Here is a 58592-nt window from a genome sequence, read left to right on the forward strand (position 1 = left end):
TTCATTAAAACTGGACATTGTGTGGGAAAAATGTAGAGATAATTTGATGCTCTGTAGCAGGAGGCCACATGTTTGTTCCCAGCTGCTCAGTCCCGAAATAACCACACAGAAACTGTATTATTTAAATCACTGCTTGGCCTGTTAGCTCTAGCTTCTTATTGGCTGGCTCTTACATCTTATTTTAACCCATTTCTATTATTTTATACTTTACCACGAGGCTCATGGCCTACCAGCAAAGTTCCAGTGTGTCTGTCTCTGGCGTGACTACCTGGTGTCTCCTGACTCTGCCTTCTTTCTCTCAGCATTCAGTTTAGTTTTCCCTGCCTAGCTCTATTCTGCCCTGCCAGGCCCAAGACAGATTCTTTATTAACCAGTGATATTCACAACATACAGAGGGGAATCCCACATTCATGTTCCATCTCCCATGCTTCTACTCAAGGAAGGATGTAAGCTCTCTTCACATGGGTCATGCAAACACTTCATCTTAATAAACCAAAGACTGCATGAGTCCAAGGTTGCCTTTGGGCCTATGGTTTAGCAGCTAACCCATACTCACAATTACTCAGTGTGAAAAGTGTTGTGAAGGAGACCAACATAGCAATGCAAGGGCAAGACCTGTGGTGTAGGGGTGAGAAGCAGGTGCTGTTTCAGTTAGGACTTTGCAGAAAGGCCTCTTTGAGAGTGACACCCAGAGAAATGATGGGACTGGGAAGATACAGATCATCCTAGACAGTGAGCCTTGCAGATCAGAGTTAGCCATTAAAGCCTTGGCAATCAATGAGTATAGATTTTGTTTCCAACGCAGTGGGAACTTATTAAAAAATTCCATCTAAGGGAGTGGTGTGATGTGGTTTGTGTGTTTGAAAGATCACTCTGGCTTTTGAGAAATATCCATTGGGAAATAAGACTGGAAGCAGAAAGACCAGAAAGGCTGCTTGTAGTCATCCAGGTGAGAGAGAGTGCTGACCTGGACTAGGATATTGGGCAAATGAAGAAAAATTGGACCTGAGCTGTACCGAGCAGGACTCACAGGGCTGTGTTTTACCACGAGCCCAAGGCAGAGAGGCCATGTGTGGTGCTTAGGTTTGGGGTGGGAGGGGAGAGAAAAGTGCTTGAGTAATTTAATGGATGGTAGAGCCATGTACCAAGATGGAGAGGGCATAGATAGATTTGGGGGATAGAAGCCAAGCATTCCAGGGAGAACCCATTTACATATCACACAGATGGCATTAATTTAGTGTCCTTTTGTTGCAAGAATCAGACTTGCTTAGGTCAAACTGGCTGAAGCAAAATTGAGAACTTGTTGTCTAACACTCTTGAGAATTAGAAGTTCATGAGCAACTTGATGCAGATGTTGTAACTATCATAGACACACATACACACTTGGAAGTGTGCACATGCTCACAGATACACACACATACACATACACACTTGTGCTATCTTTCTCTCTGTCTCCCTCTGGTGTGGGAAGTCCTTATGTATATGTATTGCTTTTACAGGTTAATGAACAAAGAAGCTACTTTGGTCTGTGATAGGGCAAAATAGAGCTAGGCAGAAAAACTCAACTGAATGCTGGGAGAAACTAGCAAAGTCAGAAAGAAGCCATGTAGCCCTGCCAGAGATAGATACCGGATGGAACTTTACCCAGTAAGCCACAACCACATGGCGACACACAGACTAATCGAAATGGGTTAGTTTAAGATATAAGAGTTAGCCAAAACTATGCTTAATCTATTGGCCAAACTATTGCAAATAATATAGTTTCTGTGTGATTATTTCAGGTCTGGGCAGCCGGGAACGAACAAGCAGCCATCTCCGCCAACATCCCTCCCCCCTTTTCTGTTTTTCCTTCTTCCATTATTGAGAAGACTTAATCCCACAGCAGCTGTAGCTACACTGCAGAGGAAGGTGTCAGTAGCAGACAGGAAGGCATTCACCCCATGGTCTACCCGCTGTGTTCAACTGGCCACTCCCCTCTCACTGGATGCTAGAGTTGGATCTAGAATGTTCCCCCAAAGGCCCATGTTAGAATCTTGGGTCCCAGCTTGGCCATCTGGAGGTGGCAGAAACCAGAGGGGTTAGGCCTAAAGAGAGGTCTTTAGGTCATCAGGAGAGAGAGTGCTTTGGGAGGAGATGTGAGACCCTGGGACCTTCTTCTCTTTCACTTACCGTCCACACACTGAGTGGTTTTGCTCTGTCGTGAGCTTCCCCTGTGGTATTGAGCCTTATCACAGGCTCAAAGCAAAGATGCCAGCTCTGGTAGTTAAATGTTTGATCTTTCATTTTTGTTACGATCGTGTGTGCAGGAGTATGTGAGTGTGGGCATGCAGGTGCCATTACATGCATGTGAAGGTCAAAGGACAACTTTGGGAGTTGGTGTCCTCCTTTCCAACCATTGAGACGATCTCTCTTGGTGTTTCTATTGCACTGTGTACTCCAGGCTATTGTACTGTGTACTCACAGGTACTCCTGTGAGCTTCTGGATGGTTCTCCTGCCTTAGCTTCCTTCCCAGTTCCCTGTAGGGGTGCTGGGATTATAGACACAAACCATCAAATCTAGTTTTGGGTGGGCTCTGGGAATCAATGTAGTCAGGAATATTAGTTACATATATTCTATCACTGTAATAAAACACAACAACCAAGGCAACTTATAAAAGAAAGAGTTCATTTGGGCTTATAGTTCCAGAGGGTTTGAGTCCATGATGGCAGTGCAAAGACATAGAGGTACAAACAGGAAGCTGAGGGCTCATATCTTAAACCACAACCACAAAGCAGAAAGAGTGAGCTCAAAAATGATGAGTCTTCAGACTCTCAAGTCTTGCCTCCAGTGATACGTTTCCTCCCACAAAGCCACGCCTTCTAAATCTTCCCAAACAGTGCCACCAAGTGGGAACCAAGCATTCAAATATCCAAGACTATGAGGACCATCTCATTCAAACCAACACAGCAGGCATACATAGCAAGTACTTTTGCACACTGAGCCATCTCACCAATCTTGTGATGGCTAATATTGTCATGACTAGTACTAGTCCTGTGATGGCTAATACATCAATACGGTGGCATCAGAGTTACCTAAGAAACAAACCTCTAGGCATGTGTGTGTGTGGAATTTTCTAGATTAGGTTAACAGAAATAAGAAGACCCACCCTAAATGTGGGTGGCATCATTCTATGGGCCAGTGTCCCCAGCTAAGTAAAGAGAAGAAAGCAGCTGAGTACCAATTTTTGTCAGTCTCTGCTGCCTGACTGTGCACAGTGTGACTGTCTGCCTCATGCCCCTGCTGCCTGGCTGCACACAGTGTGACTGTCTGCCTCATGACCCTGCTGCTTGTCTGTGCACACAGCGTGGTCATTTGCCTCATGACTTTTCTGCCATGATGGACTGTATTTACAAACCATGAGCCATAGTAACCCTCCCTTTCTCGTGTTGCTTTGGTTGGGTATTTTGTTACAGGGGCAACACACGTACTAGTACCCCAGCCAAGGAGAAGAAAATCTCTGATACTGTGAGCTAGCCAACCATAACCCTTTTCTCTTTCTAAATTTCTCATCTCAGGTATCTCACCACTTCTCCCTCTAGGAACAGGCTGGACACATCGTAATATTCAGATGTGTCTGTCTCAGTGAACTCCCAGTGTGGAGAAATGGAAGTGGATCAGCCTTAGAGCTGGAAAGTTGTAAGTTGATGTCTCTGATGCTTTACAGCTGGCTTGACTTAGGCAAGTCATTTATCCTCTCTGAGACTCATTTTTCCTCCGTGTAAACTAGTGATTAAATACATAGATTGGGTGGATTCTGAAAATTAAGAAGTATCTTAGGCCAGGCATGGTGGTACACACCTTTACTCCTAGTACTCAGGAGGCAGAGGCAAGTGGATTGCTGTAAGTTCAACGCCAGCCTGGTCTTCAAAGTGGGTTCCAGGACAGGTCTGCTTACTGTAACTCTGTCTAAAACACACACACACCACAACCACCACCACCACCACCTCCACCCCTACCCCACCACCAACAGCAGCAACAAATCCCTTGATGTTGTGTTTTGATAAATAAAGATATGGCCAAAGCTGAAAGAACCCAGTGAGTTGATCTCCAAGAACGAGCAGGAAGGTAGAACTGGGGTGGACCCTAGCAGCCAGGGGGAAAGGCCAGCTCATGCGAGGGGGCAGGAATGCCTAGGGCTCTCTGCCAATTCCACCTCAAAGTTGGCCTCAGCCCAAGCCTGCCTGCCGAGGGCCCTCCCAGGCTCCCACCCATCCTCAGGACAGGTCCCAGCCCGCACCCCACTCCTCTGCCTGCAGCTGGAGCTTGCTGTAGCCCTGCACATTCTTCTGGGATTGATAAGATTCCTGGAGCTAGATAGGGGTGAAGTGCACAACCTCCCCTTCCACCCCGCAGGCCAGCTGCTGGCAGCCAATCCCCTCCACGTACATGCATGCCAGTCTTTCCTCATAGACGTAAAGAACCCCAAAGGGCCCCCGCCACTCTCCTGCTGACCCAGCCCCATCTATTTGGTGGGGCTCCCCTCATTATCCCCCACCATATGCCGTTCTTTTCCTCCCCATGTGTGCGAGCTAGTTTTAGGTCAGGCTGACACAAGCTAAGGTCAACTGAGAAGGAGGAATCCTAATTAAGACAATTGCCCCCACATGATTGGCCTATAGCAAGTCTGCAGAACATCTTCTTAGCTAATGATCAATGTGAGAAGGCCAAGCACACTGGAAAGGGGGCCCTGGGATGTGTAAGAAAGCAGACTAAGCCGGGCAGTGGTGGCGCACGCCTTTAATCCCAGCACTCGGGAAGCAGAGATGGGTGGATCTCTGTGAGTTCGAGGCCAGCCTGTGTCTACTGGGTCCCCAGGTAGAAGATCTCAGCCCACCAACATGTGACTGTATAACCAGTGGCCCCTGACTCCCAAGCACTCCCCCTAGTTTGGGACCTCACAGACCTGCTAACCTGCAGTCTCCAGCCATTTACCCCACAGAGAGTCTGCTGAGACACAGAAATGTCAAACCTAATCATGTTTGGAAGGAGTACCCGCCTAAACTCACAGAAGCCAGGGCTTCTTGTACAGTCAGTGAATGAGGGGGCAGAGGCTTCTGTGGGCTAGGCAGACATTGGCTCGGGCTTACATTCTCCTAGTCAGCTCATATTGCTCTCTCTCTCTCTCTCTCTCTCTCTCTCTCTCTCTCTCTCTCTGTGTGTGTGTGTGTGTGTGTGTGTGTGTGTGTGTGTCTGTCTGTCTGTCTGTCTCTCTCTGTGTGTTTGTCTGTCTCTCTCTGTCTGTGTGTGTGTGTTTATCTGTTCAGGTCTGGGTCCAACCCCTAGGCATGCTAGATGCTTGTCCCTTTGACCTGAAGGTGAATCTTGCCCACTGCTGCCCTCCACTGACCAGAGGCAAAATTGCTTCAGTCTCTTGGGAATTTGACTTGCAGACATAGGGCTCAATTCCAGAGATCCCGAGAAACCTGACAGTCTAAAGTTAATCCTTAATAAACAAGGAGCTCTTAAAAAAACAGTAGGGCGGAACATCGTGGCGCACACCTTTAATCCCAGCACTTGGGAGGCAGAGGCAGGCGGATCTTTGTGAGTTCCAGGACAGCCAGGGCTACACAGATGTATCCAAAGATAAAATGGGAGACAGGCAACAGGCGTAAACAGACCATAATCACAAAAGAAAGCATCCGAATAGTCATTAAGCCTGTGTGTGATTTCACTAATAAATAAATGACAGAAAGAAAACAAATAATGCTTACCCGTCAGGCAATCCCTTCTAGAAAAAATGTTGGGAAACGGGCACTTGCTCATCTTGGTAGAGGTGAAATAGATACCGACTTCGTGAAGAGCCATATCAAATTTTTAAAGTACATATTTTAACATAACAATTCCACACCTAAAAATTAACTTTAAAAATGCCGAAAGAAGGTTAGGGAGACTGCTCAGTGGGTAAAGAAAATGCCTAGCAAGTCTGTAGACCTGCGTTTGATTCCTGGAACCCATAAAAGGTGGAAGGAGAGACTGACTTCACAAAGTTGGCCTCTGACCTCCTCGTGCATGCTTTGACACACATGTCCATGCATCATGCATACATACAATAAGTATGTAAGGAAAGGAAGGAAGGAAGGAAGGAAGGAAGGAAGGAAGGAAGGAAGGAAGGAAGGAAGAAAGAAAGAAAGAAAGAAAGAAATGCCAAAAGGCTGGAGAGATGGACAGCAGTTTGTAGCACCTATTGCTCCTACAGAGAACCTGAGTTTGATGACCAGCATCTACTTCAGGTGGCTCACAAATGCAGTAACTCCACTTCAGGGGATCTAGTGCCCTCTCCTGGCCTCTGCTGGCCCTGCACTCATGTGCACAAGTCCACACAGAGACTCATGCTTATACAGGTAATCAAAATCAAATAAAATCTTTGGGGAAAAAACGCCAAAAGTCTCAGTGATCCACAGAAAGAGGACGTGAAGTTAGGAGGGAGAAGTGTTGGGTGCAGGAGTGTGGGAGGAGCTGGAGAGGTGGGGGTTGATATGATCCAAGCACATCTATGCAAGTATGAAATTGTCAATGAATTTTTAAAACATCTGTGGGGAGCCAGTGGGATGGCTCTGCAGGTAAAAGAGCTTGTCATTAAGGCTGGTGACCTGTGTTTGATCCTCAAGGCCCATGTGGTTAAAAGAACTGACTACAGCAAGCTGTCCTGTGGTTTCCAAATTTGTACGTGGTTCATGCATATACACACACACATGCATGGACACATGCACACACCTGCACACATGCATGCTCGCACACATTCACGCACGTACATACTAAGTAAAAAATACTTTTTAAGTTTTTTAAGGAAAAAGGAGAAACACTTTAAAAGATGTTCGTTGTGGCGGTGTTGAGAGGAAAATAGAAGCCGCTCATCACAACGCTGCCAGCCAGAAGTGGTGGTACACATCTGCAATCCGGGCAGTTGGAAGGCTGAGACAGGAGGATCATGAGTTCAAGGTCAACCTGGACTACACAGAGAGGCACGCAAATGAATAATAAGACTCTCAAAATAAAATAATAATTTCATTCCAGTCACATTCTGAGGTGCTGGGGATCACATTTCCACACGTTTCTGTGAAGGGGACGTAATACATTCCTTAGTAATGTGTTGCAAAGTTTCTCCTAGAAATGCTTAAGATGTCCTTATTGACTGACCTCACCAATGTTACTAAATAACCCACAGGCTGGGCTGTGGTAGCGCACACCTTTAATCCCAGCACTTGGGAGACAGAGGCAAGCAGATCTCTGTGAGTTCGAGACCAACCTGATCTACATAGGGAATTCCAGAACAATGAGGGCTACACAGAGAAACCTTGTCTTGAAAAAACAAACAAAAACCAAAAAATGATAAATAACTCACTTTCATCTTAGCCCTGGTAATATTTATTGATTATAATTAATTATAATAATAATAAACGTTATATACGTATATTAATTATAATATTTATTGTTACTCCTGGTAATCCTCTTTGCTCTAAAGGCTATTTTCATTTTGATTGGCGTAGTGTAACATAGTGTGTGTGCCTTGAATGTGTGGATTTGCACCGTGTGTGCAGGTGCTGCAGAGGTCAGAGTGGACACGGGGTCCTCAGAAACTGGAGTTACAGGAGCTGTGAGCAGCCTGGGTGCTGGGAACTGGACCTGGGTCTTTTGCAAAAGCGGCAAGTGCTTTTAACTACTGAGCCATCTATCCAGCCCCGTTATATTTTTCCATCATTTTACTGTAACTGATCTGTTTCTTAATATTAAACGTGAATTTCTTGACATCTGGGGCTATACTGTGAAACCCTGTCTTGAAAAACCAAAAAAAGAAAGAAAGAAAGAAGGAAGGAAGGAAGGAAGGAAGGAAGGAAGGAAGGAAGGAAGGAAAGAAAGAAAGAAAGAGAGAGAGAAGGAAAGAAAAAATAATAATAAAACAGTGAGTTTCTTTTAGGTAGCATATACATGGGACCCGTTTTTTAAAAAAAAAAATCAATTTAACTTCTCTGCTTTTAAACTGGAGCCTTTGGGCCTTTGATGTAATTTTACTATTTTGTTTCTGCCTGTTATCTTCTGAAGATCTCATTACTTATTTGTGTGTGTATTTGTGTGTCTGTGCATATGCACTAAGACCAGAAGAGAGCACTGAAGATTCTCAATCCTTCTCCATCTCTGAGACAGGGCTCAGCTAGCGTTTTCCTGGCTAGGCTGGAAGGCACTAAGCCCCAGTGAGCCTCCCATTTCTGTCCCCTGGAACTGGGGTCACAGGCCTGTGCAGGATGTCTGCCTTACTGTGCATGTCAGGCTTCAAACTCCAGTTCTCATGATGTTACACCAAGCTCTTAACCAGCAAGGGCGTCTCTGGCCCCTCCTCTGTCCTCCGTTCCCCTTTCTCTTTGCCTTCTTTGGGTTTTCTAGAATTGTATTGTATGGTTGTATTGTATGTTAGTTGTTGGCTTACTAGTCGTCAGTGTTGTTCTAAGAGTTGCTTTGTGTTCACAGTACACACGTTAACACCACAGTGATACCATATCACTTATCAGGAGTATAAGAACTGGGAGGTGGATGCTCTTCCAGAAGACCCAGGTTCAATTCCCAGCACCCATATAGCGGTTCATAATTGTTTGTAACTCCAGTTCCAGGGCATCTGATGCCCTCTTCTGGCCTGTGTGGACACCAGGCACAGGCATGGTACACACACACACACACACACACACACACACACACGCAGGCAGACACACAGGTAAAATTAAAACGAATGTAAAGAGTATAAGAACTGACGGCAGCATGTCCCGCTGTGCCCCCCTGCTCTCCGCGCTGCTGTCACTTACCAACACTGCGGTGACCGTGCGTTATGATCCTCACTTTGAATAACTCCTTGTATTTTAAGGTAATTTAAGAAGTATTGGAGCGCCGGGCGGTGGTGGCGCACGCCTTTAATCCCAGCACTCGGGAGGCAGAGGCAGGCAGATCTCTGTGAGTTCGAGACCAGCCTGGTCTACAGAGCTAGTTCCAGGACAGGCTCCAAAGCCACAGAGAAACCCTGTCTCGAAAAACCAAAAAAAAAAATAATAATAATAAAAAAAGAAGTATTGGAGCCCTTCTGTTTTCCCCACATAAATATTACTTCCATTAGTTTTCTATTTCTTTGTGTGAGTCTGGTTTCCCATGTTCCCCTGTTTGACTAGCTTCCTTTAACATTTCCTGTAGAGAAGTGTTTTCATGTTCAAAGCGCTGGATTTGATCCCCAGCACCACAGACACACAGGCAATAATAATAAACAAATAAAATTTACAGATACGTGGAATTTTCCTTCTTTATTTATCTAGTGTTTTTCTTTTTTTACAGGATGCTAGACGTTGTAAATTTCATTAACCTTCTTGGGCGTTGGATATTTTTAGGCTATAAACTTTAGCTTTATTCTAAATATGCTAAGTCACGTAGGAAGAGCTTCATCCTTTTTGTCTTGCTTCTTAACATCTTTGCCAGGATCAGCATTTAGACACAATTTAATTTCTCCATTGCTGAGCCCCAAGAATTCTGAAACTTTCTGCTCTGGTTGGTAGGCAGAGCAGGCACAGAGGTCATGGCAGGCACAGAGGTCATGGCGGGCACAGAGGTCATGGCGGGCACGGACTAACCTCCGCTGTACACGAACTCAGCCATCAGCACCATGAAGTCTGCTCCTCTCTGACACTGTCCCACAGACTCTAGCGTCCCTGTCCTTGTCTCCCCAGCCCCGTCTCCTCATCTCAGGAAGACATCCAGGGTCCAGCGTTGGCTCCCCTGCCTGTCCTGTACCTGGAGACTTTCTCTAGGTCATCGGCAGTTTTGGGGGTGATTTCATGTGCTTTGGTTCTCTTCCATCAGCTACCACTATACTTTGCTCCCAAGTGTCCCAGAATCCTCATCTCACACATTTTATCCAGCTTAGTTGTCCCAGGTGGGGACATAAATCTACGCCCTGTTATTTCATCTTGGCAGAAAGACAGTTCTTCCTTTTGTGAGGTTAGTGCCTTTATACTAACATTCATCCTTCATAAATTATTTGAGCAAATGTTTAAAATATTACATCTAGATGAAAAATGAGCCTCCCTCTTTAGCAAGCTATGGATAAACATTCAGTCCGTGTGTCACTGACAGTTTCTTTGTCTTCCTTTAGAGGCCCGCGGGCTGAATGTAGGGTTTCATTGTTCTCTGACCACTTGGAAGCTGCTAGCTAGAACATTGGCATCTTTTGTTGCTGCTGAGAAACTGGATTCAGACAGAATATCTCTTATTTGTGAGTGTTTCCTTTCTATAGGTAGTCAATGCTTTCTCCTTTGTCTTTATAGTTTTGTAATTTCTCTCCACCCTGTCTAGGAATGGATTTTTATCCTACTCAGAACTTGGTGTGCCTTTTCATTTTAGGGGCCCCTTTGTCTTCACTTATAGGAAATTCTTTTACCTATCTTTCTTCAAATGCTGCCCTCCTCTACATATCCCTTCTAAAGCGACCCATCTCCCGGTCTTATGTAACTTCTCATCCTCTCATTCATTACTTCTAAGTCTCTTTTCTATCTTCTATTTCTTTGCAATATTAGCTACTATCTAGAGAACTCTTTTAAAGGCTTTATTTATTTTCATGTGTATGAGTGTTTTCTTCCATATATGTCTGTTCACCACGTGTATATAGTGCCTGTGTAAAGGGTATCAGATCCCCTGAAACTGAAGTTAAAGATAATTGTTAGCCTCCATACAGATGCTGGGACTTGAACCCAGGTCCTCTGGAGAAGCAGCCAATGCTCTTAATCACTGAGCCATCTCTCCAGCCTCATTACTAGACATGTATGTGCCAAGACCAGCAAATTCCTTGATCCTCACAGTAACACCATGAGCTGCTTGCTAGTTGATCTCCATTTTAGAGATGAGAAAATTGAAACACAAAGAGACGTTGAACTGTACCCAAGCCTGGGAACACTGAACAGAATCAGCTTTGAGATACATAGTATTTCATTTATATGTATTTGTGACAGCAATGGTTAAAGAAGAGGTGGCCATGCAAGCGGATCTCTGTGAGTTCAAGGTCAGCCTGGTCTACAGAGCAAGTTCCAAGACAGCCAGAGCTGTTACACAGAGAAACTCTGTTTCAAAACTTAAAAACAAAGAAGAAGCAGCCATGAGTTTTGGAGGGATCATGACAGGGGTGACATGGGAAGGGTGGGCAGAAGGAGGAGTGAGAAATGGTGTAACTATATGTCAATCAAATAAAATAATTACATTAAGACTATATGCAATTTCCTTTCAAAAATTTTCACCTATGAGGGGCAGGAGAGCTGGCTCAGCATTAAGAACACTGGTTGCTCTTCTAGAGAACCCAAGTTTAAGCACCAGCACCCACATGGTGGTCCACAAACATCTGTAACTCCAGTCCCAGGGGACCCAACACCCTCTTCTGGTGAATGGTACACAGACACGAATGCAGGCAAAACACTCATATACATAAAAGAATAACACATTCAATTTAAAATATGCCTAAGATGTTATTACTAATAAACAGCAGAGTTGACATGTGATGCCAGCTACGGGCTGCAGCGCCCATGTTCTACACTGATCTTCTATGCTGTCAATCACAGTTACGCCTTCCTTTCTGCTTGTTCGGAGCTGCATTCATGGTGTTACTAGAAATCAATTTCAGTTTATCAATTCTCTCAATGTCTAGTTGGCCCTTCCAGCATCCGCTGTATTTTGGGGAGACTTGTTGTTTTGTCTTTCACAGCTGGGGCACAAACACAGGACTTTTCATATTCTATTGAATATATATATATATATATTCTATTGAATATATATATATATATATGTAATTTTATTATTAAAAACTTGCAAAAAAAATCACACACTGAAATTAACCAGACCCAAAGTTTATACATCTCAATGAATCGCTAATAGAGTAGTCATTCTGAAGCTATGGGACTTCACAGTGGATTTTACACTTTCACTATCAGATACATTTTTATGCACTTGTCCACCACTAAAAATGAAAAATCCACAGCAGAATCAGAATTAGGAAAACAATTAGCTGTATGCCCTCTTTCATAGCTCATGTCCATTCAGATTTTTAAAAGTTGGTATCTACTATTTCTATTTTGTTGTTTTAAAAATATTTTTTTAAATGAGCATCACTATAACAGATCTCACTGGGGCATTTCCTGATACACTTTGCTCTTCCTGGTCCTCCTTCTGCTCCTCCCCCATACCCACACCCTCCTTGCTGGTCCCCTTTATCCTCCCAGAGCTCCCCTGCTGTTTTCATGCCTTATGTATCTCTTAATCCCCTCCCTTAAGATCTCTTCCCACCCCCAAACTATTCTTTCTAGTGTCATGACTTAAACCCATCTCCCAAACACACATATACATACACGTACATAAAATTTAAACCTGGGAAGCCAGGCGGTGGTGGCGCACGCCTTTAATCCCAGCACTTGGGAGGCAGAGGCAGGCGGATCTCTGTGAGTTCAAGACCAGCCTGGTCTACAAGAGCTAGTTCCAGGACAGACTCCAAAGCCACAGAGAAACCCTGTCTCGAAAAACAAAAAACAAAAAATTTAAACCTGGGACTCAAATAACAACAAACACTGACAAGGATGATGAATCTTTAGTCATTGCTGCTAGGAGTGTGAACTGGTGTAACCACTATGGAAATCAGTATGGAAGTTTCTCAAACACACACACACCAAAAAAAAAAAAAAAAACCCACTAAAAATAGATGTTGTAGAACAATCCTTTCCTACACTATGAATATGTACTACTCTCATTGGTTAATAAAAAGCTGGCAGGCCATTAGTTGGGCAGGAAGTTAGGTAGGGAAGCCAAACAGAACGATGGGAAGAAGGAGGAGGGCAGAGTCAGGAGAGTTACCAGCCAGTCTCTTAGGAAACAAGATGCTAGAGGTCAGGTAAAGCAATGAGCCAGATGACAAAACATAGATTAATAAAAGTGGATTAATTTAAATGTAAGAGCTAGTTAGTAATAAGCCTGAACTATAGACTGAGCATTTATAATTAATATAAGCCTCTGAGTTGGCTATTTGGAACCAGGCAGTTGGGACAGGAAATGTACGTTTACAAATAGAACTACTGTATGCCCCAGCTATGCCACCCTGGGTCTATACCCCAAGGACTCTAAATACCTTTGCAAAGATGCTTACGTATCCATGCTTACCACTGCACTATTAACAAAATCTAAGAGACAGAACTGCCTAAAGGCGCATCAGCAAATAAACAGATAAAAAGAACATATTTGGTTCTTTTCTCAAAAGCTCTTTTTGCCTTATGATTTCCCATTTTATTTCCTTTACAATATTATCAATTCTGGGCAGTGGTGGTGCACACCTTTAATCCCAGCACTCAGGAGGCAGAGGCAGGCAGATCTCTGAGTTCAAGACCAGCTTGGTCTACAGAGTGAGTTCCAGGACAGCCAGGACTACACAGAAATCTGTCTCAAAAATAAAAACAAAAACAAACAAATAAAAACCTAAAATACTATTATTATTTTTATTTCATGTGTGTGGGTATTTTAGGTATGTGTATGTCTGTACAGAAGAGGGCATTTGATCCCCTGGAACTTGGGTTACAATGTCTGAGAGCTACTGCTTACCCAGCCCTGTGTGCTGGGCATTGAACCTAGGTACTCTGGGAGAGCAGCAAACGGTCTTAACCCCTTGGCTGTCTCTCCAGACCCTAATTTTGTTTCTTTTGAACATACACTAAAGTCTTTTAGGTTGTTCTAATATCCTAATTTGGGAGGTACATCCCTTGGATCTCTCTTCGAGAAAGAACTTGTCCTTTGGTCACAAGGAGCGCAGTCAATGGGCAACCTCAAGCTGTAGATGCCTTCAGGACCTGCCTCAGCTTCAGAGTCAGGGTCTAGCTCTTCCCTGGCAGCCCCTAACACTAGCTGAGCACGGGGCGTGGGTTGGAGGGAGTGGGAGGGTGGGTTGCACTTTTACCACCATTGTTGCTCAATGGACTTTTTTGATGGGCAGTATCTGTTTTATGGTCCTCTTTGCCCTTGTCAGATCTCCATCGTGTGTGAGTTCTCTCTGCCTGGCCTTGCTTGCTATTCGCCTTTAGCTTTGTCACCATTGCCCCTGGATTCAGCCTTTGCGCTCCTAACTCTGTCCATGCATGCGCTTCCCCAGGAAGCACGGTACTGGCCCAAGTCATGTGGTCTCCTGACCTCCTCTCCCAGCAGTCTTTCTTGTCTTTCTTGTTCCGACTTTATATTAATTCTGTTTTCCCTCAGTTCTCTTCCATGGGAGCTGTTTTCTGTGGAAATTCCATATACCCTGCAAAGGTGGAGCAGAGACCTGGGTAGTTTCCCAAGAAGTGCCTTTAGATTAATCACTCTGAGACAAATTTGATGTCTGTTTCTAACCTAGGGTTCGCCCCAGGCACCAACATCACCACTCTACAGTTAATACAAAAGTAATCTCATGCCCTACTAGTTCAGGCTGTGATTACCACTGCTCCCAGGTGTCTCTTCTTTACCTACACACTCATACTGTAAAATATATTTGCCAGGGGTGGTGGCACACATCCGTACACCCAGCACTCAGGAGGCGGAGGCAGAAAGACTGCAAGTTCAAAGCCAGCCCAGGCTACAAAGCAAGTTTGAAGGGCTGGAGAGATGCTGCAACAGTTAAAGCACAGACTGCTCTTGCAGAGGACCTGAGTTCAGTTCACAGCACCTACATCAGACAGCTCACAACCACCTTTAACTTTAGCCCTAAGGAATGCAACACCTTCTTCTGGATTCTGTGGGCACATTACTCAGGGACACAATCTCAAGCTCTCTCTCTCTCTCTCTCTCTCTCTCTCTCTCTCTCTCTCTCTCTCTCTCTCACACACACACACACACACACACACACACATACACCACACACACACACACACACACACACACACACACGCACAATTTAAAACTGAATTTGAGGCCAAGTCTGAACTATAGAGCAAAACCCTTAGATTAAGTAAATAAAATTAATTTATCTTTTATCCAGTATTTCTCTACAGATAATAAGATGAAAGGGGCTTCTTTCATCTTGTGGTACCTCATACTCACTAAAATTAAAACCCAGAAACCTGAAAGGAATCATAGATGTGAGTATGAACCTTGCTGTGAGCCTAACCTTTAAGGGCTGAGCCACCCTTCCAGTCCCCTTGAATGATGTCTGTCTTGTGCCTTCTGTATCAAAACACCACATGGGACCAGAGAGATGGGCTGAGTGGAGGTGTGTTAGGGGTCAGAGAGAAACAAGGCTTTCTCAGAGACCATAATGAAAGGACAAAGGGGATGTTGGTTCTATGTCTTTGTCCAGGAGCTGATTTGGTAAGGTCCAATCTGGGGTCAAAGCCTGAGCATTGAAGGAATTAAGGCTTCAGTTACTAGGAGCCCAGCTTTACTTCTTAAAGGGCTGTGGCTGTTCATCCTAAGGCAGCTGTGTCTGAAGTAGCCTATGTTTGCTTTGCTGATATTGTTAGAGTTAGCTTTCTACTGACTTTGCCCATTGTCCCCTGCCAATGATCTATGAGATGCTGTAGTTCAGGCCAGACATGGTGGCCCATGCCTTTGATGCCAGCACTCGCTGACCATCTCGGTCTATACAGCGAGTTCCAGGGCAGCAAGAGGTACATGCTATAGAGACTCTGTCTCCACAAAACGAGCAAAGTCATCAGCTTATGGAAGACCTCACCCCTGGTCCTCCTGCTTGACACCTTGGCCTTCTTCCTGTGGGTTCAGGCACAGGTGCTTGTGGCCAAACCCAACAACCTGCATTCCATTCCCAGAGCCCACAGGGTAGCCAGAGAGAATGAATTTGCCTAAGCTGTCATCTGACCTCCACAGGGCATGTGTGCCTCCCACACATGCAAAGCAGATGAAGGCAAGAAACACTTCCCATGGCACACTGTTAATATATACAGGTTTGATTTCTTTATTACTCCACTATATACTAATATATAGAGATTATTTCTATTTTAAATATTAGCTACGCTTCACATTTATATTTACATACATATTTAACTATTTCCATCCAAGGTGACTTGGTCACCTTGTCACTTTTTTAAAAATTTTTATTTGATTGTGAAATCATTGGAGCTCCCCAGGAAGTTCCAGAGAAGTCACACAGGTGCGTCACGGTTTCTCCTCATCAGGACCCTGCCCTTAAGAAAAGGCTCAAAGGTGGATGCATGCTGTTGCAGAGCCTGTCAGTTTCCCATTCGTGCCTCCTGGAACTGAACCTTCCTCCTGGCTGGACGCTGGGTGTTGCTGTGTAAATACCCTGTTTCCATACTCCTCAGACAGGGGGTTTCCGGGCAGATTCTGCACGGCTCACACTGAATGGCTGCTTTTCTTTCTCTTGTCACTTCCTGCTTCTCTCCCAGTGTCACCAACTCCCCCAGAATGCTGATGTAACTCAAGTTTTTGTCTTGGGGTTGGCCTCTGGTTTCTTCAGCTGATGCAGCTTGAACTGTGTCTTAAAAAGCAGGTTGGGCAGGTGAGATGGCCTAGTGGGTAATGAGGCTTTGCACCCAGCCTAGAGACGTGAGTTTGGTCCCCACGACCCACACAGTGAAAGGGGAGAAACAGCTCCCACAGTTGCTCACCCCCACACACAAGTCACGGCACACGCACACATGAACACAAAAAATGAACAAACATAATTTAAAAATTTTTTAAACGGAGCTTGAGAGACAGCTCAGCAGTTAAGAGCATTTTCTGGAGGACCTGGGTTAGATTCCCAATATACATATAGTGGCTCTCAACTGTCCGTAATTCCAGTTCCAGGGGATCCAATACCCTCTCCTGGCCTCCAGAGGCACCTGGCATGCATGTAGTGCACAGATATAGATGAAGGCAAAATACCTATGCATATAGAATAAAATAATTTTTGAAATGTTTTTATTTTTTGTTGTGAGCCTAGCCTTTAATGACTGAGCCATCCCTCCAGGCTGAAATATTTTTAAAGTAGGTCCTTAGGATACATTCAAGAATTGAAATAAATTGCCAGCCAAGGGCATCAAGATGCCCCCTACTGTGCGGCAGGATCCCCATCATAAGGATTCTTATGTGTGGTTAACTGGGGCTAAGATACAAGCATAAGGAGATAGAGTGGGTTACATATCTCTGCACAGGACCTTAAAGCTAGCAAAACAAGAAAAGACGGCAATGCTAGCAAGTTTAGATGCTTGTAAGAGTCCCAAGCGCCTGGAACTTAGGACTGGGAGGACGGGCAGCAGTATTAGAAACTGATGCCACAGAACATTGGATAAACTGGAAGTGCGTTCAGCTGCTGCCAAAGAAGGCACCACTGATGTCAGGTCGAAGAAGTGCTGCTGGCTGGTGCTACTGGAACTGGAAGCCAATAGGAAGAAGCAAGTCCCCTCTTCTTGCAGTTGCTTTCCCAGCGTCTGCCCTGCAGTCTTTCCTGGCAGGCACATCAGGAAGCCACTATGTTCTTCTGAGCCAGTTTCAGCATCGCACAACATGGCATCGAAGGCGGATGTGGCATTAAGAGGCAGTAGCTTAGCTCACAGAAAGGCTAACATAAACGAAGGGATGCTCAAACTTCCAGAACTAGAGGATACAGTTGAAAGGGTCAGAGAAGTGAGCCTGCTGGAAGAAAGATGCTGCTTAAAACCAGAGGGGCTCTTGGGGGCTGGAGAGATGGCTCAGCAGGGAAGGACACTGGGCTGCACTTCCAGAGGACCAGGGTTCAAGCCCCAACACCAACTGTCTGTGACTCCAGCTTCAGGAGAATTGATGCCCTCTGCATGCCCTCTGCTGGCTTCCACAGACACTGTATGCATTGAGTGCACACACATACAATGCAGACAAAACACTCACACACATAAAATAAAACAAAAACTAGAAGGCCCACCAGCGGTGTGCCCGGAGCAAACAGGAGAGAGCCCTGGCATCACCAGGCAGCTCAGCAAGTGGCTGTCCATTCCAGGAGAGGTGGACGGTAGCGGGGTTGCTGCAGGAGCCAGGCAGTGGCACTTAACACATCAAGAGCAACATGGATGCCACTGCCACAGTCAGTGAAGTCAGAAAGCCAGCCAAAGGTCCTACCCACAGAATCTATGGGAACAGAGATCAGTGGGCAGTCCCCGGAGCACTGTTGGCCAAACAGAGCAATTGCACGTGATCTAAGGCTCAGGGAGCCACCACCACTGACGGTCACCTAACCCAGAGCCCGTTATGGGAAGGAAAGACTAGGTTCTGTTTACTATTATCTCATTTTATATTCTGCCTTGCGTTGTTTGAGACCCCAGTTCTGACTGGCCACACTACAGACCTGAGGATGACCTTGAACTCACATTCAAGGTCCTGACTAAGCCCTAGAGTGCTGGGGGTAAAGACAGCACCACCACACCCAGGTTTATGCAGAGCTGGGGGTCAAACCCAGGACTTTGTGTGTGCTCACTCTGCCTGTCGACCCCTAAGGGTAGGAAGGTCAAAAGGAGGCGTCTGACGACGGAGGGGCAAGGTGGGGAGGGAGAAGGTTCTGGCAAATGTGTTTTCTTTGTTTATCCCCAGCACTTTCAGACAGAATGAGTGGATCTGCTGCTGGGAACAGATGGCGATGCGCATGCGTGGTCTTACCTCAGCTATGATGCATTGTGGTTAACTGTCACTCTGGTTCACCGGAATGATCACACACGCATCTGGCCTGACGAGAGGAAGCAAGTGTTGTGGATGCTCTCTAAGACAAAGGCAGGTGTAGTGTGGATTTTCTCGGGAAAATCAGGAACAAATGACCATTTCCCCAAGATGAGGTACCAAGGGCAAACCAAAGCCAATAATTCCACTCTGGTGGGGCTTGGTGAACCATTGAGCTCATTTGTTTGTGTGTGTGTGTGTGTGTGTGTGTGTGTGTGTGTGTGCACTATTCACACATAAGTATGGGGTGCTCAGAGGAGGATATCGGGTGTCACGCTTTATCACCTTTCTTCCTGTGCCCCTGAGACAGGCTCTCTCACTGAACCTGGAGCCAGGTCAGCAGCCTGCAAACTCCCGTGACCTTCCTGTCTCCATGTCCCACAATGCTGGGGTTACAGGTGCTAGCTCATGCGGCCACTGCTAGCTTCCCACAGAAGTGCTACAGAGTTGTGCTCAGGTCCTCCTGCAGGCAAAGCAAGCGCTCTCATCCCCTGGGCCATCCCCTCAGCCCCAGTGGGCCCAATCGTCTGTCTCTTTAGGGTAATTTTAGTTGCTCTGATTCCAAAATGGCAAAAGCTGTGTCATACCAGGACACAATGAGAGAATGAGAGACCAAAAGAACAGTTGGGCTGTGACCCAGCTGCTAGGGACTGAGTGATCCAGGACATGCGGTAACAGCACTTCTGAGGAAAGAGACAAACGAGCAGGCTCTCTACTTTCAAGTTTTAGAGACAGGGTGCATCCTATGTAAGAATGCTGCTCCAATTCATTTGGTGTGTGAATACTGCCCATGTGACAGCAGTATCCCAGTTCATAGAGATGCCCGGTGGAGCCCTTGACCAGCCCCTGTAGGAGACTCCTGGGGTTCTGGGTAAAAAGTATGGGCTTTTCACTTAGGGATTGAGCGAACGGTCAATATCTGTAATCCAATACTTGGCATTGCTTTTAGTAGACAATGAACAGTGAGCCACACAGGGACTGACCATTCAACCAGAATGTCCCACCGTAGATTGTATCATTGTAGGTTGTATCGCCACCAAGCCAGTGACGCAAGTGCACAGCAATCCATGGCAGGGTAGAAATGCAGCCTGCAGGACCAGACCAGTTCATCATCCCAGCATTATCACGTCTGTGTACGGGGGGCCCCGTCCTCCCAGTTCACACCTATAAACACATGGCGGATTCCTTCTGACCATCTGACCCAAGGAGGAAGAACGCCTGGCCTTGGCTTCTGGAGTGTGAGGAGCAAAGGAAGCCATGGGGGCAGAATTTAAAGTCATCAGTTTGGTGTAGAAAGAAAAGTAGATGAAGATCAGGACTTCTGGGCAGATTGAATGGTATGGACAGTTTCTCAGGAACTTCTGAAGAGTGAATTTTAAAAATTACAGATAAGGTCTAAAGAAGAATCATGTGGGCGGATCAGTGAACAATACAGATGTGGGAAGCCCTGTCTCGTCTTATTGTCTGCCAGAGACCCCTTGTTTAACAAGCCCCAAACATCCTGGTAAATAGAATGACTCCTCCAATGGAAGTGAGCTTGCCTCTCTTCTCAAACATCCTGGAGTATGCCCAACTGGTTAGAGAGCCAAGAAGCCGTGGTGGCAGGAATAGAAGCCATGTGTGGTCCAGCAGCAAGGGATCCCTGTCACCAAGCTGATCTAGATATTGCCACCACTAAGTGTCCAGTCAGATCCAGGTGGGGCTCTTGCCTCTGTTCTGCTCCTCTTGGAGAATATCCAGCCACAGGTGGTTGATTATCCTGGACCATAGTGCCCCAGAAGGACCATGACTCTCCTAGGACTTCACAGAGTTGGTCAATTTGGAATAGCGTCTGTATTCACAGTGTCTTGGACAGCACCACTCTCTGGGAAGTGGAATTCTCCCGAACGTGACCACAGAAGAAGTGGGCATGTGACTGATTTCCTGCTGCCCTAATGCATACCACTTACCAGCTGCCATCATAAAGACAAACAACAACACACTGAACTCAGCACCTGAAGGCAGAAGCTGACGCACCGCCTGGTAGGTGGGCTTGAGTTGTTCTTAATGCAGTTCTGGCCCTTGAGCCAACAGCACTGTGGATGGGTTGAACCCCTAACGGGCAGCAGTCTGTGCTGCAAGAGACCCCTATAACCCTTGTGCTAACATCCCGCCTGGTAAATCAATGCTCCCTATCTCCAATGCTTTGGTCTCTGTTGGGATGAAAAGCCTAGATCTCAGAGGGTTGGGAGAGAATAGAAGACCTGTTCACGGCTTAACTGGGTTCTATCTTCTCCCTGGCAGCTTGGGGCTTCCTACAGCCAGTAGACCCACGGGCAAAGAAAGAAGTCCGACATTGGCAATTTAAGTAGCTTGTGCTGACCTAGTAGGGGAGAGAAGAAAGATGATGAGATGGTTGTTTCAGTCTAAGCAATGGGTGCTAGAATTTGCCTCCCTGTCCTTCCATTTCCCTATGGATTCTCTCTCCCTCCCTCCCCTTCCCTCCCCTCTCCTCCCCACTTCTTTCTCTAGCGTCAGCTTCCCTAATGCTGAGATCACAGGTGTCCCATACAATCCAGTTCTCCTTCCTTCTCCCTTTAATACCTTGCGAATGACTACTACCGCGGAGAAGCAGTGAATTTACTAGAGGAGTGGAGGCGTCAGAGCGAGTGCGAGAGGAGGGGAAGCCATAACAAATTCTGTCACTGCCCTGCTCTTACTGTTCAAACCCAGCAGTATCCCCAAGAGGGGCAGCTACTAGCCCCGGAACTAGGAGAGCTAGCTGACTGTTGCTCACTGTTGTCAGTGAGTAACCCCAGCTCCTGTACCTTTCGGGGTTGGGGAACTCTGAGATGTATTTTGTACCATTGCCCAGGGTTTCCTGCAAAGCAACTTTCTAGCTGTCTTCTGCCTGGATAAAAATGTGCCCTCCCCCATCTCTTTCCCACTTCCCTATTCCAGTTACTTGCATTCCCCAAGCGGACTCTCCTTGCTGGAATCTTTCTCTCAATCTCAGATCTTGGAAGAACCCACACTAAGACACACTAGTTTAGAGAGTGGATACATAGATATTTTTAAAGCTCTCGTGTGTGTGTGTGTGTGTGTGTGTGTGTGCGCGTGCGCGCGCGCATGCGCGCGCGCGGTGTATGTCTCATTAGTGTGTGTACGTGCATGTGTTACATGTGATAAATGATATAATCCGAGTATTACATCCTTCTGATGGAGGAGTCATGAATATTTTCAATTTCCTCAGCTCTTTCCTCCCGTTTGTTTTCCTGCCGCGGACCCTGCACTTCAGAAGCTATTTTTAATTGGCAATTAGGAGATTATTAGTGAACTCAGTGGAGTCGTGGGCTGACACATAGCAGGGGAGGAGGTGCAGATGATTTTTTTTTCAAAGAAACCTGGCTAGAGACAGGCCAACAAGGGGTGGTGGCTGGCGGGGGGGGGGGGCATGCTGTGGGAACCAGGGAGTGTCCTTTTGGGAGAAACTTGAGCGTGTTTATAGCCTGAGGAAAAGCAGCCAGTGGCAAGGAAGGAGGCAGAAATGGAGTCAAGAAGAGGATAATTGAAAGAAAGAGTCAGATCGCAGAGGTGGCCTGGGGGACTGGGCCAGGGCCCAGGTACAGGTGGGAACTCAGGCCAGCTTCACCCTCATAAGCTGGGGGAAGGCAGGTGGTTGAAGATGGACGTGCGCTGACTTCATCTGTAGGTTCATTTCACACTGTCTCGTGGCGCCCAGCGCTTGCAGGGTTCCTATAGATACCTTGAGGGTTGGAAATGGAGACGCGACTTGGAGTCTAACGAATGGCGAATGGCTAGGGAGCCAGCCCCGACAGCGAACTTGGTGGCACTTGCGGCAGCAGCTGGCTGTGAGGAAGCTTCTGTTGCCTACCAGATTTGGTTTCACATTGACCACTTCGCAGCCCTGAGCTGTTGCCAGCTCTACAATTGCAGATAAAAATGTCAGCTCCACGAGACTGCTATGAGATTTTCATAAATAATGGCCAGAAGCACCTAGCTCAGTGCCTGACCCAAGAGGGTCACTCAGACCGATGCCCTCCTCTTCCCCTGCCAATGGCCTGAGCCAGCATTACCTAGAGGGACGTGGGTGTTGGTACCTTGCCTTGGTAGATGCTGTTACACATAACTGCTTTAAATACAGCTGCCTCCGACTATTTGCAGTAGTTACTGTCTATAAAGTCACTGCGAGAGCTGACTTTACAGATCCTGAGTCATTGCCCTGAGAGGAAACACAGGGCTGGGTTCCTGCAAGTCGCTGGGCGCATTTTCAGCCATCTATCAATATAACTGCATTGCATGCATGTTTCTGTTCAAAGACATTTTATTTAAAATATTCAGCCATCCTTCAAGATCTTTGGGGACTCTTCAGGACTCTCGTGTTAAGCAAAATCCACGGGTGCTCAAATCCTTACGTGATGTCATTGTATTGTATCTAAGCTATATATGCCTACCCATAGACTTAAAGCATCTCTAGATTGCTTGTAGTGTCCGACATATGACAACGCTGTGCAGTTTTAGACTGTATGGCTAAGGGGAAATTACAATTTAAAAGGTGTGTTCATATTTAGTACCAATGATTTTTTTCTCAACTAGCTTTGCTCTGCAGTTTGTTCCTCGATCATGGGTTTTCAGGCCTGATTTTAAGAGTCGGTGAATTTGCAAATGTGAAATCCACCAATAACAAGGCTCAGTTAAATCTTTATTTTTCCGAGCATAAAGAAACTAGAGCTATGTAGTGTAAAAGTTAAAGTCTCTCACAGTTCCAGCCCTTGGTGGAACAAGCGTAGAATTGGTATGTGGTTCTGCAGAACACTGGGTTGAAATTCAAGTCCGTGTGTATGCATAAGTCCACATGTGCCCACGTTTAAGTGTCTGCATATATTTGTGGGGGTTTTCGTCTTCGTTGTTTTCTTTTCACACAATAGTTTCTTTTGGAAAGCTCCCCCTTCCCCTCCGAAAAATCTTGGTGTTATTTCTTAGAAACAAGTGGCCTACACTATAGTCAGGATCTTTGTCTTAGCTTACACCATGTAGGTGGGTGGTCCCAGTCTACACAGTCATTCAGGATCCCAGGTTCCTTCCATGTCTTTGCTCTGTTAGCCCTTTGGAGGATTGCTGAAGCCAAGTTCCTGGCATATAAGCCGTCCAACTCAAGGAGGCACAGCACAGAGATGAGCAAAAGCTCATTGCCTTAAGGTCTGCTTCTTCTTACACTGGAAAGACTGTTTTGAGACTCGTACTCAATAATGCACTGTGTAAGTGTAAGAATACCTTTTTGTTTTTCCATCAAGTCTGCAAAATGCATGGTATATCTTGCACCCTAGTAAAAGGTCCGCATATATCAGTAAATACACAGTGAAGAACATAGCCTGTTTTATACACCATCAAGCTTTTTTTTTTTTCATTTTTCTCCCATTTCTTCGATAATTTAGACTCTGCTCTGTTTGGTGTGTGTGTGGGGGGGGATATATGTCAAGGTACCAGTCAGGATTCTTTAGATTGCCAAGTGGCAGTCTGCCACTGTGAAACTTACTTAGCCAATAAGATGGGTCATCGTACATATCGAAAAATCCAGGCTCTACATAAAAGCAGCAGTTCCCCTTCCCCTTGGGCCCTGTGGACCCTTCTCTTTCCCTCAGGCTCCGGCTGCATGCTCCAACTAGGCACGGTATGACTACTCTAAAGCCAGAGCATGAAGAGACTACTTCCAGGAGTCTTCCCTATCCTTAGTATTTCTCTGATTTCTCTCCAAGTCAGCCACGACCAATCCATCACTGAAATATGGATGCAACCATCATGATTTGGATCAAATACAACTCCCTCCCCGAACTGGGCTGAAGTCTGCCTTCCTGTGATCATGTTGGATAAAGAGTCACGTGAATGGAATCCAGGCTCTGAGTGCAAGGAAAAGCTGTCCCGTGAGCCACCAACCTGTCTCTCATGGCGTGCAACAGGAGTCGAGAGAGGGTGGTGGAGGATACACCAACAGAATTAAACATTTCTTTTCTAAACTATACTTCAGTGAAGTTTAACTGTGGTGAAAACACTTGTGGAAGAGGCGGGCACAGGGGAGCCACCCTGCTGGTTAGTTATTTCCTCTGCATGGAATACTCCTTCCAAGGAGAGAAGCTCACAAGATCCCAAGAGTAAACAAAACTCCCAGGCTCAAGAGCACAGTTATACTGTTCACTAAGCCCCTCCCCAAGGGTACACAAGCCTTAAAGCAGTTGATGAGTAGGGACTCTCAGGCAAGATGAACTACCTGGAAGCTGTGCAGGGGATCCCTAAGGATGCAACTTTCAAGAGCTGTCAGTCATACTGGGGTGAGATCCTTTGAGTCACCCCTGGTCCTTTAGCTAATCCCAGTAAACTCACTGGCTCACTCTGCCTCTGGTGCCCTTGGATCTGGGGTGAATAAACCTTTGTTCATGTCTCCACAGGAGAAGTCATGCAATATGCTCTCAATGCTTCCTCTCCATCACCCCCCCTTTTATCCACCACTAGCTTTCCTAGCGTCTATATTTTCAATCTGATGACCTCCTGACCCACAGTCAGTGGCCAAACTCAGAGCTGACCTCTTTCAGGCACTAGGACCACCACCAGCTTCCTGGGGCCCCGCCTTTCCTTCCTCCTGCAAGCTCCGGCAGCCAGCCGTTGCTCACCTGTACGGTTTTGTGTGTGCCCAGCATTTGCATGCGTGGGGAGGGGATCCTTGCCGTCATTGTCCTGATGGTGCAATGAGCATCCAACACTTCAAGAAACCCAAACCAAGACAGGTTTCCCTGCTTGAAAGTCCAACGCCTTCAAGTAATTCTTCACAAAGACCCCCATACTTTTCACCTACCCAAACCTCTTCCCCAATCCCACCCCAATAATACAGGACAATATGCATATATCCCTGTGTGCTTCCCTTTCATGCTGCTGTTTTTGCTCTCTCTCTCTCTCTCTCTCTCTCTCTCTCTCTCTCTCTCTCTCTCTCTTCTCTCCCCCTCCCTCCCTCCATTTGTCTCCCCCCCCCCCCCCACATATACACACCTGCTTAGAAACCCCTTACCTCCTCTCTTTCTGGCACAAAAGACAACATCTCCCACTATGCCTTTTCCTTCTCTTCTACTCCACCTACACACACACACACACACACACACACACACACACACAATGCAGCAATGCACAAACATCTGATGAATGGCAAGAACCCTTGAGGCCATACATTAGCCGGAATTCTCTCCACGATCTTCTACTAAAAGCGTTCCTAAGAAAGCGAAGAGGAAATAGACCCGAGGGTGTGTGGCAGCTTTGAACTTAGCCTAAGCCAACAGGGCAAGTCTCCAATTTTATACCTACAATCTATGCAAACCTTACATTATAATGCAGACTACACAGCATCGTCTTGTCTTAATACTCAGTATTATTTTCCTCAAATCTTGATCATCCAAAAATTGATCGTCCATTGAAATGGTCCCTGCTTAGGCGCTATCTGCTCACTTTTTCTGCATTAGCTGTCCTCTCGCCCCCTGCTGCCAGAACCCTAAGCAAACCTGACAGCTGTGCAGACCCGGAAAGAAAAAAAAAACCCGCTGGTTTTCATGTCCCTTGGGGCCAGAAACACAGGGAAGGCCAGGCGGGATCTGAAGCTTGGAGGCCCCGCCTCTCCCCCCGCCCGCCGCGGGGGCGGAGCGGCTCGGGTCCCGCCCGCGGGGGCGGAGAGGGAGCCGGGGCGCCGGGCAGCTCGGCTCGGCTGGTTCCGGGTTGAGAGGCTGCGCTGGACCGAAGCGGTGGCCGCTGAGCTGGTGCGGGTAAGGGGCCGCGCGGGGCCGGGATCTGCGGCCAGGGTCGGGCAGCTGAGTGGGCCGGCACCCCTCCTCTGCTCTGCCGGGCAAAGCCGCGGTGCGGCTGGGTCTGGCTGCTCTGTCCCGCAGAATTCCCCATCCCCAGCTCGCCCCACTCCCAAAGCTGTCCGGGTCCCAGGATTCCAGCCCCACTGTGGCCTCCGCCCCCCTTCGGAATCTCCTCCTCGCAGCCTCTATCCCTTGGGACTGTCTGGTCCTCTAGATCCTCCTCGCTTGGAGCCCCTTCCTTGGGACGCCCTCGGCCTCTCTCCTCCAGCGCCCATCGCTGGTAGCCACCTAGTATCTCGAAACCGAGCTCCGGGGCTCGCATCCCGGGTGGCCCCCACTCGGCACCGAGCCACCGTGTCCCCCGCGTCGCAGACAGCGCTCCCCGGCGCCTGTCGCCCGTGCCCCCGTGGGCCTGGCCCCCGGGTGCCGCCCCCGATCGCGCCGCGCCGGTTGCTGGCCTCCCGGGCTCCGCTCCGCACCGCCCCTGGCGCCATGGCGTGCAGCCTGAAGGACGAGCTGCTGTGCTCCATCTGCCTGAGCATCTACCAGGACCCGGTGAGCCTGGGCTGCGAGCACTACTTCTGCCGCCGCTGCATCACCGAACACTGGGTGCGGCAGGAGGCACAGGGCTCCCGCGACTGCCCGGAGTGCCGGCGCACGTTCGCCGAGCCCGCGCTCGCGCCCAGTCTCAAGCTGGCCAACATCGTGGAGCGCTACAGCGCCTTCCCGCTGGACGCCATCCTCAACGCGCGCCGCGCCGCGCGACCCTGCCAGGCGCATGACAAGGTCAAGCTCTTCTGCCTCACGGACCGCGCGCTGCTCTGCTTCTTCTGTGACGAGCCCGCGCTGCACGAGCAGCACCAGGTCACTGGCATCGACGACGCCTTCGAGGAGTTGCAGGTGCGTGGCGGGCAGGCGGGGGCGTGGGTGGGGTCAGGCTTCCATTAGGGGCAAGGGCCCCGGCCGACTTAATGCAAGAGGGGCGTGGTTGAAACGAGAGGCGGGGCAGGGGGCGGGGCCCTTGGACATCAATATCGTCTGGACTTGCGACAGATCTGGGTTGGGACTGAGACAGGTCGAGAGTGGGGTGGGAACGATGGGTAGAGAGGTAATCACAGCTGGACCAGCTGCTGGCCGAGGCAGAATGAGAGACTTCAGCTCTTCCCGGCTAGGACAGGACCACTGTCGCAGTTAGCATGTGGTGGGAAATTGAGAAATATGCTATTCTAAATGCAGCCACAGTGGCAGGTTTGGGGCATTGTGGGGTGCGGCTTGCTGCTCCAGGTGTTCCTAGAGATCTCGAGTGAAAACCGGGTCTCGGTTGTGCCATTCAGGTGTGGGTTAAGCAAATTGCTCAGAGAGCAGATTTGGGTGCCAAGGGTTAGGTCAAGGTGTGTGAGGCTCTAAGGTTGGAATCAAGTTCAAATATGGCAAGAACTGTTTTGGGTTTAAACCAGAAAAGGGACCAATTATAAGAGTGGAACCAGGAAATGAAAACTCAAGATTTGGGGAATTAGACTCAAAGGTGTTCGGGGAAGGTGAAGACAGGCTACTAGGACCAGACTCACTACGGCCTCTTGATGACCCCTGTTGACTGTCATGGGCATGAAAATCTTGGAGTAGTCAATTGAACACAGCCTTCAGCTGCAGCCAATCTCCCTTAAAACCTCCCTGTTGTTACTGACAGGACAGCCAGACCCTCATCAGTGTCTTTAGAACTCCCAAGATTCCACTTAGATATCTTCCCTGCAAAACCTTCCTCAAGCTCTATGTATGTGTGTATGTATGTATGTATGCAAATATACTTGCATAGAAGACATGCACATAGAGAGAGAAATATAGATATATACACATACTGAGAGCTACATTTTCCTTCATGTCCTCTATCAATAAGTATGATTTTTCTTTATTTTTAATTATTTTAAATTAATTATTTAATTATGTGTATGGGTATTTTGTCTGCATGTATGTATGTGCACCATTTACATGTGTGGTACCCAAGAGGCCAGAAGAAGGTGTTAGATCCCCTGGAACTGGAGCTACAGATGATCACGAGTCATCATGAAGGTGCTGGGGACCAAACCCAGGCGCTCTGCAAGAGCAAAAGCTCTTAGCTACTGAGCCATCCATCCCTCTAGCCTCAGGCGCACGCTTTAAAAGGAAGCATTTCTACCGAGACCGGTGTTATTGGGATAACATAGCCTATCTCCCATATTCTCTCCAGTAGAGATTCTCAGTTACACATTTGCCTACTAAAGGCTTGGAGAAATCTTGAAGGGAAGACATCCACTTAAAGTCCATTTAATAAAGTGATTCCCAAGCCTGTTTGAATCCTTTTTCTCAAGCTGATCTATTTCAATCCAGAATCCTCCTCCCTGGCTCTGGGATACCAATAGTAAACAATTCCCCAAGGTATCAATGGCCTTTTCCTTGGCAGGTTTATTGCCCCCCAAAAACATGGTGGACGAATGAATGAATGACTAAGCTTGGTCTAAGCTGGCCAGACTAGAGGACTCAGAAGCGGAAGATGTTTTTACTAAAAACAAAAACAAAAGCCGTGCAATCAGTGATGGTGCACACCTTTAATTTCAACACTCAGGGAAAAGAGGCAGGTGGATCTCTGTGAGTTCTAGGCTAACCTGACCTACAGAGTGAGTTCCAGGAAAGCCAGGGCTACACAGAGAAACCATCTTGAAAAGAGAAAAGAAAATAGAGTCTGCTGGTTTTGGAATAGTGAGTTCTCCATCCTTCAAGACACTTAATCGGGACATAAACACCTCCCTCCCTGCCTGCACTTTGCTGAGGCTCTCCTGGAAAGCACTTATCTGAAGTGTCTAGCCAGGGTGGGTGGGAGGAGCAGTACTTCTTCCCATTCCTCCCTCTGGCTAAACTTCAGCCCCACCTCTCTCCCCTGAGAAAGAGACTTGCCTTAAAGTCCCCTTTGGATTTAGGCAGGTGGTGGCCAAGAAACCTGCTTCTCCTAAGAGAGGCCATGCAGAGAGGTGGGGTTCAGACCACGCCCCACCCCCATCTGCCTTTCCTGCCTACTGGGAAAGCAGGCTCACTAACTATAGCTGCACTGGGAATGGGGCAACCTCCTTCCTCAAGGTCTGCTTCCCCCAGCAGCTAGTGGCCCCTGTGCTGGGGCCCCTATCCCGGGGAACGACGGAACTGGCAAAGCCTGGGAGATCATCTGGTGCTGAGCTCACTTGGCAGATGGAGAGCTGGTAGAGGGGGAGGAGGGGACTTACCCAAGGTCTTGAAAACAGAGGAGGCCAAGCTCTCACAGCTGGGGTTTCCAGACCCCCTGCCCAGAATTTGGCCTGCAGCGCTTACCTATATTCTAAATCTTGGAGACTACAGAGCGGGAGGATTAATTGCTTTGTCTTTATCCGCAAGCTGCTCCACCCTGGGCCTGCCACAGGCTGGCTGTGTGACTTTAGGAAAATGACTTGTTATCTCTGAACTTCTGGCCCCTTGACCTACCAGGCAGAACTGTTCTGCACCCTAGATTCCAGGGGGTTCGTCCTGGCATGCTGCATGAGTTCAGGCAAGTCACCTCAGTCGTCTGCATCTCCACATGTCGTCAATTACCTTCCCAGGGAGGTTGTCCTAAGGGTCACCAGTTCTTGAAGTGCTTAGACCTGTGGCTGGCACAGTCAGAAAGAATAGCCTTTAGACGCCTGTCTTTATTCTTGTGATAAGATTTACACCAAAAGTGGGGGAATATGATAGAAAAGGCTCATCCTACCTGTGGGTGAGCCTAGCTAGAATTACTGTAGAGTTGTGCAGAAGTTTCGTGTGTGTGTGTGTGTGTGTGTACACATGCATGTCCCTCCCCCACTACTGATGATCTCCTGGAGAGTGTGTGTATGTGTGTGTGTGGTACATATACATGCATGTCCCTCCCCTACTACTGATGAGCTCCGAGAGAGAGAGAGAGAGAGAGAGAGAGAGAGAGAGAGAGAGAGAGAGAGAGAGAGAAAGAGAGAGAGGTACATACACATGCATGTCCCTCCCCCACTACTGATGATCTCCTGAAGTGTGTGTGTGTATGTGTGCACACGTGTGCACACGCGTGCACATGCATATCCTCCCCACTAATGATGAGCTCCTGGCGTGTGTGTGTGTGTGTGTGTGTGTGTGCGTGTTTACACATGCATGTCCTCCCCACTACTGCTGAGCTCCTGGACCACAGAGCAAAGGAGAAGGAGGAGCTCATCTCCCAAGAGTTTGGGGTTCATGAGCCAAGAGCTGCCCACAGCTGTGTTTGTAATGCCTCACATGGTCTTCCCAGCACCTGCTGTGGGTTCCGCTGTGATTTATTTCTTTTGCAAATGGAGGCAGCCTCGCCAAGCTAAGTGATGGTGAGGGTCAGGACTCGGGACCAGTCCAAATGGGCCACATACAACCTCTCTGCTGCCCCTGAGGGCCACTCCCTGGCCTGCCCATCCATCATCCAGAATTTCTCCTGCCCACCCCGCCTGTTTCTGCATCAAGAGCACTTAGCACAAGACCAGACTAGGGACACAAGTCTGTTGGTGCTAGCTGACAGCACAGGGCAGGTGGCTGGGATGTCACCCTCATCGAGCAGAGTATCCGGCTCCCTTGCCATCTCAGGTTCCTGACCCCCAGAGAGAGGATCTGATTCATCCGAGAGTCCCTTCCCAGGCCTCATGTGATCGCTGGAGCATTTCCTAAGGCATGCCTCACGCCAACAAAGGCGACAGGGCTGGGCCTTGGATGGGAGCCTGGCAAGCTGGGCACAGTGATGATAGACAAGAAGTCAGCCCAGGAGGGAGGAGTGGGCTTGAGGGTGTGGGGCTTAAATCTTTGCTCTGACTTCTTCTGCAAAGTGGAAGGGCTTTCCTGTCTCCTCTTTCTGATCTAAGACGTCAGGGTCAGAGGAGAGAGTCACTGTCTGTCCCTAGGGTGACAGTCACAAAAGCACTTATTTTGTACCATGTTCAGAGAGACAGATGAGCACTTCTGTCCTGCGATAATGACCCCCCCCATCACATTTCCTGAGAAAAGGCACGGTGTTAGCCTGCATGCGCGTGCGGCTGGCGGCGCCCACACGATTCTCCATGAAGGTATCTGCACAGCCAGGAAGTCTGGTTCATCTGCACAGGTCACAGTGTAGAGCTGAGAGTTGAAGTTGGGGGGCCCCAAAATGTTCATTTTCTGAAACAAAACTGTCTGGTGACAAGATTAACAGTGACAGAATGAAGAGAAGGGTGAACTGGGTGTTTGGGGCATACCTGGTGCTGTGCGGTGCGCACAGTCCCTTGGCGTAGCCCTTCCTGTCCCTACCTCCAGAGAAGGTCAAGAATCAGCAGCATTCTTCAGACATTCCCTGGGGCTGGGAGACTGGGGACTCTCCTGAGTCCTCCCTGCAGCAGGCAGAAGAGCTAGAAGGCACAGCCTCTTCATTGGCTCTCCGACTGGCTCCTCAGGGAGTGACCAAAAGTACAAGAGCTTCGGATGCCCTCTGGCCCACTCTCCCCACTTTACAGATAGGAAAATAGACCTACCAGAGCTCTGGACCCAGTCAGCCCGAGATCACAGTCTAGCTGACCACCTACCTTGAATTCTGCTGGACACAGGGTGGGCATGGAAAATTTGGAGGTGGGAATCAAACTTGGATTCAAGATTGACTTTAATATTTTGTCCTGGCTTCATATCTATATGGCTGCTGAGGGTTGGCCCTGTGTTGAACCCAGGACAAAGCTACCCAATCAACCTTGCCATGATTCCTTCTCTCTTTTAATGCTCACAGCCATTGCCCCATTTTACAAATGGGGAAACTGAGACACAGAAACTGTGCTTAGGTCACCCAACAGTGAGCCAATTGGAACTTGAATTTGGGTCATGAGCAGGACCAGGGCTAGGCCCACATATACAGGAGGGTGGGGTGGCTGTTGGGGGAGGGCTTAAGGGTTGGAAAGAGGCTTAACTTGCTGAGGATGGGCCCTGGATGTGGATGTGGCACAGGGGCGGGGGTAGAGGGCATGCTTCAAGGGTTAGAAGTTGATCCTGGAGATGCCGGGAGACCAAGGACAGGTGTGAGCAAACCGGTGTAGCCTGTCAATTATACACCCGGGACAGTGTACATGGCCACCTGTGCGAGGCCCTGGGACAGGAGAGCAGCTGTATTGCCAGGAACTGTGAAGCTCCAAAGGGCACAGGAAGCTCTTGATGCCAGAGAAGAGTTCATGTATGCCAGGAGGAACAGGAGCAGCCAGGTGAGGGACTGGGAAGGAGGAAGAAGAAGAAAGCAAGTCACTCTGAGTAGGAAAGGAGGCGTGCAATGCCAGGACTCTGTCTCCAAACTGATGTTGCCTCCTTGGAGATGAGAAGGGTCCCTGAGGCCAGAGTCAAGATGGCTTCTACAGCGTCTTTTTCCCCTGGGGTCAGGAAGAGGGACATCTTCATAAGAGAGGAATCTGGGCCTCTGAGCCCTGGCTCTGTCCTTCCCATAATCACTTCCTCTGTACTGATCTTTTCAAATAGATGGAGAGCCCCAGGGCCTAGCAGCTGACAGAAATGTAGAGCAGTATGCTTATGTAGTCCTACAGAGTCCCCCCCCTTCCCTAGCATGCCATGAGCTAGCTCTGCTCTGATGGGCCCTGAGGACTCCAGCTGGTCCCAGCTGATGTCCAAGGCCTCCACGCCAGCCCAACTGGCCCTAGCAAGCCTTTCCAGTTTGTGACTCTACCCACCTGTCACCTGCCTGACTGTGGCTGCTTCCTGTACACATCAGGTGACCAGTCCTTAGCACTTGGAATGGCCAGGAGAGCCCTGTCACCTGCCTTCTCTGCCCTCCCATCAGAAATGAAGTCAGACCCCAGAGTTCTCTGTTCCAAGGTCCTTTTGCTCTCGTTCTTCGGATGACTATTGCATGACTTTTCTCGGTGTTTCTCTTCACAGACAGAGAGGGCAATAGCAAGTCAGAGAAATGACTGCACCCAGCTTTGTGAACCAATGAGTTCATTAGGGCTCCTTGCTGGAGAATGGGCAAGAGCTTGCTTATAGACGCATAGGTGGCTCTCGGCACCATGTTAGGGAAAAGCCCACTCTAGCCTAGGTGACAAGTCCCATATTGCTTTGTGACTTCAGCTAACCTCCCACCTCCTATAGGCTCCCAAAGCCAGGGCAGGGTTAACAAGAGGTGCTGGGTGGCTGGAATCTCAAGTGAGAGTCCGTCCGTTGACCCCTCTCCCGCTTCTGTGAGGGAACGCTGACCTCCCAGTCTTGAGCGGATACGGCCGTGGCTGTGTCGTACCTGGAGAACAGGGTCCACAGCCACAGTGGCTCACCCTGTGTGGTGTGTCATCAGGAACCGAGCTATTTAATGGTCCCAGAAACTCTCTGAGGCTGATACTGTTACAGCCTCACTTTACAGGCTGGAAACCCAAGACAAAGGAAGGTGTCACCATCATGGCCAAGGGGCGTCAGTTCCGTTGGCTCCCAGACAGACCCCACGTGAACTCTGCTCTTCCTGACAGTTCTCTCCTATTTGAGATTTGCTTCTTCAACGAGCTGCAGACTATTCAGAGTTTAGGGACTATGTCTCTACGGTTAGGGTGGCCACACAAATCTGATGCCCAGTGGGTGCTCTGAATTTTGGCATGCCCAGAAACTCCAAAGCATTGCTGTTGAATAAAAGGAGTAAAGATCTCAAGGGTCAGTCTTGAACATGCTTTTGGAACCACCCAGAACCTTGCCTTTGTCTCATAATAGCTTTGTGACTCTACACTAGCGGTTTGGTCTCTCTGGTCATTAGTTCCTCTCTCTGTATGATAGAACCTTCTAGACTGTTGTGAATACTGGGTAATGAGATGCCTGTGAAATTCAAACTCAAACCACACCTACTTCCAGCTCCGGTGGTTCCAAGCCTCCCTACGGCTTGGATTGGCAGCAGTGCCCACCATGTCCTTCCTCTGTGGCTGCTCTGTCACTTAGGAGTTTATGGACAGTCTCCTGTTTGCTAGCTGGGCTCTCAACTACGAGTGAGTTCCTTGGCTTATTCTTTCCTGGCAAGCCGTGTGGCCATGGGCCAGTCAGTCCCTTCCTTAGATTTGTTTCCCTGTCCTGGCAAAGGCAAGGGTTGGAGCAGATGGTCCCTCCCACCCCTTCCTGCCTTTGCCATCTCAGGAAGCAGGGAGGGGCCGCCTGGACAAAGCATGGGACACGGACATGAAGCAGTGACAGGGGCCTCAGATGGAACACAGGGACAGCATCCCAGTCACCCTGAAAATGCCAGGTTACATGCCCTGAGGGTCTAAATACATCCTACTACTACCTCCTTCCACTGTCCCCACCCTAGGACCTATGATTTATCCCCACTTTGCAGGTGAGGGCCTTGGGGCTCAGAGAGGTTAGATGACATCTCAGGGGACACACAGCGAGCAGGTGACTGAGCCAGCTTTCTCACCCATACCTGTCTGATCTGAAACTGGAGAAGACAGTGAAGTGTGAAGTGACCCAGCTCAGTCTGCCTCCTGCATGCACCATGTGGGTTCCGGGCTTTGGGCTTCCTGGATTAACTGTTTCCAAGGTTGTATTTGGGCCCAGAGCTACCTACCCTGATCCTCCTAGGCCCCCCCTCTCTATATATATATAAAATCTTTCTATCTGATGTCAATGTCATAGCTGACTTCTCCCATCCTAGCACGGGGAGCTCATACCCTTCCAGGATATTGGCCTCTGAGCAGGTTCACCTTGCAAAAGTCAGAAGGTAGGCGTGCCTGGCCCTGTCCTAGGTACTGACAGTGAGAACAGCTCAGGACATGGTCACTACCCTGAGGAGCCCAAGATCTAGCTTAGCTGGGGAGACTGATAGGTAACCTCACGGAATACAGTGTGTTGAACTTGGGAATGTGCTTCAGTTAATAGAGTGCTCGCCTAGTATGCATGAAACTCTGGGTTCAATCCCCAGCACCACATAAATGGGGTGCGGTGTCTCACACCTGCAGGAGGATCAGAAGTCCAAGGTCATCCTCCTCCGCTTAGTGAGTTCCAGGCCAGCCTGGCCTTAGTGAGACCCTATCTCAAAGGGAGAAGAATTCATTTGCTACAACAGTCCGAGGATGGGCCCTGCACACAAAGGAATGTCGGAAGAGGGAGAGTTCGGGAGGTGGGCTCTCAGGACAGGTGACCCCGAGTCACATGAGCACCCTAAACAGAGGCCACATCGCACAAGGGCTGGGAGGCAAACCCTGCGTGGCGTTTAGTGCTGTCTAATAGAACTTTCTGCAACACTGGCGAGTTCTGCATCTGTATTGCTTGGTGCTATAGCTGCCAGCCCTAAGTGGCTATTGAGCCCTCGAGATGAGACGAGGCCAGGACAGTCAAGAAATTGAATTTTCCGCTCCATTTCATTTTCACCCACTGCTGTGTAAATGGCCGCACGAGGCTGAAGGCTGTCATGCTGAACAGGGCAGGTATAGACCAAGAGCTGACTAGAGATGGCAGGGCTGGCGTGGAGGGCCTTGAATGCTGCCCCCAGGCCTTGTGCTCGTCTTTCCAGACACCAAAGAAATCCTTTTCAGGTTCACTGACACCACTGTGGGAGGCATTGAGCACAGAATAGAGGCGGGTCCCAAGGTGGGAATTCAGAAAAGAACTGGTGAAGGCGGAACCAGGCGCTGTGGGTGTGGCGACAGGACCAGACTTCACAGAAAGCCTGAGGGCCCACTGGTCAGGTTCAGAGATGAGTTGTGGATTTCTGGCTGGGATGGCACCACTGGGTACACTTCACCCCGTGAGCCACCTCTCCTCAGTAAGGAAAGGGAGGTCTGATGTCCCTAACACCACTCTGAATCCACCGTGGTGAGTTTGTCTAATCTCTCTCCACAGTGCTCCCTGCCCCTCATTTCTCTTTCCCCAGCCCTGACAGTGCCGTAGGTGTCCTGGGAGGCCTTGGAGTGTATGTGTAGAGGAGGGAACATTTCCCCTGCCCCCTAAGCCAGTTCCTCAGACCCTGGGTTCAAAACCAGTGAGGAGTTTGTCCACGTTCCCAGGACGTTCCGAGCAATGTGACAGATGGGGTTTCCAGGACCTTCCAGGACCTATGGCGACCACCTCAGGGGAGAATCCAGCACTAGCCATTTCTCCAAACATTTACCTCTTGCCCAGACAAATTCCCAACTAGATTAGACCCCGGAAGCCACGTTCTGCACCGTGGCGAAGTAGGCCTGCCTGTCGAGGACTCGGGAGCCCGGGAGCCTTAGGAATGACTCTCATCTGCTAAGTAGTTCAGGATTTCTCTCATGAAAAGCAAATCCACCAGAGACGGCTCCAGGCTCTGGTGTGCAGGGGACATTGAATGGATCCTGAGAGCTGATTTCTCACATCTCTTGCTGCTCGTCCAAACACCTCACACGGGTGACCTGAGGCCCACTCTGTGGAAAGCATGGATGCCATTGGCACTAGCCAACAATATCAGAGCCTGCTTGCCCTCTGCCCTTCCTTCCTTTTCCTCTCCCGAGGTACAGGTCTGGTGATTGTGTGCCTGTCCCCACAGTCCTCCAAGACACAGTTATTTCTCCCTTCACCTCTGTCGTCACAATCGCCTCCCACCGAGACGGCTGATGGAGTTCCAGCCATCGTATCTGTTGAAGGCCTCTGCTGTCACCAAGCATGCCGCCCCCATCTCTTGTTATCCATGGCTGTCTTCAGGCCCATGTGCCTTCCTCTGAGTGGGACTTCCCCAGGCACAGCATCTAAACGGGCCTGCCCGTCACGCGCTCTGCCTTCTTTTCCAGAGCGTGGACCGTGTTGGTGTTTCCCTCTCTGGTTGCCTTCTTTTCCTGTTTCCGGTCAGCTTGCTCACTGGACTGGAGGATCCCCGTGGGCGGAAACTGCACCTGCCTTGTTCTCTGTTGTGTCTCCAGACCTCAACGGTGTCCCTTTCATTGTAGCTGCTCAAAAAAAAACTCTCGGGAGACGAGGGAGCGGTAGCAGCAAAGGTTATTCTGTGTACTCCAACTCTCAGTTACTGTGATATCGTGGCCATTTCCACGTGTCAGCGCTAAGGCTGTGGGATGAGTTGGACTGGTTGTTTGTTGAGTATCCTCCCTACTCTGACAAGATGGGAGGTAAAAGTAGGAACCAGCTGGATGGCGATGGTGGCGCACGCCTCTAATCCCAGCACTTCGGAGGAAGAGGCAGACAGATCTTTGAGTTTGAGGCCAGTCTGGTCTACAGAGCAAGTTCCAATACAGCCAAGGCTTCGAAAAGAAACCCTGTCTCAAAACGAAAAAAAAAAAAAAAGGAACTGGCACCTCAACCTGTCTGTCATCATGAGGCCTAAGTCGACTGGGGTCTCCAGGAATTGTTCAAGTCCTGTTTTTATGAAAATTCACTCACAGATCCCCTTCTTGGGGCCCTAACTAGATAGCCCCTGGGAGCAGACCACAGAGGGAGATAAGGACCTACCATGAAGAACCCACGGGCTAATATGGGAAGGGCGACCCTCGCCTACTGTACAGAGGCTAGAGGCTCAGTAAGTGCAGACAGCTGGACTCTGTTGGGGACCACCCACCTCCACCCCATTTGTTTATTTGATAAATAAACAGGCCCCCCACCGTGTGCTAGTACCACTCTGGGCACTAAGAATACAGGAAGCTATAACAACAAACCAACTACATAGGATTCCCACTCATAAAAGTCCTATCTCAGTGAGGGAGGCAAGCAATATGCACACAAGCTGTTGACGAGTATGGTCCCTCTGTCAGGGAATGGTACAGCAAAGACCCCGGGAGGTGCCTCTGTCTATGGGGTGGTCAGAAGCAGAGTGAGTGCAAAGCCCCGAGGCTGGAGAGTTGTGACTCCACTGTGGTCTGCTGGCCTAGCATGCACACGGCTGGAGGTTCTACCTCTGTACCACCACCGCCAAAATTATGTCCCAAGTGTTGAGCCCGCTCTGGATGATGGAGGGGAGCCATTTTGGCTGGATGGAAGCAAGAAGGGAGGATGGTGGAGACAGTTGGGGAAGCGAGGGGCGGGGGGGGGGGCGCTGCAAGGTTGAAGTAGGTACTAAATACCTCAGTGATCAACAAGAATAATTCCCAGTGCGATATTTTTTCAGACAAAATTAATGCCAGAAAATCTATAACAAACAGACTATGAATATTTTAAGCAAGGCCATCACAAGTGCCAAATGGAACTCCAGACAGAGGGAAAAAAAAATCACAAAACTGAGCCTGGTTTTGGTCCAAGGAGGAGGCATTTGGATGTGAGTGTGTGTGTGTGTGTGTGTGTGTGTGTGTGTGTGCTGTGCTGTGCGTGCGCATGCGCAGGTACACATGGAGGTCAGAGGTCAATCCTGTCAATCCTCCGCAGCAGTCCACCTTTGAAAAAAACTTTAATTATCTTTGTTCTTATTCTTTTTAAGATTTCTTTAAATTTTTATTTTACGTATATGAGGGGTCTGCCTGCATGCATATCCGCATACCACATGCCTGTGTGGTGGCCACAGAGGCCAGAAGAGGACATCTCAACCTATAAACTGAAGTTACAGACTGAAGCAAGCCACTTTGTGGGTGCTTGGACTGAATCTGGTGTCTCTACGAGAACAGCAGGTTCTCTCCACAGCTCTACCCTCTCGCCAGCCTTCCACCTTTAAAAAAACAAACAAACAAACAAAAAACCGAAACAAAACAAAAAAGATCTCTCCTTGGCCTTAGGGCTCACCGACTAGGTTGGACTCACTGGCCAGTGAGCCCCAGGGCCCCCTTGCCCCATTTCTAGTGCCGGGATTACAAGTATGTGCTGCTACAACTAGCTTTGTACCTCAGGGCTGGAGATCAAACTCAGGGCCTCCTGCTGGCAGGGCAAGCACTTTAGTGACGAGTGTCTTCCGGTCCCCAGCCCTGTTTTCAGTTTGAGAGGTGATATCTTTGTCTGCCTGGATTTGTTGCCGTGGATCTTCTTAGATGTCATCATTGTAGAAATACGTCACCTGGCTTTAAGCTTGTTTACTCCAGCTCACCATGCTGGCCCTGACCGGTGTGTGCTGGTTGTATGTTTGGAGCTAGGTTCTTGACCTCTCCAAATGCTTTTTCCTCTTGAGAATGGGGGTAGAGTAGCGCTACAGAAAGGCTCAGTGACTCAGTACCAGCCAAGGCTGAGAGCAGGGTCCAACCCGGCGGGCAGAGACTTAGGCAGTGAGTCTGTGCTGTGGGCAGTACTAGGTCCCTATCAGAGTGCCACACGGGTGCCAGCCAGCAGCTAAGGCACAGGGCGAGGGAGGCTATGAAGAGATTGCTCAACATCAGGAGGACTAGAGAGGAAGGCCTGGTAACTCATGGCTGTAACCCTGGCTCTTGAGAAGGTAAGGCAGAAGGATTGCTGCAAGTTGGAGGCCAACCTGGGCTGCATAATGAGTTCTGGGCCAGCTTGGCCTATAGCATTAGATCCTGTTTCAAAATAAAAAAGAGGCCTAGGATATAGCGAAGTGACTGGGTGTTCTCTCTTGGGTTTAGGAAGCAAACGCAACAGGATCTGATGAGCGAACTACGGTGGGAGGCGGGCATTGGGGTTGGGGGTCAAGGGCAGCATGGACCCCAGCTGCCAACAGAGCTGGTCTCTCCGCCATCGAAGACTGCCCTGGCTGGGTATGGCCTGCTCCACCATGCAGGCCCTGTGTGTATTTCAGAGGGAACTGAAGGAGCAGCTTCAGGCCCTGCAGGACAGCGAGCGGGAGCACACAGAGGCCTTGCAGCTACTCAAGCGACAGCTGGCGGAGACCAAGGTGAGCCTGACCCAGTGTGGGGACGACAGGCGGGCAGTGGTGAAGTGGGGCTGTGCATCCTCCATCCCTCTGAGGAAATCTGGCTTCCAGTTGCCTAAGTGTGGTGGGAGAGAGGCGGGGTGGGAGAAGTGGAGCCTCTGAGAGAGCAAACAGGAGTAGGACCCACCCCCAATGTCCCAGAGGGCTTTGGTGCCTGAGCGGGGCCGTTTCTCTTCAGCTTCGACAAGCACTGGGGTGGGACCAGGAAGGGCTGACAAGGTCTACTTAGTGTCTCTTTGTTCTTCCCTTATTAAATAGCCCACTACGGGCAGTGGTGGCACACGCCTTTAATCCCAGTACTCGGGAGGCAGAGGCAGGAGGATCTCTGTGAGTTTGAAGCCAGCCTGGTCTACAAGAGCTAGTTCCAGGACAGGCACCAAAAAGCTACAGAGAAACCCTGTCTCGAAAAATCCAATCAATCAATGGAGTGGGCTGCCCAGGAGCCCACTGTAGCATGTCCCCTCAAAGCCATGACTCATGTCCTCTCCCCTCTTGCACACAAGCATAGGGATAAGAACTCTAAATCCTGGTGTCAGCACTGAGGAGGCTGCACCTGGAGGCTATGGAGTCTCAGGCCAGCCTAGGCTGCACGGCAAGGCCTTGTCTGGAGAGAGTGGGGGCACCTAACTCCAATTCTGAAAAGGAGGGCAAAATTCTCTTCTCTGGTCTCTGGCTACCGTGATAGGATGGAATCTTTTGTCCCTACTTGAGAGGAGTACTGAGTCCAATCCTAGCACTGACCGTCAATCACATTCCTGGGCTCCCTATCTAAATAAACAGTGGGGACTCTGGCCTGTTCAATCCAGAACTCAGGGCTGGGAGGAGAGCTTCACAAACAGAAGGACTCTAGGGAATGACTTTGGGCTGACCGGTTCTACAAGATGAAAAGCCCCTGTAGCTGGAGCAGAGCCTTGGGGTTACCTGGCCTGGGGAAGCCATTGGTAGCTTACATCTGTGTTCCAGCGTGGCCACCATCCCGCTGCGTGGTCTTGGGAGGGTCGTGACATACATTCCTTCAGAAGACATTCCAGAGACCCCTCGGTGGGTGACAGATGAGAACCAGCCGCAGGGTTGCGACCTCAGTGCTTCTCCCAGCCTTAGCTTCTGTGTCTATCTGGTGACTCCACACCACCCCCATGAGGAGAAACAGATGGAATTCTCTCTGGAGGGCCGGCATCTGAGGGGCTGTTCTCTGCTACAGCTTTGCTTCTCTTGTTCACCCCTCTTTTCCCTCCACATTCCTCCCCCGCCCCACTGACCTCCTGCCCACCTCTCCTGTCCATCTGTGTGCTGCTGGGGGACCCGCTTCCCCTCCCTTTCCCCAGCCTGGCTTCCTGTCTGGACGGGTATATTTATATAAGAAATGCTGATGGAGGCTTTGAGGCTGTATTTCACCTGGTGTCTGACTGGCTCCGCCACAGCCTGCCTGCCCTCCAATGGCCTTGCCTGGGGGCCTGTCTGCTCTCCCTCCTTGCCTGTGTTTTCCTTGGTAGGCTCTGAGATGCTCTGTTCCTGGCAGGATTGTTTCTGAAAGGGCCACAGCTGCCCCAGACCCCGTGTGTGTCTTGGAATGCGGGAGCTGGGCTGCCTTCCCCACCGAGGAACCGAAATGAGGGGCAACGCATCATGGCTCTGCCTTAGGATTCAAAAGAGTGGGGTCAGGGAGACGGTTCAGCACATAGAAGTGCTTGCTGCCAAGCCTGACAGCGTGAGTTCAGTCCCTGGGACCCACGTGGTGAAAGGAGAGTCATGAGAGCAGGACCCCCTAAACTTAGTGTAGCATCTGATCCATGGTAGGGGGCTGTGGGACAAGTGAGTGAACATCACATCAATAATATTAATTACTTAATTAATTAATTGATAAAGCACCTTTGGTAGTGAGAAAGTACAACTCCACTTCTAACAGAGGAAAGTTCAGCCGGGAGAGATTGACAGGCAGGCCTGAGGCCCCATAGCTTCTTTTAGTGGCAAGATGGATGACTTTGGGAAGAGTTTGGGAAGGCCCAACAGGGTCACATACAGTACTCCTGGGCTGTCACGCTGCCATGCCACTTCCTGGTCCCCTCTCCGCCTCTCATCCTCTTTCTCTATCTGTCCTCTCTTGTGCTGGGGATACTGGAAAGGACATGGAGTCTGCCCTCAACTTTGTGATGTGATCTTAAGCAAGCCCCCACTCCTTCCCTCCCTCTCCCCTTCATCAGTGAAGCCCTCCTGACCACCAGCCTGTTCCAGGCCTGGGGGTGGGCACGGGGACAGGGAACAGGCCATTCCTACCCAGGAAGGGCTCACACTAGCTGGAGAGACATATTGTGGAGGAGACAGCAGATAAGAACCTTGGCATGCCCACCACCTGGAAAGGAGAAAGAAAGCCTCTGGGGAGGACCCCCCCCCCACACACACACCAGTGTTTGGAGAGGCACAGCAGAAGAAATAGAGACAAACCAAGCAGCCACTGGGTGGCTAGCGCTGATGAACAGTTTAGCAGGAGCCAGAGAGGGTAACCCTGGAACCTGGAGACCCCGGAAGACTGCTCTAACGGATACAGGGACGTGGACCCCATCCTCCAGCGGTAGCAGCCTCACCCTCTCTGGATGAGGGGCTCCAGGAGGCCCCAGCAGCCTTTCCCTCCATCCCTAGCCTCCCCTCCACTCCTTCTTTGTCTTCCCAGCGTGTTGGGTGGGCATGCGCAGGGAGGCTGGCCTGCTGCCAGCCGTTCTTCCTGCAGGGCCAGCAGCCACCACAGGAGAGAACAGGCCCTAATTGAGCCTTTGTGGAAGCTCCCACAGAGCCCCGGGCACTGAACACAGTGGGGTCTCTGACTCTATGAACTGCCAGCCAGAGGCCCACAAAGTGAAATTGCAGAGGCAGGCCCCACGCGTGCGGCCACATCCTGTGTCGCCTGACTGTCAGCGTTCTCAGGCTACCCCCTCTGCCTGCTCCCGCTCTGCCATGCACAACCAGTGCTCCTCCAATCCCTGGAGCCCACTCTGAAGCCACCTCTCCATGTGGACTCCATAGGCATGCATGTTAGAAACCGTCCCTTTGCTGTGTGTGCCTCAGCTTCCCCTTGGTGCCTGGAGCTGCACCTCATTCGATGAACATCACCATACCCCTGCAATGTGACTTTTGTAACCCCTCTCACAGATGGGGAAACTGAGGTACACAGAGTTCAGGTAGCTGAGGCCACCACAGCTAGAGACTCAGAGCTGGGACCTTTCCCCAGTCACTCCTCTACGGCTTCTTGGGCCTCGGGGAAGGGAGAGGGTCCAGGTATGTGTAGACCTCCCTTGGCCGTGGCCTTGTTCCTACAGTGAGGGTCTTAGGGGAGCCAGATGGGCAAGTAAGCACTAAGTCTCTGCTTGTTCATGAAGGTCTCTGACCTCCATGACCCCCTTTGTCATCATCCTTTGACTCCCATAGATGATGGGGTGGTCAAAATACAGAGCACTGAATCCCACATTGCACGCATAGGCATCCCCCACATAGCTGTCCCCTCCTTCCTTCCCTCATGCCAGGAATCCGGGCAGTACCGTGCATTCCTGCCCTTTGCAGCCTCATTGGCTCCACTGTATTCCCCCATTAGTCTCCTGATGGGTCCCCACGGAACTACGAGCCCTTCTGTCCTGTGCAGGTCCCATCTTATCGCCTTGCTTATCTGTGTGTCCTACACGGCCTGGCAAGCAAGCCCCCTCCCCATCTTTGTGTCAAAGCTGCCCCCCTCATTGGCACCTGGACGCAGTAAGATTCACGCTGGGTCCCAGTTATACTTTTCCATAACCCCTGATGGTTATCCCCCGCACAGTCCTCTACCAAGAGCCTGCGGACCACCATCGGGGAGGCCTTTGAGCGGCTGCACAGGCTACTGCGGGAGCGGCAGAAAGCCATGCTGGAGGAACTGGAGGCCGACACAGCCCGCACGCTGACCGACATTGAGCAGAAGGTCCAGCGCTACAGCCAGCAACTGCGCAAGGTGCAAGAAGGTGCCCAGATCCTACAGGAGCGGCTGGCTGAGACGGACCGGCACACCTTCCTTGCTGGAGTGGCCTCCCTGTCTGAGAGGTAAGTGCCGTCTAGCTGCAGTCTCCCCCCCCCCCCCAGGGCCTCTCCCAACCCAACTGAGGCAGTGAGGGGTCAGGTGGATGAGGCTGTCCGCAGATAAATCATCCAATCGTATTTTCATCATCATTGATAGGAATCTGCTCTAAGTATGCCAGAGCCCAGGCTAAAAGCCTTCCATATCCATGTTTCTCTGTATATACTATATTCTGATGGAGCTGGGCGTGGTGGCTGACCCCTGTAATCACGACACTAGGGATGTTAAAGCGGGAGGTTTGTCGTGTAGATTGGCTTTCCCTCTGTGCCTGGAGTTGCACCTCTTGTGAAGACCATCTCCACCACCCCAGCCTGGGTTGGAGGCCAGCTTGCACTACAGAGGGAAGTCTGATCTCAGAACAACATATGTGTGTGTGCTCTACCTATATTATAACAGCATAAGCAGTATTCGATGATGTTTGTAGTCATTTAACACGACTTTGTGCTGTGTGTCACTAATGTGTTTTATGTATTGGGGGAAATGGGGTGTGCATGTTCCTGTCTGTGATGGCCAGATGTCAACCTCAGCTGTCAATCTTCAGGGCGTTGTCCCCCTTGGGGATGTACGCGTCTGTTTGAGTGTATAGGTGCCTGTGGAGACCAAAAGAGAGTTTCACATCCCCTGGAGCTGGAGTTATAGGCAGTCGTGAGCCACGGGTGCCGGGAAACAAATTCAAGTCCCCTTGAGGAGCAGTAAGCACTATTGTCCCCGCCAGAGCTTCTGAGATAAGGTCTCTCACTAACTGAGCTCTCCAAGCAGACTGACTGGCTGGCCAGCAAGCCCTCAGGGAATCCTCCTGTCTCCGCCTCTCCAGCACTGGGATTTTAAGTGCGCACCACCATGCTTGCTTTTGTTTTGACATGGGTTCTAGAAATTGAACTCGGGCCTTCATGCTTGCAAGGCAGGCACTTTACCAGCTGAGCTATCTCTTCAGTCCCTGTCTACAATAACACAAATACTGTGTACCGGTCTGTAGAGACATTCCATTATTGTAACCCTCTGAACTCCCAGCAGGGTGCTTACAATGCTCATTTCACAAGTATAGAAACTGAAGCTCAGAGAAGTCAGATCAATTGATCAATGGTCAAGGTTGCTTGGGCTGGTGTAAAGCCAGGGTTCAAGCGCGGGCCTCTGAAAGCTCCTCTTCAGGGCACCACTTAGTACTGGCTAGCTGGAGCTCAACACTCACCACTGATTTCCTGTGCTTGATGTTAGCCATGAACGACCCACTGAGCTAAGCATTTCCTGCACATTACTCCATGAGATCCCCTCGACAGGCCTAGAAAGGCAGAAGCAGGCACTTGCGTCTCGGTACAACAGACATCTCACTCATGACCTCACCCTGGTGCAGCACGAATAGTAAAAACCCAGAGTCAGATGTTGGGGTTCAAGCTGAAGATCAGAAAAAGCAAAGGAGCCAACCACTAGAGAGTCCTTATCTCTACCAAGGCTGGGCGATCCTGTCCTCAATGTGACTGCAGACTGAGACCCTGAGCTCCTGTCTCCTGTCCGTCTCTAGTGCTGGTATTAAAGGCATAAAACAGCCGGGCGGTGGTGGTGCACGCCTTTAATCCCAGCACTCGGGAGGCAGAGGCAGGCGGATCTCTGTGAGTCTGAGACCAGCCTGGTCTACAAGAGCTAGTTCCAGGACAGGCTCCAAAACCACAGAGAAACCCTGTCTCGAAAAACCAAAAATAAAATAAAATAAAATAAAGGCATAAAACACCACCACCCGGCCTCACTGGCTAACTAGTGTGGCTGCTGGGATTAAAGGTGTGTGCTACCGCTGCCTGACCTATATGACTGACTAGTGTGGCTAGCTTTGCACTCTGATCTTCAGGCAAGCTTTATTTAAATAAATAAAATATCAATACACCCTGGAGGTGAGTACCAGGCTCCATGAAGTCTTCTCTCCTGCTGTCCTTCCAGGCTCAAGGGGAAGATCCACGAAACGAACCTGACGTACGAAGACTTCCCCACCTCCAAGTACACGGGCCCTCTGCAGTACACCATCTGGAAGTCTCTTTTCCAGGACATCCACCCAGGTGAGGCGATAGGGAGAAGTGTGCATTGCCACCTGGGCCAGGTGTGGCAGGTGGCAGAGCAGGAAGTGGGCAGAGTGCCTGTGGGTGTTCTGTTCTGGTTTAAGTGCTCTGTATCACGGTGACCCACTCCGCTCCTGGAGGAACTTGCCACAGTCATCCACACGTCACGCATGCAGAATTAGAGGCTCGGAGCCAGAGCGATTGGATGGATCGTCCGCTGTGCCCCAGAGCCTATGCCGAGCCCTCGAGCCCCCAGAAAGCCCTCTACAGCAGGTTCTATTACTGGGCCTGTTCCTTGTCCTGACACAGGAGTCAGAGTCCATCCACTTGGATGGATTCGCTATTTCATTCTCCAAATAGTGACGATCCCTCAGTTTCAAGAGTCAAGGGAGACAGACAAGTGGCCTGACCTTGGCAGTCTAGTGGGATGAGGTTCTGGCATGAGATTTGCACATCATGGAAACGTGGGGGTGGGGGCGGGGCGGGGGGAGTTGGGGGGCAAAGTGTGTGGGCAGGGAAGGAGGGTCAGTCAATCAGAAGCACCAGATGCAACCAGGAGAAGCTCAGGTTACTTGGATACTGGAGAGCACGGGTCACTCCAGAATGTCCTCAGTTGAGCCCCCGCGGTGATGAAGAGGCCCCTGGTACAATCACCCAGGGTATGGATGCTGGGGCACGGAACTGGGGCTCCCCTTCAGATGACAGGCCTCATCTAATGTGTTAGAGTTGAAGAGGGGGTCTAATGGACAAAAGCAACAATGTTGGGAGAAGGGAAGGTTTTCTAGCAAACTCAGCTGCCTCCCTGGAGTGTGCTCCCAGCCTCTGAAGGACTTTCACACTGGGCCATGTGTGGATGAACCAGTGTACCTAGAGAGAGACAAGAACCCCAGGCTCTTTTTCTCTCCTCCCCTGGGACCCCTCCAGTGGGTGGTCTAGAAACTTGCTGCCTCAGCTGCCACCTGCCTCATCCCTGCCACAAGAGCCTCACCCAGTCAGTCAAAACCCTCCGAGACATCACACTCAGCCGCCCTGAGCCATCTTCAGGCTGTACACGAGCCAGATTCTCCCTCTTCTACTCATTTTGCCTGGAGGCCTTGGCATCATCAAATGCTTTCATATTCGATGGCCAAAATTCACCCCCTTTTGTAGCTTCGCCTTAAACACCTCAGCCGAAATGCCTTCCTGGGTTTCCTCAGGTAACTGTGGCCTTTTCTGATCACAGTGCCCGATAACAGCCGAGGTGGCTCTCGTTCCCTCTCTCTGGACTCTGAGCTCTAAGGGGCCAGAGGCTGGGTTCAGTTAATCCCCTGCAGCCAGCAGTCAGTGTTTGTAGATGCGGGAATAAAAGAACAGATGTTAGACTCCAGTTTACTTCTAGAATAGTGCCTAGCGTATACACCAGGTACTCAGTAAGTGTTAAAGGGACTGGCTGCAGGTTCTTAGACATCTCCCTTCTTCCTCTAGTCCCATTGTGTCCTCGGAATAACGGAGATGGCAATGTCCCTTTTCGCCTCCATCACAAGTGAGCGAATGATGGCCAGGCAGGGTGTCTCGGCCTCTGTGCCGCTGACCCACAAGGCCTTGCTGGAGGCCCTGTCCCATCCACCACAGGAGACTGGCAGCCTCCGCAGCCTCTAGATCTAGCTTACTAGATGCCACTGTCCCCTCCCCTCCCTTAGAGCAACCCAAAGTGTCTCCGGCTGTGGTCAGATACCCTTTGGAAGCACAGTTGTCTCGGTTGAGACCGCAGACCCTGAGAACACTACCTGCAAAGGGACTGAGGGGGCAGGTGTGTGACCTGAGCACTCTGCCCTGAGCAAAGGCCCCTGGGACTTTAGACAGCAGTGACCTGGTTGGCTGGGCCCCTCCTTTGTCTGCAGGATCTATGAAGTCACTCTGGCTTCTCTGTGAGCACCAGACCTTTTATGTCCAGATGGGAGGGCTGCTTTTCCCCAGGGACTTGGCTGTGGCTTCTAGTGGCTTCCTGCCTGCCCCTCCTTTACAGCCTAAGCTTCCCATTGGGTCATCTGAGAACCCCATCTAACACCTGTCGCTCCCCTACTCTGGAGCTTCCACACTTCATCACCTTCAGCCACCTGCCCTGCCCCCAGCCCTCTGCCCACCATCCCTCTGCCAACTCAGCCCTATCACGCAAACGTCCCCAGTGAGCCAGGCAGCCCATTGTCCCAAGGACACCGGACACTCCTCTCCCTCCTCAGCCTCCTTGGCCTCTCCCCCAGTCGCTACTCATCTGGATCTAATCATGTGGAGACCCAGAATGTTCTCTGCCCCACTGTGTGACCCCTCCCCGCTGCAGCTGAGCTGCCTCGCCTACACCTTAGAGGTGGTCCTGGTTGTTGCTCAGGATAGATAACAAAGAGGACTAATTTCTGTGGGAAGACGGTCCTGTGATTTAGTAAGCATACTGTACTATTTATTATTATGAATCAGACACTTGCCCCACCTTGCTGGTCAGATTTTCTGGGGCCAGATGATGGAAGGACACCATATAAAAAAACCCAGCTCACACTCTAATTCCCCTTTCACCCCAAGTAGAACCTAAGTAAGACACTTACTTCAGAGAGCCTCAGTTTGCTCTTCTGAAAAATGGCTACAGTCATCGAGACCCTGGGACTACTGTGACTCTCTGGAGCGGTGTCTGCTCTGTGCAGACTCTGCGAAGGCAGTAGAGGGCACTGAGGGCCTGAGAAGCTATGAGACTTGGGCTAGACCTCTGTTTTTTAAGGCCTGACTTGGAGAGGAAAAAAAAATGCAGGCATACTTACTGTCTCATGAGACCCTGACTGTACCCGAGAACAAAGAGACCCGGGCCTCCGACTGCTGGGCAGTGTGCTGGGCTGGGCATCTGGGAGACCTTTCTCTACTGCTTGGGTGATAGTTGAGGAGAAACAGGAAACGTTTTCATGGAGTTTGGAAGTCTGTGACCCTTCCTGGGTGCCTGCCTTTTGACCCAAGGTCTTAGAGTGGTTTCAGAAACTCAGAACACATAGCGGAGCCAGCCTTTGTTTATAAAGAAGAGTGTCCCAGTTAGGTGTGAACTTTGACCTCCAAGCAGAGCCTGGAGAAAGGCTTTGGCTTCACTGGGTCTCATCACTACCCTGAGGGTACAGACTGCTTGGGAGGGTGAAAGGGGAACAGCCACACCAGAGTGCCCCTCAGGGTCCCTGACTGCTCTCTGGACTGAAGGCCCCTGTTCCTGCTGGCCTCAGGGAGGGTGCTGCCAGGGGCTCCAGAAGTGGCCCAAAAGCCTACACAGACCTAAGAGTCAGAGAGTCTGCATGCTGCCTGCCCGTATCTCCTTAACTATCACTTGAGCCTTGGGGTCTCTCTTTTGCTGACCTCCTCACCTCCTAGGCATCTGGCATGTGGGAATCTGCATTCCCAAAGGCTGATGTTTTCCCTGGGACTCCACTCCCAGCATGTCCCACTGCCTGTAGCATCAGCAACACATCTGTAGCTGATTAGGTCCTTACACACACACTCACACCTCCTTCCAGCCTCCCTCTCACTGTGAGAACTCTTCACACCACACAGGGCAGGAACTTTCTCGTTCTTACCAGCTACCCAAAATACTGACAGAATACAGGCAAAAGTTCACCTGTGGGCCCATTAGCACCTCCTCTCCGTTTTATGTCCCTGGACAAAGGATTGTTCCATGGGCCCTTCTATACCCGGGGCTCCTGTTCCCACACAGCTCTCTGCATTCTGACGTCAAGAGAGAGGTGTGAGGTACGGAAGCAAAGTTACTATGACCAGGCTCACGGAAGCAGTTCCATGAAGGTTGAAGGTCAGCCTGTTATGGGTGCATGATGCTGGGTGCAGCCGTGACTGCCTAGCGGGACAGTCACAAGCATTGGAGCGTCTTATTTCTCTGTGTATCTGCGTCCTACAAGGGCACTGAATGGGAGGTAACAGTGAAGAGCCATCGTGTCCCTGTTCCAGCTGATAGGAAAGAGTCAGGGAGCCCGGGAAAGTCCTTGGCCCAGAGAAACTGTAGCAGTATTCTGTCGTTCCGTCCTGCTCTCTCCCTCCTGTCTTACCCTGGCCTGGAAATACTCATTCACCGAGAAGTGCAGGTCCCAGGTTTCCTCCGCTCCTTGGGGGGTTATCAATAAACAGAGGTCTTGTGGAGTTCAAGAGACTGTCCTATCAGACCTGCTGAGCCGGTATGGCCAGCTCAGAGCCAGGTGACCCAGCCTGCACCAGGGACACTGTCAGACAGGAGTGAGTATGTTGTGTGTCCAAAAGCCTGCCCGTGCCAAGCTCCGTGCTGGGCATTCAACTCTAAGGAAAGACAGGGTTCACTGCAACACGGGCCTTGGCCTCTGGGTGCAAAGTTGGGTGAAATAGGAGCCCAGAAGGCCGTTCCCTGTATAGGAGAGCAGCAGAGAGAACAGGAGTCCCGGTGGCCGAGGGAGAAACCAGCTGAATCCTCCAGTGGGAAGGCTCCCAAAGGACAGGCCTTTGATTGGGGCGGGGGGGGGGGCTGATCTCTGCGGCAGAGAGGATATAGGGGGCAGGGGACAGCTGAGCAAAGGGTTTAGGCCTGAACAAAGAGGTGGGATGTGGCCAGGTACCAGGTGGCCTTGAATAGTCTCCGCTCTGCCAGCATTTTTTTGACCTGCAATTGGTCAGGGCTCCCGAGGGTCTTAATTTTCCTGTCTGTCAAATGGAAGAGTTGGTAGGATTAGAGATTTCCAACATTTTGGGACATATTGTCTATTTTTAATAATAACAAATAAATTTTAAAATCTCAGCTCATACATATGACCTTTTAATTTTATATATATATGATAATGTATACATGCGTATGTAACAACTGACCGTAGTATAAAGGAAAAATAGAAGGTGATTTGTAGTTAACTCCTTGAAGCCAGCACCGGTTGCAGGTTGCAGTACAGCCTGGCCTCGAACTCACCATGTCGTGTAAGATGACCTAGGATTTCCGGTCCTCCTGCCTCCACCTCCAGAGGGTTGCAATTACAGGCACACATCACCATGGCCAGTTTTATGAGGTGCTGGGGATCAAACCTGGGGCTTTGTGCATGCCATGCAGGGACTTTGCCAACTGAGCCATATCCCCAGCCCATCATTAAATATTTTGAATCACTCTGGAAGGCACAACCAAGCAACCAGTGCTCACAGTGTAATTGAAGCACCATTCAGACGGTTGTCTGTGCCCACAATGTCATCCTTAGAGATGTACTGAGCAAATCAGCCTGAGTCCTACACAAACAATGATAAAGTGTAGCCTCCCTCAGTTCGGTCATTGCCTTCCAAAACCCTCAATGTGTTTTAAAAATCACAGGATCGGTCTCACGTTGATACATATTGCCAAGGTAGGTTGTACTTCCAGGCATGCGTATATTAAGATTTCTCGACCACTTGGATGTCTGGCAGGATGTCTGGAGTTCAGTGGTGGGGTGAAGCATCCCTTATGAGGCCAGCCTGTCCCCAGCTCTCTTAGCCACCCTCCATCCCGCCAGTCTTGGAGACAAGCGGCGAACGTTTTCAGATCGCCCTCTAGGGGGCAGTATCACCTGGCTAATCTGCTCCTTCCCAGCTCTGAAACTCCCTTCTGGAATCACTCAGTGCTTTGCCCTGGGAATCACTCGGTGATCCTATCAGCCACTCTGCAGCCAGGTGTTCCCTTTTGTAGAGGAGGCGGAAACAGACAAGAGGGCAAGTTTAGGTTCATTTATCTTGTGACACAGTAGATCAGTAGCCTCCTGGAGATGAACCAGGACCCTCTCCTCAAGTGGGCACTACACAGTGGATCTCCGGCCTTCTCTCCACTGATCTTCCCGTCCTCCCCTTCTCTCTCCCACCTAGTGCCAGCGGCCCTGACCCTGGACCCAGGCACTGCCCACCAGCGCCTGATCCTGTCGGATGACTGCACCATCGTGGCCTACGGAAACCTGCACCCACAACCCCTGCAGGACTCACCGAAGCGTTTTGACGTGGAGGTGTCGGTGCTGGGCTCCGAGGCCTTCAGTAGCGGTGTCCACTACTGGGAGGTGGTGGTGGCAGAGAAGACCCAGTGGGTGATTGGGTTGGCCCACGAGGCTGCAAGCCGCAAGGGCAGCATCCAGATCCAGCCGAGCCGCGGCTTCTACTGCATCGTAATGCACGATGGCAATCAGTACAGCGCATGCACAGAGCCCTGGACGCGGCTCAACGTTCGTGACAAGCTCGACAAGGTGGGTGTCTTCCTGGACTATGACCAGGGCCTCCTCATCTTCTACAATGCCGATGACATGTCCTGGCTCTATACCTTCCGAGAGAAGTTCCCTGGCAAGCTCTGCTCCTACTTCAGCCCTGGCCAGAGCCACGCTAACGGCAAGAACGTCCAGCCGCTGAGGATCAACACTGTCCGCATCTAGTCCGGGCTGAAGGAGACCAAAGCCTTCTGGGTCTGTGACCACCAGCAAGAGCCTTGCCCAGCAGACGGGGGCCTGAACTACTCAGGCCCGCCATGGCCTCCCTGAGACCTCAGGCCAGTTGTTTATCCCCCAGCCTTCTCTGCCCTGCCTGCGAGCTGGAGGTTGTGCTCCGTGGTTAATGTCCTGTAGCTCTGATATTAATGGGATGTTACATGGCTTCTCCCCAGGGCATCCCTAGCCCAATCCCTCCTCCCTATTCTCCCAGGGACAGGGAATTTCCCTCCTTCTGCCCAAGCTACCTAGCTTCTTGACAGATCAGATGAGACCAATAGCTAACAGCCCAAAAGATATACAGAATCCTCTTATGCTTGTGGCCTAAGACATGACTTGCCCCTGACCAAGAGAGTAATGGGTTGTTTTCTCTTGACCCAAGTACACAGTAGACCCAGATGGAAGCTGGTCCTAGGGATATCTGAGGGTCACCCTCTCCTGCTACCCCTGCACCAAGCCGAGAGCTGCGGCTTTCCTCCTCTCCCACTAATCTGCTCCCACTGTCAGAAACGACGCTGTGGCACGTGACAGGCAGTTCACATGGTACGGTCATGCCTCTACCTTCCAGTCCATGGACTCTGAGGCAGGGCGAGGCATAAGGACCCCAGAAACCAATACAGAACACTGTCAGGACAAAGCAACAATGGACAATATCAATCCAAGTCCCCAGCTGCCCTGGGGACAGAGGTCCAGCCAGCCCTCATCAGTCAGGCCTCTATGAGCTGCTATGGGGACAGAGAGGGTGCTGGTAGCAGTTCTTCTCATCAGGATCTGAATCCCAGGAGAGCTGTCGGGGGGTACCACGTTGGACTTGGCATCTGGCTCCCATAGGATCCTGCTGTGCACACAAGAGCCACCTTAGTTGGCTTTATCAGACAAGAATTTACAATCCGCTCCCCGGTGGCTTTCAAGATCACTGGAAGGGTTGGAGGAGATGAGCCTTGCTGAGTTTCCAGAGACAACTTCAGGCCACTAAAGTGATTGTGTCTTGTGACCAGGAAAGTTGTTTCCATTCGCGGGGAGCCCCTGCCTCTCTAGCTGCTCGGGGCCACCGTCCACTGTCCATGCCAGCAAGTGGTTATCCAAGCCTGCCTCTCTCTCAACTCAGGTCCCAAATCTACATCTTTTGGAGGGATTCTTTCTGTGGAAACTTGAGTCAGAACCCAGATTTCGACAGCCAAGAAGTCTGGGAGGTGTAGTTTTTTTCTCTTCTAGCCTCATCCATACAGAAAGTTAGCATGGAGGTGGAGCAGGCCCATCCGCAATTTCCTTACCACAGCATCCAACTGTGCAGAACTCAGGAGAATCAATGAATCCACCTCACGGCCTTGACTTTGAAGCAGAGCTGCTGAAGATTTCCTGCTCCTAGGCTCTGTCCCTGCCTGTCCCTGCCCAGAGGCAACAATCTCAGGAGTAGGTCGGAGTCAGAAGTACAATCAAAATGGCTCCCCAGCTTCACTGTAGTCCTGGGGCTTCAGTCCTGTATTTGGGGTTCAGTGAGCATGTCCATCTCCAAGGAGCCAGAATGGATGAACTTGAGGGGCTCCCACTCACAACTGCCATGCACTGGGCCCCCCTTGCACAAGAGGAACCCTGAGCTCTACTCGCGCCCTCCACTCCAAGACTCCAGGCTACTCCCGACAGTATTTTTATTTAAAACATTGCTCTTTTGTGCATTAAGATCAATTTGTATTAAATTAAGGTTACAGGGCACAGGTGTCTGTTCCATTCCTTCTGATGAAGACAAAGCAGCCTGTCCCAACCCAGAGAGGGGACACTCATTAGCATAGCCAGTCTGGTCCCCAAGGCAGCCCCGCTGGAGACATCTCCAGAGCACAGTGAGGTCCAAAGAGAGGATGTGACTCTGAGAAGCCCACAGCCCACACCGGACAGGAAGAATTGAGTTCTGGGCCAGCACCCACACCACAGCCCTGCCAGACATCCCTGCCTGAAGAAAAATGGGGTAACCTTGAAAGCGGATAAGGGAACCATACAGGGCAGCAACAGGAGTCTTAGACTATATAAACCTGGGCTCTAGATCAGGCTTCACTTTAGAGAAAACAACTCAACCTCTCAGGGCCTGAGTTGCTCCCCTTGTAAAATGGGGGTGATAGCATAGACTTTTTTTTTAATGTGTAGCCCATTAAACTGGCAGGCCTCGAACTCGTGATCCTCCTGCCTCTGCCTCCTTCAGCAAATCCTACTGGCGTGTGCCACCACAACCGGCTAGCATAGACTTAACATGATTTATTGAGAAGCTATAAAGTGTACAGTTCCCGAGGCCCTGCCTCTTCTCCCACAGTCTGTGCCTGAAGCTACATAGGTTTTCTAAGCTTCTGTGCCTCCTTGGCCCCTGAGAAGTTCATCTTCCTCCTGCATCCCGTGAGGGGTGTGGAACAAGGTAAATAGGGAAGTCCTTAGGTTGCTATGGAGATAGAAGTCCATCCACCTCCAACTGATGGAGAAGCAGTCTAGGCATAGTCCATCAGGGTCCTGTCTATGCACACACAGGCTGTGCCCATGGCTAACAAGAAGGTTGCCTGCTCTTCCGCAGCTCTGCAATGCAAGAACGGGAACCTTGGGGTCTAGTCTTGGCTTTTCATTGATTCATGTTAACTGAAAGTGTCCTTCCTTTCCTTGCCTGCAGGTGAGGGAGGTAGACCCTCTAAGGCACTAGGTAGGACTTTATAACCTTGAGGTGGGCTGGAAAAGGACCCACACCAGGCCCTGGATTGTTTGAATTCCTAGGCAGAGGTCCATAGGCAAGGAGAGGGAAGGGGCTAGAGGCAGGAAGGTCTAGTATTGGAGCCAGAAGCCTGGGTTACAGAATGAGACCTGGGGGGGAGGGGGTGGAGACAGACAGAAGGGGAAGGAAATGGAGGGAGGGATGGGGAGAGAAGCGGGAAGGACAGGGAGAGAGATTGAGATTGTCAGGCTGACCATACAGTTGAAGGTGAGGCTGGCAGGAAGGACTAATTGATTGTCTCCAGCCCATTCTGAGTCCCCATATGCAGTCTGTAAGCAAAGTGCTAGTACATTCTACACTTTATCTAACCACAAAGAGGAGCCTGTGAGGATACTGTCATTATCTTGGTGTTAGAGACACAAAGCAACGCTGCCCAGGGGATCCACAGCTAGTCCCTGGAAGAGCCGGAAGCACTAAGGCCACATTTGGACCTCTCTGGAGGGACTTCTCTCAACTCTGAGGACCACTCAGTGATGGGGCAGCCACCATAACTAGGATCCTGGGCTTTGAAGAGGGACCTTACACCACAGGTCCCATATGGGTTAAAGGAGGGCTTATGAAGCCCACTGTGTGACTTTAAGCAGGTTCCTAATCCTCTCTGGCCTCAGTTTCCCCATGTCGACTGGGCACAGCTTAGAGATCTGCTTGCTTATCAGGGTAAGTGGAATGTTGGGTGCCACCGCTTGGGCCACTCCATCCCCAACAGATTAGGCTATTATCTTTTTGTCACTCTCTCTGGGGTGATGGCAGAGACAGAAAAACAACAACGACAAAATCTCTTGGTAATACACAGCTCACCTCAGAGAATCTGGGGCCAGGCCTTCCCTCCTGCCAGGGAGGCCATCCCAAGAGGCTGACTGCTCACACCTGGGCAGACTCCTCCTGCCTGGGTCTCCGCTGCTCTGTTTAACACCCCAAGCTCACCACCAGCTCAGAACCAGGACTGCCACACCAGGAGGTCAGTTGCAAAGGCCTGAGTCACAGGTTTACAAGGCTGGGGTCTGAGTGAAGGTGAGGGGAGTGGGGAGGGGCAAAGCCTGGCCAAGGTGCTGAATCGGATCTTAGCTGTCCACCAGGTCTTTATTCTGGGAATCCTGCACCACCTGAAGGAGGCACCGTGGGGAGCAGAGCAGAAATAGGGTGCACAGGGAGAAGAGGCAATGCCTTTCTTTTGAAATGTGCTCATTTTCCTGTTTCTATCTTCTGTCTTTATACAAGTGGGGGTTTTGTTGTTTGTTTGTTAGCCTAAATACAGCCAAAACAGTCTTCCAGGGGTTGGGAAGATGGCTCAGGGGGCAAAACGCTTGCTGTGCAAGCACGAGAACATGGATCTGGATCCGCGGAACACCTATAAAAAGCTAGGTGCATCTGCACACATCGGCAGGCCCAGCACTAGGGGCAGTGGGTGAAGACACACAGGTCTGGGTAAGACCCTATCTCATAACTAAGAGATAGGCGAGCAATAGAGGAATATACCCAGCCTTGGCATCTGATGCCCACACCGTACACAGGCAGGCACACACAGACACGTGCATACATACAACATACACAAACAGTTTTTATCTACTTTCAAGGTTTTGACAGATCTACCATTTTTTCTTATTTTAAAACATTCCTCCCTTACCCTAGGAATCAGGTGAAATGAGGAAGCACTGATGCTTTGGACCAGATACCTGGGGGAGTCCCATCCTGATGTCACACCAAGCAAAGCCTGTCGGGGGGCTGATGTTAAAGGTACAAAAGGCCAGGTTCTGGTGCAGAGCCTGCAAAACAATGGACCTAGATGAGTGACTGAGTCTGAATCCTGATGGAGACTGAGTGATCTTCTGACCCAACCTGAAGCCCAGACAGCATTAGCTTATAGCTCAAGGTTTGCAGCATAGGGCAGAGATAAGGCCAGAATCTCTGTGTCCTGATCCCAGGAGGTTCACAAGGCCAGCTAAGGGGGTCACAGTCCAGACAAGCGGAGAAGCAAGGGAGAGCCCACCAGGAGGCTCACAAAGCCAGCTAAGGGGGCCCCAGCCCAGACTAGCAGAGGAGAAGCAAGGGGAAGCCCAACATGGTATAAGCAGGGATGAAATGGGGGGCACTCAGAAGAGAGGGGCCTCATGTAGAGATATCTAGGGTGGAAGCCTGCCTGTCAGAGATTATAACTACAGTACCCCAAAAATAAAGGACACAAGAGTCACAGAATTACAGAGTCCTTTAGGTGGAAGCTGAGCAAGGATGGGCACTCTCAGGACAACTGGTATATGACTTGAGAGGTAACTCCCTCCAACCCATTCATATTTATAATAGAGTCATCTCCCAGAAGACTGGCAGCTGATGATAAGATGTCAGGCACTGTGGCAAGCATGTGGGATAAAGATGACACTGGGGTTGCGGAGAACATTGTGCAGATCGGCAGCTTCCACTCTGTCGTCAGACGGGCTGGAAATCCCAGAGCTTTTGTCAACCAAGCCAGCCTGGCCCTCAGCCCTTACTCCTATCAGCATCCCAGTATGGGATGATGGTCACCCATCACAGCCCAGCAGTTCCCAGGGACCTCCTCCTGAGGTGGAAGATGCTGTGCATACAACAGCAGTCCGAGCACTTGGGCCATTAAGATCCCTTATACAATGGACAGTGTGTTTCCATTCTTCACAGCTCTGCTTGGGTAAGACTCTCTCCCTGTCTAGAACACCCAGCCCCTTTTCCTTCATCATGAAACCTGGCTGACTGGCCATGTCTAGAAGATCCAAGGCCACCAGAGTTCATTGCCCCAGAACTGAAGCGCTTTTGGTCTCCCACTGTTACCTGTCTTAAGACAGAGACCATTTCTGCAGACATGATGGTGACCCAGAAAACAGGTTCTGGCTGGGGTCATGTAACCACCATGTCTCCAAGTTGGGAGAAGTCTTAGGGACCA

At 50.0% G+C, this 58592-nt stretch overlaps 1 protein-coding gene across 2 annotated transcripts; it reads left to right on the forward strand.

Moving 5' to 3' along the window:
• Positions 1–26420: 26420 nt before the first annotated feature.
• Trim62 (tripartite motif containing 62) lies at positions 26421–55106 on the forward strand. 2 transcript variants are annotated; one of them, XM_075945301.1, is made up of 5 exons: positions 26421–27447; positions 40211–40306; positions 44148–44404; positions 46368–46483; positions 52337–55106. In XM_075945301.1, the coding sequence occupies exons 1-5, from the start codon at positions 27040–27042 to the stop codon at positions 52885–52887; spliced, it is 1428 nt and encodes a 475-aa protein (XP_075801416.1). In that variant the 5' UTR covers positions 26421–27039; the 3' UTR covers positions 52888–55106. The 2 variants fall into 2 exon arrangements, with proteins under 2 accessions (XP_075801416.1, XP_075801415.1); XM_075945300.1 differs by having other exon boundaries at positions 40193–40306; positions 52337–55078.
• Positions 55107–58592: the final 3486 nt, after the last annotated feature.

This window comes from Microtus pennsylvanicus, chromosome 13 (assembly GCF_037038515.1).
Source record: "Microtus pennsylvanicus isolate mMicPen1 chromosome 13, mMicPen1.hap1, whole genome shotgun sequence".
Classification (NCBI taxonomy): domain Eukaryota; kingdom Metazoa; phylum Chordata; class Mammalia; order Rodentia; family Cricetidae; genus Microtus; species Microtus pennsylvanicus.

Coding starts and splice junctions, on each gene's coding strand:
- Trim62 (XM_075945300.1), top strand. CDS start 27,040: ATGGCGTGCAGCCTGAAGGACGAGCTGCTGTGCTCCATCTGCCTGAGC. Junction 44,405..46,367: donor GTGGCCTCCCTGTCTGAGAG/GTAAGTGCCGTC, acceptor CTGTCCTTCCAG/GCTCAAGGGGAAGATCCACG. Junction 46,484..52,336: donor TTTCCAGGACATCCACCCAG/GTGAGGCGATAG, acceptor TCTCCCACCTAG/TGCCAGCGGCCCTGACCCTG.